General features: G+C 43.5%; 2 protein-coding genes across 7 annotated transcripts in view; one reads left to right on the top strand and one right to left on the bottom strand.

Moving 5' to 3' along the window:
• LOC112240184 (BRD4-interacting chromatin-remodeling complex-associated protein) overlaps nt 1-6,818 on the bottom strand; it is a 70,514-nt gene extending 63,696 nt beyond the window's left edge. The window contains exon 1 of one of the 4 annotated variants that reach the window (XM_042328117.1): nt 6,651-6,818. The gene's annotated coding sequence lies outside the window, so the exon portion shown is untranslated. The remainder of the gene's footprint in view (nt 1-6,650) is intronic. The other 3 variants (XM_042328114.1, XM_042328116.1, XM_042328115.1) reach the window with 3 other exon arrangements.
• A 22,577-nt stretch (nt 6,819-29,395) lies between these two features.
• On the top strand, nt 29,396-61,740 carry LOC112265771 (serine/threonine-protein phosphatase 5-like). Of its 3 annotated transcripts, none has more exons than XR_006084262.1 (14): nt 29,396-29,947; nt 36,003-36,244; nt 42,725-42,872; nt 43,115-43,236; nt 45,986-46,051; nt 46,195-46,293; nt 46,409-46,514; nt 52,993-53,135; nt 57,941-58,028; nt 58,107-58,147; nt 58,269-58,447; nt 59,265-59,346; nt 59,927-60,340; nt 60,460-61,740. XR_006084262.1 is itself a non-coding variant. In XM_024443328.2 (13 exons), the coding sequence occupies exons 1-13, from the start codon at nt 29,842-29,844 to the stop codon at nt 59,987-59,989; spliced, it is 1,485 nt and encodes a 494-aa protein (XP_024299096.2). In that variant the 5' UTR covers nt 29,396-29,841; the 3' UTR covers nt 59,990-61,740. The 3 variants fall into 3 exon arrangements, 1 of the variants encoding a protein (XP_024299096.2); XR_006084261.1 differs by having other exon boundaries at nt 60,433-61,740; XM_024443328.2 differs by having other exon boundaries at nt 59,927-61,740.
• Nucleotides 61,741-72,089: the final 10,349 nt, after the last annotated feature.

Below are 72,089 nucleotides of genomic sequence, written 5' to 3'. Positions count from 1 at the left end.
CCTCATGAGAGCCAGTGTCATCATAGCGCTTGATGGTGTTTGCGACTGCACATGAGGAAACTTTCCATATTGACTGACAATGTCTTAAAGTAATGACGGACTGTTGTTTCTCTTTGCTTATTTGAGCTGTTCTTGCCATTATACAGACTGTCTTTTACCAAATAGGGCTATTGTGTGCATACGGACGACAGGGTGCATACGGACGACAGGGTGCATACGGACGACAGGGTGCATTTCACTGGATCAATATCAAAGGTATATCTTTCTCAAGGTGGAAATTAGTTCATAGAATCCAACCAGCTAGGCAGTGACTAGTTCTGGAAAAACCTTCTCCATAGGGTAGGCTTTTCAGCGGGTTAGCTTCACCCATGGTTGGCTGCGTGTTTACTATAATTCCAATTATGTGTTTTAACGTTAAGAAATGTCAATAATCGCTTGCGAAATGGTTTTCGAAACATGTGTCCCTTATCTTTCATATCAGCAAGAAAGAATCTTTCAAATAAAACCAGCAGTTTAGCACAGATCCACAAGCTCCAGCTGAGCAACATCACTTCCTCCCCAGTCAGCTAACACACGGCAACATCACTTCCTCCCCAGTCAGCTAACACACGGCAACATCACTTCCTCCCCAGTCAGCTAACACACGGCAACATCACTTCCTCCCCAGTTAACTAGATAGATAATTAGCACAGGTATCCGCCTAGTTCTTCCATAAACAAGCGCTGTAACACAAAAGTATGGCCGTGTGAGAACACTAACCTAACCTTATAAAGTAGTAATGTTACTGTTTTGCTGATATGAAAGACACGGAACGTATGTTTCCAACACCATAACACAGGCCATGCATTTTAACTTTCAGAATAAGTGTCGGGGCTTGCAACAATACTCCCCCGGCCATATCGTCAATATGCACTAAAAGGTAGTCAGCGTCTAGGAATGGGTTAGCCGGTGACATGCTTTGGAGACGGCTTTCCGTCACACTGTAGGAAAACTGAAACCTGTCCCTCCAGACAACCCAACTGGCTGCACTGAAAGTGTGATTATCGTTTAGGGGGAAGTTGTGGTATTTCTTTCCATTCTCTGTTCTGGCTGAAGAACAGACTTCCACCAAGGTCATAGGCTACATGTCCCTCATTGCATCCTGAACTTAATCACAGCATCACAATACCACTAAACTTGATTTTCCATGCCAAAACAGAAAACATGAAGTAGACTAAACATCAAGTAAAACGGGCCTTTAATATCAAGATGTTAAGAATCTCAAATATGCTTAGGGAAAAAATAAATTTGAATCCGGGTGACAACAGGAAGCAGGCTGTGTTTGCAACATTAGAACGGATTTTTCTCCTCTAGAAATGAATCTGTAACCATACAATCGAATCAAAATTGCCCACGGACTTGGGCAGAACATTAGGGAAACATGGCTAGTAGGCAAAGCTTGACTAAAATCACCTGGAAAGGGAAATAAAATATTAACAATATTTTTTTTTAAATTGGTTGAAATATTGACAGGACATATTCAAAACTTTCCAGATTGACTTGACTCAAGGTTTTACTGCTAACCTAGAAAGCATTACATGGGCTTGCTCCTACCCATCTCTTTGGTCCTGCCGTAAATACCTACACGTACGCTACGGTCACAAGAAGCAGGCCTCCTTACTGTCCCTAAAATTTCTAAGCAAACAGCTGGAGGCAGGGCTTTCTCCTATAGAGCTCCATTTCTATGGAATGGTCTGCCAACCCATGTGAGAGACACAGACTCGGTCTCAACCTTTAAGTATTTACTGAAGACTCATCTCTTCAGTGGGTCATATGATTGAGTGTAGTCTGGCCCAGGAGTGTGAAGGTGAACGGAAAGGCTCTGGAGCAACGAACCGCCCATGCTGTCTCTGCCTGGCCGGTTCCCCTCTTTCCACTGGGATTCTCTGCCTCTAACCCTATTACAGGGGCAGAGTCACTGGCTTACTGGTGCTCTTCCATGCCGTCCCTAGGAGGGGTGTGTCACTTGAGTGGGTTGAGTCACAGACGTGATCTTCCTGTCCGGGTTGGCGCCACCCCTTGGGTTGTGCCGTGGAGGAGATCTTTGTGGGCTATACTCAGCATTGTCTCAGGATGGAAAGTTGGTGGTTGAAGATATCCCTCTAGTGGTGTGGGGGCTGTGCTTTGGCAAAGTGGGTGGGGTTATATCCTGCCTGTTTGGCCCTGTCCAGGGGTATCATCGGATGGGGCCACAGTGTCTCCTGACCCCTCCTGTCTCAGCCTCCAGTATTTATGCTGCAGCAGTTTATGTGTCGGGGGCTAGGGTCAGTTTGTTATATTTTGGGAATTTCTCCTGTCTTATCCGGTGTCCTGTGTGAATTTAAGCATGCTCTCTAATTCTCCCTTTCTTTCTCTCTCTCAGAGGACCTGAGCCCTAGGATCATGCCTCAGGATTACCTGGGCTGATAACTCCTTGCTGTCCCCAGTCCACCTGGCTGTGCTGCTGCTCCAGTTTCAACTGTTCTGCCTGCGGCTATGGAACCCTGCCCTGTTCACCAGACGTGCTACCTGTCCCAGACCTGCTGTTTTCAACTCTCTAGAGGCAGCAGGAACGGTAGAGATACTCTGAATGATCAGCTATGAAACGCCAACTAACATTTTCTCCTGAGGTGCTGACCTGTTGCACCCTCGACAACTACTGTGATTATTATTATTTGATCCTGCTGGTCATCTATGAACATTTGAACATCTTGGCCATGTTTCTGCTATAATCTCCACCCGGCACAGCCAGAAGAGGACTGGCCACCCCTCATAGCCTGGTTCCTCTCTAGGTTTCTTCCTATGGAGTTTTTCCTAGCCACCGTGCTTCTACGTCTGCATTGCTTGCCGTCTGTGGTTTTAGGCTGGGTTTCTGGAACAGCACTTTGTGGCATCAGCTGATGTAAGAAGGGCTTCATAAATACGATTGATTGATTGATTAACTTTACTCACACAGACCATCAGGGCAAATTACATATATAGCCTTCTGCTTCCTTTTAACCAACAGGAAGTACCAGTGATGTGCACACTATATAAGTGATGTGGGGCTACAATAGTGTTTTGGTAGTAAAGACTGGGACACATCCTATAACATTGAGGAGTTTACCACAACAGTCACAGGATTCATCAAAGTACATAGACGAGGTAAATCCCACATTGACTCTAAGAACTAGCCGACAGTTAGACTTACTGGGGTCCGACAACAAAAAAATATATTACAGACTAAATACTTTACAATGTACATACAGTACCAGTCAAAAGTTTGGACACACCTACTCATTCAAGGGTGTTTCCTTCATTTTTACTATTTTGTACATTGTAGAATAATAATGAAAACTATGAAATAATACTTATGGAATCATGCAGTAACCCAAAAGTGTAAAACAAATGAAAACATATGAGATTCTTCAGAGTAGCCACCCTTTGCCTTGATGACCACTTTGCACACTCTTGGAATTCTCTCTCAACCAGCTTCACCTGGAATGCTTTTCCAACTGTCTTGAAGGAGTTCCCACATATGCTGAGCACTTGTTGGCTGCTTTTCCTTCACTCTGTGGTCCAAAATCATCCCAAACCATCTCAATTTGTTTGAGGTCTGGTGATTGTAGAGGCCAGGTCATCTGATAAAGCACTCCATCACTCTCCTTCTTGGTCAAATTGCCCTTACACAGCATGGACGTGTGTTGGGTCATTGTCTTGTTTAAAAAGAAATGACAGTTCCAGTAAGCCCAAACCAGATGGGTGTACATATCGATGTAGAATGCTGTGGTAGCCATGCTGGATAAGAGAGCCTTGAATTAAAAATATATTTTTTTTAATTAAATCACTGAGTGTCACCACAAAACGCCCCCACACTATCACACCTCCATGCTTCATGGTGGGAACCACACATGCAGAGATCATGGTTCTCCAACTCTGCGTCTCACAATCACACAGCGGTTGGAACAAAAAATATCAAATTTGGATTCATCAGACCAAAGGACAGATTTCCACTCGTCTAATGTCCATTGCTCATGTTTCTTGGCACAAGCAAGTCTCTTATTATTATTCGACCACAAACGCCTGATGTTGAGATGTGTCTGCTACTGAAGCATTTATTTGTGCTGCAATCTCTGAGGCTGGTAACTAATGAACGTATCCTCTGCAGCAGAGGTAATTCTAGGTCTTCCTTTCCTGTGGCGGTCCACATGAGAGCCAGTTTCATCACAGCTCTTGATGGTTTTTGTGACTGCACATGAAGAAACTTTAAAAGTTCTTGAAATGTTCCTTATTGACTGATCTTCATGTCTTAAAGTGATGATAGACTGGCGTTTCTCTTTACTTATTTGAGCTGTTCTTGCCATAATATGGACTTGGTCTTGTACCAAATAGGGCTATCTTCCGTATACCACCCCTACCTTGACACAACACAACTGATTGGCTCAAACACATTAAGGAGGAAAGAAATTGCACAAATTAACTTTTAACAAGGCACACCTGTTAATTGAATTGCATTCCAGGTGACTACCTCATGAATCTGGTTGACAGAATGCGCAAAGTTGTCATCAAGGCAAAGGGTGGCTTCTTTGAAGAATATAAAATATATTTTGATTTGTTCAACACTTTTTTGGTTACTACATGATTCCATATGTGTTATTTCAAAGCTTTGATGTCTTCACCATTATTCTACAATGTAGAAAATAGTAAAAGAAAAAGAAAAAAAGAAACCCTGAAATGAGTAGGTGTCCCCAAACTTTTCACTGGTACTGTACATTTAAAAACATCAAGGGAACATGTGGTGTGAATCTATCAGTTACACAACAAGTAGGTCACGTTGTGCCGTGAGGTGTTGCTGTACTTGTTTTTTGAAACCAGGTTTGCTGTTCACTTGTGCTTTATAAGATGCGAGTTCCATGCAATCATGGCTCTGTATAATACTGTATGTTTCCTTGAATTTGTTCTGGACCTGGGGACTGTGAAAAGACCTCTGGTGGCATGTCTGGTGGGGTAAGTGTGTGTGTCAGTGCTCTGTGTAAGTTGACTACGCAAAAACAATAAGTGACGCAGTCAGTCTTTCCTCTACTCTTAGCCAAGAGAGACTGGCTGCACAGTATTAATATCAGCCCTCTGATTATAATGAAGAGGCATGCACAGTATTAATATCAGCCCTCTGATTATAATGAAGAGGCATGCACAGTATTAATATCAGCCCTCTGATTATAATGAAGAGACATGCACAGTATTAATATCAGCCCTCTGATTATAATGAAGAGGCATGCACAGTATTAATATCAGCCCTCTGATTATAATGAAGAGACATGCACAGTATTAATATCAGCCCTCTGATTACAATGAAGAACAAGACCTGTCACTCTGTTCTGGGCCAGCTGCAGTTTAACTAGGTCTATCTTTGCAGCATTTTACCATATGACTGGACAACAATCAAGATAAAACTAGAGCCTGCAGGACTTGCTTTGTTGAGTGTGGTGTCAAAAAAAGATCTTTACTATGGACAGACCTCTCCTGAGCTTTACAACCATTGGAAACTCATGATCAAAACATATAGATTCAATCTAAGGTAAAAACCAATTTAGTCATCTCAACTTGTTCAACAGCCACACAATATTACCAGATTCTAGAAATGTATAATATAGGGAATGATTTGTACCAAATACAATATGGCAGACGTTGAAAAGCCATAGCAAATAGGTTCTCAACAGATTATAGATTAACGTCAAATACACTCGAGGTAAAAATGTGCGGTTCACACTCACTCCATAATCATTCCTTTTATAGATTTATTTTAATACAAGCAAAGAATAGAAGCTCAATTCAGAGTTGCCAAATATTGATGCAAGCTGTACAAAGATGTTGCTCAAAGCAGCTATGTTTTAAATATCTCTACTATGATCGTATCGAGTATTGACAGAAACAAGTTGAGTAGTAGCAAGCTAACGGTAGATCAGATGGTGAGTTTAGGTAGGCGGACACTAGAGCAGCGGATTGACGCCGATAACACCAGTGTCCTATATAAAGGGAGAAAAGTCCATTTGCTGCTCTCCAGAATGTTGGTTGCACAGCATATGAAAGGAGGGACACTGCGAGACACTAACTAGTGTTGAATGCATCTAATGTATTTACATGGTAGTCGTTTTTCCCTGTAACTACAGTGTCCTCTAAAATAATTTGCATGTTCGTTTGATGCATGTAGCTAATTGTCTGAATTTACTAACTATTTGAAGCTTTTGGTGCAGTTTCCCTTTCGTTAGCATTAGCTGCTAGGTTAGTTAACTGACTATCAACATTCGTGTTAACACATTCCGACGTAGTATACATTTGACATTTAAAACATCACAAGCGGGTTTAGTATCAACACGTTTATAATGCAAGGCAGCGTTGCACTTCAGCTTGCATGACGCATTATTTTGTTTGCCTTAAATGCAATTGCGTAGCTAGCTCCTTGCAAGCAAAATATGAGTTAATGTTGGAATACTCTTGGACAAGGGGGTGTGCTTGGGAATTTGTTGGAAAATGAAACGCCTTGCCATGCAAGGACTACGGAATTTTGATCGAGGTTTGCAGTCTGCAAATGTTGTAGCTTTATTCTAGTTATTCAGATTAATAGAGAAATTGCTACATTGTCACAAACTCACCCAAGACGAGAGGTGCAGGCAGCGCGGGGTCTCCGGGACAGCCTCGCACGGGCTTCCATACAGGACCCAGCTACAGGCAGGAAACAGACGACTGCTGACTTCGCCTGTTCAAATTCATTGTTGCGTGTGCTTTCTATCGAAAATACCTCAACCTTCCATGAACCTTGAGCGCCAGTTTATCCGTCATAGTACCTCGTTTATCCCCGTGCAACAGGCAATGATCCAGTTTATACCATAGACATAAAAAGGAATGCTCTGTCATACAGATAAGTATATAGCTGCAAACAAAGTATATTGAAACATTGTGCAGTTTTGTAATGCATTTTTGTTGTTATAGCTTTATAAGCTTATATACACTGTTAGAAACTAATGGAAACATTATCACTTAATTTAACTGGGTTGAGGTTATGCTATTTGCATGTTATGTGTGAGATTGTGTTAATAACCAGGGTATTGGGGTAACCATAATTTAAATAACCCCTACACTGACGTTACAGGCAAATACACGGCTATCCTCCTTTGCCTCAGTCAGAGCTGCTTTCGTGATAAAGCTATTTTATTTGTGATTAAATATAGCTTGTTATGTGATTGGCCGAAAGCTAAATATCTAGCAAATAAAAGTCAGGGACTAGTCATTTAACTCATGACTAAGATAAATTACCTCCAGCATACAGGGAAAGTTTAGGACCTTTAAATATATTCTTCCCTGGGGGCGTGGTTTTTTGTGTTGTTTACACTCAGTGATTGGTTGAATTTGAATGGGGACTGGAAATAATTGGCCAAGTTGTGTGTAGTTACAGAAGGTTCTAGTTCATTTTGACGCTAGACTCAAATCATATAGTATTTAAAAAATGAACACCTTTTCATAAAAATAATATTCCTATGGAGTTGAATGAAGCATGCATTTAGAGGAAATGTAAAATATCTGACCAGTGGCAAACTCGGACAAAGGTCACCTCGCTCAGCATGCTATGACGAGCAAAGGTATTTTGCGAGATATTTCCTTGATATCTATGCATGTTTAACCATGCATTTAGACACTTTCGGTAATGCATAAAACATGGACAATGATGTACTCAGCTCTTCTGCGACTCTATTTTACAAATATTCTCCACTAGAGGGCGCAGACTGATCGATTTCAGCACCAAGTACATGTTTTGATTTATTTCCATATAGGATTTACCCCAATGTTTTATCCAAAACTAAAAGGCTCAGACTTTTCTGTTTCAGTTTACGCTGGCCAACATTCATGTCTCACTGGGCCATGGCTCCAGCAGACCTGCTCTCACTTAGGACCAAAGCCAGGCCACTGGTATTTTCAGCCAGCATTTACGTAACAATAGCCCAAAGGCCGGCAGATGGAGGTAGCATAACAATGGCTAACTGAACTTTAACACCTTCTCACAAATCAACTGTTTGGTTGTTGATTCTGCTATTCACAAGTCCTCAGTGTCAGTCCTAGCTTTGGAAACACAATTTCCCTACATAATAAGGGCCCCATAGGGCGGCGCACAATTGGCCCAGCTCTGTCCGGGTTAGGGGTAGGCCGTCATTGTAAAATATGAATTTGCTCTTAATAAAGGTTAAATAAAAATAAATAAAAGGGTGTATAGACTAGCAAAAACACTGGGGCGGCAGGTAGCCTAGTGGTTAGAGTGTTGGACTTGTAACCAAAAGGTTGCAAGATCAAATCCCTGAGCTGACAAGATAAAAATCTGTCATTCTGCCCCTGAACAAGGCAGTTAACACACTGTTCCTAGGCTGTCATTGAAAATAAGAATTTGTTCTTAACTGACTTGCCTAGTTAAATAAAGGTTTAAAAAAAATACAGTTGAAAAGCTGCAGCAAAGTAGCTGTGCTACAGTATCCAGACCTTAGTATCCAGAGCCTTCCTGCTGTAACTATCAGTATGGTTACATGCACACTAATAACTAGATACTGAGTATGGCATTAGCCACGTGAATGCCTTACTCTACTTATCTTCGTAGGCGTAAGGTCATAATCGAGGTAAGCGTACACTGATCAAAGCACCAGCTTTTCTTTCAAATTATTAGGACCTAATCAGAGTAATAGCGGTGTATTTGATCTGTGCATGTGCTGGCACAAGCAGCGATAGCGTCCTTTTGCGCGAGTGAGTTCGGAAAAACTGAAAGTATGCATTGTAGAAATATCTTTATTAACATGCAAACTTTATATGTCCGAACTCAGAATCAAATATGATTATTAAAGATAACATGGTACTGTAGCTGTGGTAGAGCGCTTCTTTTGATTGCCTATTTTCTGCATTTATCAAAGTCCCATCAGGAAGCCTGATTTCAGATGTGTCCATGTATTTGGTATTCATCAGGATCCCCATTAGCCGCTACAAAAGCATCAGCTACTCTTCCAGGGTTCCACATGAAATATGACATAATCCATAGAACTGAACATTATTAGTCAAGGACAGAAATACATATATTTAAATGTCTCACACAGCCTACATATCAGTACAGACACACAATATCTAGGTCTAATACATGGTACAGTGTAAATTACAATATATATATATATAAAATGGCTGTCTCTTCAGTCCCCTTTGTGCACTAAGGTGTTATTTTCTTTTTGGGGGGAAAGGGGGGTATGCTAGCTTGAGTTACCTGTGTTGGCAGACAGTCCCACGTATTCATGGCTCTATTTAAAACATTTGCATTTCCCAGCCTCTGTTCTGGACCTGGGGACTGTGAAGATATCTCTGGTTGCATGTCTTGTGTTGTACAGAGGAGTGTCTGAACAGTGAAGAGACCTCTGGTTGCATGTCTTGTGTTGTACCGATGAGTGTCTGAACTGTGTGCCAACTGCTTGAACAGGCAGTTCCTTCAACACGTCAATACCTGTCACAAAGACCAATAGTTATGCAGTCAATCTCTCCTCAACTTTAAAGCCAGCTGAGATTGACATGCATGTTACTGACACTTTCCCTCCATGTACACTACCGGTCAAAAGTTTGAGGTCACTTAGAAATGTCCTTGTTTTTGAAAGAAAAGCTAATTTTTTTGTCCATTAAAATAACATAAAATTTATCAGAAATACAGTGTAGACATTGTTAATGTTGTAAGTGACTATTGTAGCTAGAAACAGCATATTTTTTATGGAATATCTACATAGGCGTACAGAGGCCCATTATCAGCAACCATCACTCCTGTGTTCCAATGGCACGTTGTGTTAGCTAATCCAAGTTTATAATTTGAAACTGCTAATTGATCGTTAGAAAACCCTTTTGTAACAGAACATGGCCAAGATTTTCAAATGTTCATAAATGACCAGCATGGTCAAATAATAATAATCACAGGCAGAACAGTTGAAACTGGAGCAGCAGCACGGCCAGGTGGACTGGGGACAGCAAGGAGTCATCATGTCAGGTAGTCCTGAGGCATGGTCCTAGGGCTCAGGTCCTCCGAGAGAGAGAAAGAAAGAGAATTAGAGGACAGGAGAAGTACTCCAGATATAACAAACTGACCCTAGCCCCCCGACACAAACTACTGCAGCATAAATACTGGAGGCTGAGACAGGAGGGGTCAGGAGACACTGTGGCTCCATCCGAGGACACCCCCGAACAGGGCCAAACAGGAAGGATATAACCCCACCCACTTTGCCAAAGCACAGCCCCCACACCACTAGAGGGATATCTTCAACCACCAACTTCCCATCCTGAGACAAGGCCGAGTATAGGGTTAGGGCTAACCCTAGCCCACAAAGTTCTCTGCCACGGCACAACCCAAGGGGGGGCGCAAACTCAGACAGGAAGATCACATCAGTGACTCAACCCACTCAAGTGACATACCCCTCCTAGGGACGGTATGAAAGAGCCCTAGTAAGCCAGTGACTCAGCCCCTGTAATTGGGTTAGAGGCAGAGAATCCCAGTGGAAAGAGGGGAACCGGCCACGCAGCAAGGGTGGTTCGTTGCTCCAGAGCCTTTCCGTTCACCTTCACACTCCTGGGCCAGACTACACTCAATCATATGACCCACTGAAGAGATGAGTGGCCCCAAACATACCAAGACAGTCGTGAAGAGGGCACAAAACCTTTTCCCCCTCAGGAGACTGAAACGATTTGGCAAGGGCCCCCAGATCCTCAAAAGGTTCTACAGCTGCACCATTGAGAGCATCCTGATCGGTTGCATCACCGCCTGGTATGGCAACTGCTCGGCATCTGACTGTAAGGACCTGCAGAGGGTAGTGCGAACGGCCCAGTACATCACTGGGGCCAACCTTCCTGCCATCTAGGACCTATATAATATGTCAGAGGAAAGCCCATAAAATTGTCAGAGACTCCGGTTATATAGACTGTTTTCTCTGCTACCGCACGGCAAGCGGTACCGGTGCGCCAAGTCTAGGGCCAAAAGGCTCCTCAACAAGTTCTACCCCCAAGCCATTAGACTGCTGAACAATTCATAAAAATCACCACCGGACAATTTAGATTGACCCCCACCTCCCTTTTGTACACTGCTGCTACTCGCTGTTTGTTTGTTACCTATGCATAGGCACTTCGCCCCCACCTACATGTACAGATTACCTCAAATAGTCTGTACCCCCGCACACTGACTCGGTACCGGTGCCCCCTGTATATAGCATCGTTATTGTTATTCTTATTGTGTTACTTTTTATTTTAGTCTACTTGGTAAGTACTTTCTTCTTCTTGAACTGCACTGTTGGTTAAGGGATTGTAAGTCAGCATTTCACGGTAATGTCTACACTTGTTGTATTCGGCGCACGTGTTAAATAAGATTTGATTTTGATTTGATTTGACAGACTGGAGAAGTGGGTTGGCCTCACCGGCCCAGTTCCAAAGTGGTTCAGGACCTATTTAACCGGTCAAGAGTTTTTTGTTACCCTTGGTGAACATAACTCAGAGAAAATACATATCATATTTTGGGCCCAGTACTGTTCAGTTTATATATGTTACCCCTTGTGTAACGGCAGATCTCCTGTTCGTCTGAAGAGGAGTAAGGATCGGACCAAGATGCAGCGTCGTAAGTGTTCATGATGATGACTTTAATAAATAAAACGGAACACTATGAAATACAAAACAATAAATGTGAACATGAACGAAACCGTAACAGTACCGTGTGGCGACAAACACTCACACGGAAACAAACAGTGAAACCCAGGCTACCTAAGTATGATTCTCAATCAGAGACAACGACACCTGCCTCTGATTGAGAACCATACTAGCCCAAAACAGAAACCAAACGTAGACTGCCCTACCCAACTCACGCCCTGACCATACTAAATAAAGACAAAAAAAGGAAATAAAGGTCAGGACGTGACAGTAACCCACCCCCCCAAAGTTGCGGACTCCGGCCGCAAAACCTCAACCTATAGGGGAGGGTCTGGGTGGGCGTCTGTCCGCGGTGGCGGCTCTGGCGTGGGACGTGGACCCCACTTCACCACAGTTTTTGTCTGTCCCCTCAACCGCCCCCGTGGCCTCTTATGAGCCGCAACCCTCGCCGCCGACCTCCGACTCAGGACAGACGGGAGACAGACTGGCGGCTCAGGACAGACGGGAGACAGACTGGCGGCTCAGGACAGACGGGAGACAGACTGGCGGCTCAGGACAGACGGGAGACAGACTGGCGGCTCAGGACAGACGGGAGACAGACTGGCGGCTCAGGACAGACGGGAGACAGACTGGCGGCGCTGGAGAGGAGGAAGGCTCTAGCGGCGCTGGACAAGCGGGAACATCTGTAGGCAGAAGACGGACAGACAGCCTGGTGCGGGGGGCTGCTACCGTAGGGCTGGTGCGTGGAGGTGGCACTGGATAGACCGGACCATGCAGGCACACTGGAGCTCTTGAGCACCGAGCCTGCCCAACCTTACCTGGTTGAATGCTCCCGGTAGCCAGGCCAGTGCGGCGAGGTGGAATAGCCCGCACTGGGCTGTGCTAGCGAACCGGGGACACCATGCGTAAGGCTGGTGCCATGTACGCCGGCCCGAGGAGACACACTGGAGACCAGTTGCGTAAAGCCGGCTTCATGGCACCTGGCTCCATGCCCACTCTAGCCCGGCCGATACGAGGAGCTGGAATGTACCGCACCGGGCTCACTGGGGAGACTGTGCGCTCCACCTCCACCGCATAACACAGTGCCTGCCCGGTCCCTCTCTCTCTCTCTGGTAAGCACGGGAAGTTGGCGCAGGTCTCCTACCTGGCTTCGCCACACTCCCTGTGTGCCCCCCTCAATACATTTTTGGGGCTGCCTCTCGGGCTTCCAGCCGCTCTGCCGTGCTAGCTCCTCATAATGCCGCCTCTCTGCTTTCGCTGCCTCCAGCTCTGCTTTGGGGTGCCGATATTCCCCTGGCTGTTCCCAGGGTCCTTTACCGTCCAAAATCTCCTCCAAAGTCCATTTCTCCAAATATGCTGCCTCTCCTGCTGCTGCTGCTGCCTGTTACCACGCTGCTTGGTCCTCGGTTGGTGGGTGTTTCTGTAACGGCAGATCTCCTCTAAGGATCGGACCAAAATGCAGCGTGGTAAGTGTTCATGATGATGACTTTAATAAATAAACGGAACACTATGAAATACAAAACAATAAATGTGAACATGAACGAAACCGTAACAGTACCGTGTGGCGACAAACACTCACACGGAAACAAACAGTGAAACCCAGGCTACCTAAGTATGATTCTCAATCAGAGACAACTAACGACACCTGCCTCTGATTGAGAACCATACTAGCTCAAAACAGAAACCAAACGTAGACTGCCCTACCCAACTCACGCCCTGACCATACTAAATAAAGACAAAAAAAGGAAATAAAGGTCAGAACGTGACACCTTGGCAGCGTAATCAGACAGCACAGCATTGATTTTCACTGCTATGCAGATACACAATTTTACATTTCTGTGTCACCAAAGGATTTTAGCTCCACGGATAAATTATTAGACTGTATCAGTGATTTAAATACTTGGGTGGTTCACATCTTCCTCCAGCTCAATCAAGACAAGACAGAGGTACTTATTGTTGGAGCGTACTAAGTACTAAGAGAGAATCTAGCAGCACATTTTAATTCACAGGCAATAAAGATTAAAGACCAGGTAAAAAAACCTAGGTGTTATTTTAGATTCTGAACTCAATTTCGAATCACACATTAGGAATGTGACCAAAATATATTTTTACCACCTGAGGAATATTGCCAAGGTGCAGCTGTTTCTCTCTCAGGCTGATACAGAGACACATGCATGCTTTTATTACAAGCAGGCTTTACTGTGATGCTCTCCTGTCTGGTCTACCCAAGAAAGCCATTGGTCAACTGCAAAACAGAATGCTGCAGGGTACTGACCAAGACTAGACGGAGAGCACACATTACACCGGTTTTAAGGTCTCTGCACTGGCTGCCTGTAGGTTGTAGAATTAATTTTAACATTCTTCTATTGGTTTTTAAATCAATCCACGATTGTGCACCCCAAGACATGTCAGACATGATTTTAATTAATGTACCCAGTATGTCCCTCAAGTCCTCTAGCACTGGCATTTGAACTATCCCCAAGCCGAGGTCCAAGAGGCAGCATTTTAACTATCCCCAAGCCGAGGACCAAGAGGCATGAAGAGGCAGCCTTTAGTTATTATGTCCCCAGCCTCTAGAATAGCCTGCCAGAGAACCTGAGGGGCGCTGAAACTGTGGACACAGTATTGAAAAGAGATCTTAAAACACATTTTTTAGATTTGCTTTGCTTAGGGTCCTTTTTAGTTGTTCAGTTTGTGTCATTCTTTTTAAATTTTTTATCTTGTGCTTTTATTTGATATATTTTTATCCTGTAAAGCACATTGTGTTGCGTTCCACGTCTAAAATCAAATCAAGTTTGATTTAACCGCACTGTACCTGTGAGCTGTTGGCTAGAGAACACATACCAAAACCAGAGTCGGGCTAACCCTAACCCTACATACCAAAACCAGAGTCGGGCTAACCCTAACTCTACATACCAAAACCAGAGTCGGGCTAACCCTAACCCTACATACCAAAACCAGAGTCGGTGTTACGAATCCCTTTTGGCCCGACAGTCTAGGGGGGATGGTAATGAGACCCGTAACATAACTCATGCAAATTATTATTGTGACAAAGTAAAATTGTGAACGAAATAACCACGACAACAGAAATCTACCGTCAAACTCCAGGTTTATTTATAAACACACGGTAATGGGGGAGCAGGAAAAGGGGCTGAGCTGGACCCAAGGAAAGAAACAATAAATATACAAAAACACCCATAAGCTAGACTAGCCTACTTTAACAGCTAACTAACTAACCAAAAATACAGTGGGTGGTCCACCCAGTTCTAACTAGTGTATTTAACAAAGTTCACCTACGGGTAGTGTATGCCCATGGGCGACTTGTCTTGGTTTCCCCCTTTTCCCACCAGCAACAAACAAACACCATAACCAAAAACAATACTCACAGGTGATGACAAAGTGCTATGGAGGTGCTCAAACAAAAGAGAGGTTAAGACACAAAGCGAGAGTGAAACACAGAGACCTACAGACATGGCATTTACAGAGAGATTGAGCTCTCGAGCAAACAAATGATGGGGTTTTTAAACCAAGGGAAAGGAACTGTGATAGGGTAGGAAATAGGAGGAGGTGTGTCTTCTGATTGATGATTGATTGTTGACTGATTGGGGAGTGATGATTTTCACCTGTGAGGGGAGAAGGAGAGAAAAGAAACACACACACAGGATACACACACAGGATAACTGTATCCGTAACAGTCGGGCTAACCCTAACCCTACATACCAAAACCAGAGTCGGGCTAACCCTAACCCCCTAATCCTAACCCTCTAACCCTAACCCCTAACCCCTATCCCTAACCCCTAACCCTCTAACCCTAACCCCTAACCCTCTAACCCCTAACCCTAACCCTCTAACCCTCTAACCCTAACCCTCTAACCCTAACCCCTAACCCTCTAACCCTAACCCCGTAACCCTAACCCTCTAACCCTAACCCCTAACCCTCTAACCCTAACCCCTAACCCTCTAACCCTAACCCCTAACCCTAACCCACTAACCCTCTAACCCTAACCCCTAACCCCTAACCCTCTAACCCTAACCCTCTAACCCTAACCCCTAACCCTCTAACCCCCTAACCCCTAACCCTCTAACCCTAACCCCCTAACCCCCTAACCCTACATACCAAAACCAGAGTCGGCACATGTTCTATTTAACGCAACAGTTTTTGTGACAAAACTATCGGCATTTTTGAATTTATTGGAAGCCCATTGAACTTCACATTTTGTTTCGGTACATGAACTTAAGCGGAAAAGTACATTTTGTCTGCAATACATCACTCACTGATTTTATCTGCAACAAGTCAGTTTGGTGGAAACACCACTGGTGGGAAAGTGTGCACATTTTTTTATGTGGATTTGAGAATATTCACATGAAAATCTGTCGCCAATTGGATGGAAACCTGACTAATGTTTGATTTGTTTTCAAGCTCTCTGTGGGAAATATGTGTCTCTAATGTGGTCATACATTTGGTAGGAGGTTCCTCTCTGGCTTTCTTATCCAATGGCTTTTGAGGCAGTGAGTAGAGCCGACGCCTGGAGGATGCAATTGAGATTCTCGCGGTGATGTGACAGGAAGAACCCATGTGGATACTGTAGCTAGTAGCTGGACAGTGTCCTGTTACTTGCTCAACTGCCACCTTAAACTAGCTAGCTTGCTAGTTGTTACAAGCATGGACAACTCTGGAAAAGAGAAGGAAGCCTCGACTCTAATGACTGAGGCTGAAAAGGGGCGTTGTTTAACCTGTTAGCCTCCCGTGGAGGTCCGGATCGGGGTCCGTCCGTTGCATTTCCCAGGACCTTGGATCCAACACCGATGGAGTTGGGAGGGGCTGCTATGAGGGGGGCGGGAGGGGGGACCATTCCCTGCACCAGCTGTGGCCGCAGAGGGCTCAGTGCTGGAGTGGTTCTCCAGGAAGTCGAGGTAGGAGGCGGAGCACTGGTGGGTCATCCCAGGTGAGTAGGCACACAACTCACCCAGAGCCCCCTGTTGCACACATGTGGTTACCTATCGAATTTCCTGATTTTTTCCCCACGTTCCCAGCATAAGGCGCTAATAGATTCAGGCTCAGCTGGGAACTTTATTGACTGCTCCTTGGCACATAGATTAGGGATCCCTATTGTTCCTGTTGATGTTCCCTTCCCTGTACATGCCTTAGATAGTCGGCCTTTGGGGTCGGGGCTAATTAGGGAGGTCACAGCTGCCATTGCTATGAGAACGTAGGGGGGTCACGAGGAGAGAATTAGTCTCTTCCTGATCGACTCTCCTGCGTTTCCTGTCGTGTTGGGCCTTCCCTGATTGGCCTCTCATGATCCGATTATTTCGTGGCAACAGAGGGCTCTCAAGGGATGTTCCTGTCAGTGTTCAGGGAGGTGTGTAGGTGTTTCCTTAGGTGCCACTACTGTGGAAAGTCCAAACCAGGTTTCCAGCATGCACATTCCCCCCGAATATGCCGATTTGGCACTCGTCTTTTGGAAAAGAGGGTGTCTCAATTACCACCCCATCGACACGGGGATTGTGCGATAAATCTCCTGGTAGGCGCTGCATTTCCCAGGAGTCACTTGTATCCTCTATCACAGGAGGAGACGGCGGCTATGGAAACATATGTCGCCGATTCCCTGGGACAGGGATACATTAGGCCTTCCACTTCACCTGTCTCCTCAAGTTTATTTTTTGTGAATAAGAAGGATGGAGGTTTACGCCCGTGTATTGACTATCGAGGTTTAAATCAGATTATGGTAAAATACAGGGGGGTGGAAGACGGCATTTAGTACCACTTCTGGGCGCTATGAGTACCTCGTCATGCCGTATGGGTTAAACATTTCTTTGAAAAATATGTTATTTTATCAATTAGTATGTTTGAGTTTAACCACAATATTTGTTGTATTACTTGTTCTGTCTTTTCAGGTGGTTTAAACTGAAATTGCAACCAACTTTCTAAGGCTAGTTTAAAAAATAAATAATAATATTTGGGATATTATTTCCTTTTCAAACAACCGAAAGTGAGCAGTTGTAATCTGAAAAAATGGATAAAAGGCCATTCTTGAACATAGGATGAGACATTCCTACCAATTTACTAGACAACCAGTTTGGATTTAAGTATAACTTTTGTATGACTGATGCCTTTAGTGAGTGGTCTAATGCTTTAATATTTAACCATTTCTGCCCCCCAATTCCATATTCATTATATAAATAGGCCCTTTTAATTTTGTCTGGCTTGCCATTCCAAAGTAAATTGATTACTGTTTGTTCATATAATTTAAAAAGCAGGTCACGAGGTGTAGGCAAAACCATAAGCAAATAGGTCAACTGTGATATGACTAAAGAGTTAATCAGGGTGATTTTTCCACAAATAGACAGGTATTTTCCTTTCCATGCTAGCAACATTTTATCTATTTTTGCTAACTTTCTATAAACATTTATTGGAGTGAGATCATTTCTTTCTTTTGGGATTTGTATACTGAGTATGTCCACATCTCCGTCAGACCATTTAATTGGTAAACTACACGGTAATGTAAAATTTACATTTTTTAGTGATCCAATACGTAATACACTCATCATAATTTGGTTTTAATCCAGAGAGGATAGCAAAAGTATCTAGATCCTCTAAGAGGCCGTGGAGAGATTCTAATTGTGGTTTTAAATGAAAACATGAATCATCAGCGTACAATGACACCTTAGTTTTTAAGCCACGGATTTCTAATCCCTTAATATTATTGTTGAATCTAATCTTAACAGCTAACATTTCGGTGGCAATAATAAAAAGATATGCCGATAGTGGACAACCTTGTTTTACTCTTCTAGATAGTTTTAAACTTCATGAGATGTAGCCATTATGTACTATTTTACACCTAAGGTAACTATACATAACTTTAACCCATTTTATAAGAGATTCCCCAAAATTGAAATATTCTAGGCATTTATATATAAACTCCAGTCATACTTTATCAAAATCAGCTATGAAAACCAGGCTTGGTGTCCCCGATATTTCATAGTATTCTATTGATTCCAGTACTTGTTTTATATTATCTCAAATGTATCGTCCATGTAAAAAACCTGTCTGATTAGGATGAATAATATCTGACAATAGTTTTTTAATTCTATGCACCAAGCATATTGCTACGATATTTGCATCACAACACTGAAGTGTAAGTCCAATTTTTTAAATGGACTGGATCTTTATATATATACCACTTCGGTCCTGTTTCAGTAATAATGATATCAGACCTTCTTGTTTGCATGTCCGATAATCTACCATTTTATATAGGAGTGGTTAAAACATGCTAATAATGGTCCTCTGAATATATCAAAAAAAGTTTGGTATATCTCCACTGGTATGCTATCCAGCCCTGGAGTATTCCCAGACTTAAAGGCTTTAATTGCATCAAGAAATTCCTCCTCTGTAATTTGGCCTTCACATGAGTCTTTCTGTACAGATGTTAATTTTACATTATTATTAGGGGAAAAAATCCGTACAATTAGCTTTGGTTAGTGGAGATGGAGGAGACTGAAACGAAAACATATTCTTAAAGTACTTTACTTCCTCTTCCAAAATATAATTAAGTGAATCGTGCTTGACTCCATCATTTGTAACAAGTTTCAATAAAACATTTTTGGTAGCATTTCTATATTGAAGAGTGAAAAATAATTTGGTGCATTTTACCCCATATTCCATCCAGTTCGCAATATTTCTATAATAAATTACACTGGATCTTTTTTGAATATGTTTCTCCATTTCTTTTTGTTTTCCCTCTAACTTATTCTATGCCTCTATGGTATAGTTTGTATTGCTATCTAACTGTACTGTTAGTCCTTCAATTTCCTTTGTTAATATGGACTCTTGATCTAAATTGCTTTTGTTTTATAGATGAGTACTGAATTGCATGGCTTCTAAAGGCACATTTAAAAGTGTCCCATACAATAAGGGGATCTGCTGTACCTATGTTATGTCTGAAAAAGTCAGTTATAAATTATTCTGTCCTAGTTCTAAACAATTTATCATCTAGTAGGCTTTGATTACATTTCCAATATCCTCGCCCACGTGAAAATTCTGTAAGAGTAATATATATATGGCAATTATGTGATGATCCGATTGCATTCTGTCCCCTATCAACACTTTTTAAAACTTTCGTTGCCAGAGAGAATGGCATAAGAAAGTAGTCAAGACGACTAGCTTGATTAAGCCTCCGCCATGTATATCTCACTAGGTCAGGGTATTTAAGTCTCCATATATCCACTAATTCCAATATATCCATGACATTCATGATTTCCTTAAGTGCCTGTGGGTGATAGTTTGTAGTGTGGTTTCCTTTCAGGTCCATAGACATATTTAAGACCATATTAAAATTTCCCACCATAATAATAGAGTCTAGTGTTGCGTGTAGAGTTTATCAATTCTTATATTATCCAAGATGGCGTAGCAGTCAGACGACCTTGTCCTGTCCCTTGTATATATATTTTTAGATATTTTTCTTCGCTTATCTTTTTAATATTTTCCAAAACCTCAACTTCTAAATCCTCTCCTGCAACCCGCCTCACCCAATGTGGCGTGGATCTGTTTTTTTTCTAAAGTATTTCTATTTACTTCGGATCTGGAATCCCTCAACTGAAGCTAGTCAGCTAACTAGCTACCAGCTATCAGTCAGCAAACCACTGCTAGCGGTCATCAGCTAACATTTAGCTCGGAAAGCTCTTGCCAGTTTGTACAATGTGACTCAAACCAGAGCATAACGGACCTATTTTTTCTCCATATCCCCGGACTCCTACCGCAAACTCTGAACATTTTCATCGGGATCTTCGCAACTAGCTAACCGCAATCCCGGGTGACTACTCCTGGCTAGCGTTTCCATCCCAGAGCAAGCACCAATTAACCTGAAGCTAGCCCGGCTAGGGCTCCTGGGCTACCACCGAAGCCCACTCCTGGGCTACGGACTCCTTCTACTGCTGGTACGGGCCACGGAACCCCGCCGATCCTCTACGACTGGAATACCAACATAATCTGCCCGAGGATTCCAACAGGCCCCTCAGGTGCGACGTCCGCTGAAGGCCCATTCTGCTAACCGCGGCCTTCTAGCTACCTAGAGCTACTTGGAACCCTACGAATCCACGACTGGTCTATCGACATCACCGCACGAAGAGGCAAAAACAGACTTACCTCCATCGCGATGTCCCCCAAAGGCCCTTCTGCTAACTTGCTAGACCCGGTCTGCTAACTGCTAGCTTGCTAGCGCCGGTCTGCTAACTGCTAGCTTGCTTTCCCCGGCCTACTAACTGCTAGCTTATTAGCCCCGGCCTGTTAACAGTCTGAATTGCCATGTCCCCAGCCAGCCCAACCACTCACTGGACCCATATGATCACTTGGCTATGCATGCTCCTCTCTAATATCAATATGCCTCATCCATTACCGTCCTGGTTAGTGATAACTGTCTTATTTCACTGTAGAGGCTCTAGCCCTGCTCAATATGCCTTAACCAACCATGTTGTTCCACCTCCTACATATGCGATGACATCACCTGGTTTAAACGTCTCCAGAGGATATATCTCTCTCATCATTACTCAATGCCTAGGTTTACCTCCAATGTACTCACATCCTACCTTACCTTTGTCTGTACACTATGCATGGAATCTATGCTATCGTGCCCAGAAACCTGCTCCTTGTACGCTCTGCTCTGTTATAATCTCCACCCGGCACAGCCAGAAGAGGACTGGCCACCCCACATATGCTCTCTCTAATTCTCTCTTTTTTTCTCTCTCTCTGAGGACCTGAGCCCTAGGACCATGCCCCAGGACTACCTGACATGATGACTCCTTGCTGTCCCCAGTCCATCTGACCGTGCTGCTGCTCCAGTTTCAACTGTTCTGCCTTATTATTATACGACCATGCTGGTCATTTATGAACATTTGAACATCTTGGCCATGTTCTGTTATAATCTCCAACCGGCACAGCCAGAAGAGGATTGGCCACCCCACATAGCCTGGTTCCTCTCTAGGTTTCTTCCTAGGTTTTGGCCTTTCTAGGGAGTTTTTCCTAGCCACCGTGCTTCTACACCTGCATTGCTTGCTGTTTGGGGTTTTAGGCTGGGTTTCTGTACAGCACTTTGAGATATCAGCTGATGTACGAAGGGCTATATAAATACATTTGATTTGATTTGATTTGTTCCGAACGTGCTAGATGGCCATTTCGTATAGCCTTTAGCCGTACCCTTATCCTACTTATCCTCTGTTCCTCTGGTGATGTAGAGGTTAATCCAGGTCCTGTAGTCCACTCCTATTCCCCAGGTGCTCTCATTTGTTGACTTCTGTAACCGTAAAAGCCTTGGTTTCATGCATGTTAACATTAGAAGCCTACTCCCTAAGTTTTTTTTACCCACTGCTTTAGCACACTCTGCCAACCCGGCTGTCTTAGCCATGTCTGAATCCTGGCTTAGGAAAACCACCAAAACCCCTGAAATCTCCATCCATAACGATAACATTTTCCGCCAAGATAGAGCTGCCAAAGGGGGCGGTGTTGCAATCTACTGCAGAGATAGCCTGCAGAGTTCTGTCTTACTATCCAGGTCTGTAAACCAAACAATTCGAGCTCCTACTTACTAAAAATTCACCTTTCCAGAAACAAGTCTCTCACTGTTGCCACTTGCCATAGACAAGACCTCTGGCCCCAGCTGTGCCCCCGACACCAGCTGTGCCACCCCGTCTATCTTCTGAGCTCATGCTACTAGGTGACCTAAACTGGAACATGCTTAACACCCCGGCCATCCTACAATCTAAGCTTGATGCCCTCAATCTCACACAAATTATCAATGAACATACCAGGTACAACCCCAAATCCGTAAACACGGGCACCCTCATAGATATCATCCTAACTAACTCGCCCTCCAAATACACCTCTGCTGTTTTCAATCAAGATCTCAGCGATCACTGCCTCATTTCCTGCATCCGTAATGGGTCTGCGATCAAAAGACCACCCCGCATCACTGTCAAACGCTCCCTAAAACACTTCTGCGAGCATGACTTTCTAATCGACCTAGCCAGGGTATCCTGGAATGACATTGACCTCACCCCGTCAGTAGAGGATGCCTGGCTATTCCTTAAAAGTGCGTTCCTCACCATCTTAAATAAGCATGACCCGTTCAAAAAATGTAGAACTAGGAATAGGTATAGTCCTTGGTTCACTCCAGACCTGTCTGCCCTTGACCAGCACAAAAACATCCTATGGCGTTCTGCATTAGCATCGAATAGCCCCCGTGATATGTAACTTTTCAGGGAAGTTAGGAACAAATATACACAGGCAGTTAGGAAAGCTAATGCTAGCTTTTTCAAACAGAAATTTGCATCCTGTAGTACAAACTCAAACAGTTCTGGGACACTGTAAAGTCCATGGAGAATAAGAGCACGTCCTCCCAGCTGCCCACTGCTCTGAGGCCAGGAAACACTGTTACCACGGATAAATCCACAATAATTGAGAATTTCAGTAAGCATTGCTCTACAGCTGGCCATGCTTTCCACCTGGCTACCCCTACCCCGGTCAACTGCCCTGCACCCTCCACAGCAACCCGCCCAAGCCCCCACCATTTCTCCTTCACCCAAATCCAGATAGCTTATGTTCTGAAAGAGCTGCAAAATCTGGACCTCTACAAATAAGCCGGGCTAGACAATCTGGACCCTCTCTTTCTAAAATTATCTGCCAAAATTGTTTGCAACCCTTATTACTAGCCTGTTCAACCTCTCTTTCGTATCGTCTGAGATTCCCAAAGATTGGAAAGCTGTCGCGGTCATCCCTCTAGACCCAAACTGCTACAGACCTATATCTATCCTACCCTGTCTTTCTAAGGTATTCGAAAGCCAAGTTAACAACCAGATTACCGACCATTTTGAATCTCACCGTACCTTCTCCGCTATGCAATCTGGTTTCATAGCTTGCCATGGGTACACCCCTGCCAAGCTCAAGGTCCTAAACGATATCATAACCGCCATCGATAAGAGACATTACTGTGCAGCCGTATTCATTGACCTGGCCAAGGCTTTCAACTCTGTCAATCAGCACATTCTTGTTGGCAGAATCGACAGCCTTGGTTTCTCAAATTAATGCCTCGCCTGGTATACCAACTACTTCTCTGACAGAGTTCAGTGTGTCAAATCGGAGGGCCTGTTGTCCGGACCTCTGGCAGTCTCTATGGTGGTGCCACAGGGTTCAATTCTTGGACCGACTCTCTTCTCTGTATACATCAATGATGTCTCTCTTGCTGCTGGTGACTCTCTGATCCACCTCTACGCAGACATTCTGTATACTTTTGGCCATTCTGTATACTTCTGGCTTCTCTTTGGACAACAGTTGATTGATATTCTTACATGTTTTTGGAGTGGATCATGTACTCCCCTATAACAAAGACACTTAAAAGACATCAAATCAATAGTGAGCAAATATTGGCTGAGGTTTTTGATGTGATCCACCTTTACTTAACTTTGTTCAATTCCCATTCAAAATAACAGTTGATTCTCAAATGGCATCTTTGCTTTAACACCATAAGCACCAGGAGAGTGACAGAATCTCCATCTAAGGTTATGGACCTGTGTTTGTCAATTTAGGCCTTTTATTTTTCCCAGAATCCCACAGTGGCATAACTGTTAATTTTTAGTTCCTATGATATATGTATACAGAACAAAAATAGAAATGCAACATGGAACAATTTCAAATATTTGATTGAGTTACAGTTCATATGAGGAAATCAGTCAGTTGAACTAAATTCATTAGGCCCTAATCTATGGATTTCACATGACTGGGGATACAGATATGCATCTGTTGGTCACAATTAACTTTAAAAAAAGGTAGGGGTGTGGATCATCATTTGCCTCATGCAGCGCGACACATCTCCTTTACATAGAGTTGTCCCACTCCCCTTCAATGTCTGTGAGAAGTTGCTGGATATTGGCGGAAACTGGAACACGCTGTCGTACACGACACAGAGCATCCCAAACATGCTCAATGGGTGACATGTCTGGTGAGTATGCAGGCCATTGAAGAACTCTGACATTTTCAGCTTCCAGGAATTGTATACAGAATCTTGCGAAATAGGTCAGTGCATTATCATGCTGAAACATGAGATGATGGTGGCGGATGAATGGCATGACAATGGGCCTCAGGATCTCGTCACATTATCTCTGTGCATTCAAATCAAAATCAAATTTTGTCACATGCGTCGAATACAACAGGTAGACCTTACTGTGAAATGCTTTCTTACAAGCCCTTAACCAACAATGCAGTTCAATAAATAGAGTTAAGATAATGTTTATTTATTAAAGTTTTTTTTTTTAAGTATAATACATGAAATCAAAAAGTAACAAGAAAATTACGGGTACAGGTTAGTTGAGGTAATTTGTAAAGTGACTATGCATAGATAATAAATAGCAAGAAGCAGCATTGTAAAAACAAGGGGTCGTCAATGTATATAGTCTGGGTGGCCTGTTGATTAATTGTTCAGCAGTCTTATGGCTGGGGGGTAGAAGGAGCCTTCTGGTCCTAGACTTGGCATTCCGGTAATCATTTAGACAGGTTATCTTCGCTTTCTTGGGCACAGGGACTATGGTGGTCTGTTTGAAACATAGGATTTACAGACTCGGTCTGGGAGATGTTGAAAATGTCAGTAGAGACACTTGCCAGTTGGTCCGCGCAGGCTCTGCGTACACATCCTGGTAATCCGTCTGGCCCCGCGTGGGGGGTGATCATACAGTCATCCGTAACAGCTGGTGGTCTCATGAATGCCTCAGTGTTGCTTGCATCGAAAGGAGCATAAATGGCATTTAGCTCGTTTGGTAGGCTTGCGTCACTGGGCAGCTCGTGGCCGGGTTTCCCTTTGTAGTCCGTAATTGCCATCAATCAAATGCAATTGTGTTCGTTGTCCGTAGCTTATGACTGTCCATACCACAACCCCACCGCCACCCTGGGGCACTCTGTTCACAATGTTGACATCAGGAAACCGCTTGCCCACACTACGCCATGCACATGGTCTGCAGTTGTGAGGCCGGTTAGACGTACTGCCAAATTCTCTAAAACTAAGTTGGAGGCGGTTTATGGTAAAGAATTGAACATTCAATTATCTGGCAACTGATCTGGTGGACATTCCTGCAGTCAGCATGCCAATTGTATGCTCCCTCAAAACGTAAGATATCTGTGGCATTGTGTTGTGACAAAACTGCACATTTTAGTGGCCTTTTATTGTCACCAGCACAAGGTGCACCTGTGATAACGATCATGCTGTTTAATCAACTTCTTGATATGCCACATCTGTCAGGTGGATGGTTTATCTTGGGAAAGAAAAAATGCTCACTAACAGGGATGTTAACAACATTTGCAAAACATTTGAGAGAAATAGGTTTTTTGTGCAACATGGAACATTTTATTTTAGCTCATGAAACATGGGACCAACACTTTACATGTTGTGTTTATATTTTAGTTCAGAAAATAAACATGGGACCAACACTTTGTCACACCCTGATCTGTTTCACCTGTCCTCGTTATTGTCTCCACCCCCTCCAGGTGTCGCTTATTTTCCCCAGTGTATTTATCCCTGTGTTTCCTGTCTCTAAGTGCCAGTTCGTCTTGTATGTTTTTCAAGTCAACCAGCGTGTATTCCTGTACTCCTGCTTCTATTCTCTTTTTGCTAGTCCTCCCGGTTTTGACCCTTGCCTATTTTCTGGACTCACCTGCTATCCACCTGCTTGACCATTCTGCCTGCCCTGACCTCCTGGACTCTGAACTGGTTTTGACCTTTTGCCTGTCCATGACCATTCTTTTACCCTTTTTGGATTGTTTAATAAATATCAAAGACTCAAACCATCTGCCTCCCGTGTCTGCATCTGGTCTCGCCTTGTGCCCTTATACACTTTACATGTTGTGTTTATATTTTAGTTGAGTGTATAAACATGGGACCAACACTTTACATGTTGTGTTTATATTTTCTGGTGACGTAAGAGGTGAAGCAGGTGACTGTGATCACCATAGAGGAGGGAACTGATCCCAAAATATATTTTTTATATATAACTTTACCTAGCAGAGTAAGGAAGATCATAACAATTCCTTGAATTCTCTTTCTACAAACAACCCATTTAATCTCTGGTCGTATCTTGATTCCTGTCTTACCTTGATTCCCGATCATTAAACTTACCTTCTGCACCTGCTTCCTGACTCCCAGCTTATATGTTACACCACTCATTCTCTAAACCAGATTTTATTCATTTGCACCACTTTGTTTGAACTGTACAATCAAATCAGCTGTAAGCAACAACGATGATGAGGTAATTCAGAAATACAATACAGTTTCACATGTAGAATAACATTGCATTCATATATTGCTTCATAAGCACTAGTCTATACATAATGTTGTCTTGCAGTTCAAATTATTTCCATGAAATATACACTTTTTAACTGAACTTCACATGTTTACATGTATTGTCATCAGTCTTATCCTGGAGGCAGAACTGAGTGATTTCCCCTTAGATAGCTGGCAAAATTGTGAAAATTCATGACAACAAAAATGTGCTTATTATTCTTAAAGTTTAGGGATAGCAGTTTGGTTAAGGTTAGATTTTGGTTTAAAATCAGATGTTATGACTTTGTGGCTGTGCCAGCTATTGACCACTCTACAGAGCTGCCTCCAGAACAGCATTCATGATGAAAAATGCTAACATGCACATCACAATTCCAGAATCAAATCAAATGTATTTATATAGCCCTTCTTACATCAGCTGATATCTCAAAGTGATGTACAGAAACCCAGCCTAAAACCCCAAACAGCAAGCAATGCAGGTGTAGAAGCACGGTGGCTAGAAAAAACTCCCTAGACAGGCCAAAACCTAGGATGAAACCTAGAGAGGAACCAGTCTATGAGGGGTGGCCAGTCCTCTTCTGGCTGTGCCGGGTGGAGATTATAACAGAACATGGCCAAGATGTTCATAAATGACCAGCAAGGTCAAATAATAATAATCACAGTAGTTGTCGAGGGTGCAACAACTCAGCACCTCAGGAGTAAGTGTCAGTTGGCTTTTCATAGCCGATCATTGAGAGTATCTCTACCGCTCCTGCTGTCTCTAGAGAGTTGAAAACAGCAGGTCTGTGACAGGTAGCACGTCCAGTGAACAGGTCAGGGTTCCATAGTCACAGGCAGAACAGTTGTATCTGGAGCAGCAGCACGGCCAGGTGGACTGGGGACAGCAAGGAGTCATCATGCCAGGTAGTCCTGAGGCTTGGTCCTAGGGCTCAGGTCCTCCGAGAGAGAGAAAGAAAGAGAGAATTAGAGAGAGCATACTTAAATTAACACAGGACACTGGATAAGAGTTATATCTGTTATAAGTTATATCTGGAGAAATACTCCAGATATAACAGACTGACCTTAGCCCCCCGACACATGAACTACTGCAACATAAATACTGGAGGCTGAGACCGGAGGGGTCAGGAGACACTGTGGCCCTATCCGATGATACCCCCGGACAGGGCCAAACAGGCAGGATATAACCCCACCCACTTTGCCAAAGCACAGCCCCCACACCCCTAAAGGGATATTGTCAGATGTCAGGTGACTCAGGGTTTGGAGAGAGACCCCTGTGTAGTTCTGTTCCCATCCTCTCGCAGCATCATGGTCCACATGCTGAGTCCAGCTGGCAGGAAACACACAACATCCTCATACCTCAGTCAGCACAGAGTCACTAGACACGAAGGGCAGAGGGGTCAGGTTATGGGGCACGGGGTAGAGGGGGTAAGGGACAGGGGGTAGGGAGTGTATACCACACACTACAATCTGGTAAGGGACATGGGGCAGGGGTAGAGGGGGTAAGGGGCAGGTCAGGGGCTAGAAGAGGATAAGTGGTAGGACATGGGATAAGGGGCAGGAGGTAGAGGGATCATGGATGGGGCAGGGGGTAGGGGGGTAAGGGGTAGGACATTAGGGAAGGGGGTAGAGGGGTCAGGACATGGGGCAGGGGGTAGAGGGGGTAGAAGGGGGTAAGTGGCAGGACATAGGGGAAGGGGGTAGAGGGGTCAGGACATGGGTCAGGGGGTAGAGGGGGTAAGGGCCAGGACAGGGGGTAGAGGGGGTAAGGGACATGGGGTAGAGGGGTAATGGATGGGGCAAGGGGTAGAGTGGTCACGCCATGGGGCAGGGGGTGGAGGGGGTAAGGCGTAGGACATGGGGTAAGGGGCATACACACACAGTACAATCTGGTCAGGTTTATCTCCTTTACCTGCTCCACCCTCTCTAAACCTATAGATAACCCCCCCTCCACACGTTACAATCTTTCCAGGTTTATCTTCTGCAGATCTCTGCCCCCTGTAGGTTGATTCACACTGTTTCCCCCAGTTACTTGCAGCCCCTGTGATAATTCTGTATGGCCTAATAATTAGCCAGCATAGGTAATATTTCCAAAACAGTAAAGGCTGTTGATTTATTCTGAATTATCATGAAATGACAAGCAGCTACAGTGGGTGTAACATTTGGCAAATTACAATCTATTACGTCATTGTAGACGACACATTCTTTCAGTTTCACTTCTTTAAAAAATAACATCCCCAAAATTCTGCTTATTTCTGGGAAAACCTAGTCTCAATAATTGAGATAATTATTGTTATTTTCTTTTTTAAATTAGGACAACTCTGGTATCCCAGTCAGTTCACACTTTAGGGAAGCAATTGAAAACTGACCCCGGATCTGGCATTGGAAAAGTATAGCAAAAAAAGACAGTACGGTATGAAGAGAAGCATTAAACTGCTTCTCCAATAGAATCCCCTGATCACACTTGTAGGTGAATTTATGGTGACGTCGGCTTACTAAATTCATGCGTAGATACCTCGCCAGGTATAACGGTCGTCTCGCATCGATAGTTGTTTTTGACGAAAATGAAAACGTGTCAGTTTGTCACTCACGATGATGTAATAATAACATGTTCAACTACTTGGCTACATTGACTCGAATCGAGGTTGTGCCTTAAGATTTTGAGAAAATTAACAACCAATGAATCATTTGTACTTGTGTCAAACTCCGGTCTGGTCTGTTAGGTCTGTTTCGTTAGCGTTCCCGGAAGTCTAGTGATGTAGCACCTCTGGGTTTAGAAACTCTGTGAGTCCAGTTTGAGACCATAGGACTGCAGCGGACGCCCTTTGCGACTATACTGTCGATGGCGAACGATACGGCAACGTCGGCTAGCGGGAGCAAGGAGAAGATGGCGGAGGAAGATACAAATGCAGAGAAATTCAAGGAGAAGGCGAATAATTACTTTAAAGGTAGGATTTCAACCATGTGAAGTTGTCTATCACCGTTATCTTTCAATATGGACAACGTCTGTAAATGATCAAAATCCAGCGCCCTTCATATGGACAACAGTGGAGATGTTTCTAGCACACATGAGACGGTTGCTATGCTAACGCTAGGTAGCTAACGAGCTGAACGGCGCATTGCTTTTAATGGATAGTTGCGGTATATGTTATGCTAACCAACACTATGCTAAGCTAACCAAAAAGTACCTGAGTTGTGTTTTGTCGTCAACTCGGGTCTAGTTAAAAAAACAAACACGATCCATTCATATTCCATGTAATATTTATAATTGTGTGAAATTATATGATCATCGAGTATGTCGTAGTTTATCTCAAAGACACCAACCAGAATGTATCTAACGTTGTGGCAGAAACTTTTATCACACTGACGCGTGTACACACATCAAGTCATTCATTCCTGACGTTGGCTACTCTAGCTAGCGCTGTTTTGGTTTTCATTTTGACACCCGTCAAAATGTCTTTGGTCGTTTGGAAACAAAACCTGTCTCACCCGAGACATCATTAATTTAACACAGAATAGCCCAAATCACAGCAAATGGTTACTGGTAGTAGTTTGGCACGTCGCCGATCACTATGCTTGGGAGATAAGCTAACGTTGGCTAGTTCGCTGCCTTTACTTCTGTAGCTAACAGGGGGATAAACTCTGGTATTTATCTAGCAAATTAAGTAATACAAGTAACGCTGTTCTCTTGCAATGTTTTTAGAGTTACTCGGGATACCACGTCAATAGGTTGAAGTTATTGGCCAGATTATGGTTTATGTTCATGGTAAATCAGAATGTCCAAAACATGAAAGTGCACTGATTGAAATGGCTAACTAGCTACATGGCCATAACTTGATGTGCAAGTGTCTGCACATTGTCATATCAACCATCGAAGTATATTGGTAAATAGATGTCAAATTAGACAAGCTGGTCCACTACAGTTCCCTGTTATGGTGCCCTGCAACACTACATTACCCCCCTACAATACATTACCCTGCTACACTACACTGGTACACTACAGTTCCCTGTTATGGTTCCCCGCAACACTACATTACCCCCCCCACACACACACTACATTACCCTGCTACACTATACTGGTACACTACAGTTCCCTGTTATGGTGCCCTGCAACACTACATTACCCCCCACAAACACACTACATTACCCTGCTACACTATACTGGTACACTACAGTTCCCTGTTATGGTGCCCTGCAACACTACATTACCCCCTATACTACATTACCCTGCTACACTACACTGGTACACTACAGTGCCCTGTTATGGTGCCCTGCAACACTACATTACCCCCCTACACTACATTACCCTGCTACACTACACTGGTACACTACAGTGCCCTGTTATGGTGCCCTGCAACACTACATTACCCCCCCCACACTACATTACCCTGCTACACTATACTGGTACACTACAGTGCCCTGTTATACTACACAGGTACACTACATTACCCTCCTATGCTTCATTACCCTCCTACGCTTCATTACCCTGTTACACTACAGTACCCTGTTACAGTACCCTGCTACACTACACTGGTGCACTACACTACCCTGTTACACTACAGTACTCTGCTATACTACAGTATCCTGTACAGTACCCTGCTATAATACAGTACCCTGCTATAATACAGTACCCTGCTATAATACAGTACCCTGCTATACTACAGTACCCTGCTATACTACAGTACCCTGCTATAATACAGTACCCTGCTATACTACACTGGTACGCTACAGTACCCTGTTACAGTACCCTGCTATAATACAGTACCCTGCTATACTACAGTACCCTGTTACAGTTCCCTGCTATACTACAGTACCCTGTTACAGTACCCTGATACACTACTGTACCCTGCTATACTACAGTGCCCTGCTATACTACACTGGTGCACTACACTACCCTGTTACAGTACCCTGCTATACTACAATACCCTGCTATACTACAGTACCCTGATACACTACAGTACCCTGCTATACTACAGTACCCTGTTACACTACAGTACCCTGGCCATAGTCTTCTAATTGAGCTTCCTGCTGCTCAGCTTTACACTACTATACACCACCTCTGAAAACTGTCAGGGTGATGAAGAGAGACAGATGGGAGGGGATGCATTATGTCAGAGAGATACAAGGGAGAGTTTCTATGGGGTAGCTAGTTACTGTAGTAGAATGAGTTTCTATGGGGTAGCTAGGTACTGTAGTAGAATGAGTTTCTATGGGGTAGCTAGGTACTGTAGTAGAATGAGTTTCTATGGGGTAGCTAGGTACTGTAGTAGAATGAGTTTCTATGGGGTAGCTAGGTACTGTAGTAGAATGAGTTTCTATGGGGTAGCTAGGTACTGTAGTTACCCTAGCAGGGTTTACATTAGGAAAATGTGGCACTAGACATTTGAACAGCAACATTTTAAAATTTTCCAGAAATTTGATAAATCTACCAGATCCATATGCACTGGGTCCAAAACCTGATTAGGGCGTCCACCCACGTTGCTCAGAATGACAGAAATCACATTTAGATGATGGTAATTCATATTAACAGAACATGCAAGTCAAGGATGCAATGATGTGAGGTCCTTCTTAACAAATTTGATGTGCACTTTGAAGATATTAGAATAACTGTCCACATTTACTTACAGCCAACAAGATGATCAGTAACAAACAAATGTCAATCTACTATCCCCCATAGTAGACAAGTTTACCTGTTCTTTTGGTCAGCGTGTTGAGAAATATCCTTTTCCAAACAGACTTTGGGACAGTTGTGGGACGATAGATCCCAAATTCATACAACCACTAGGCCAAGGCTACATTAAAGAAATGTTATAAAGCAATGAGTCTGATGCAACAGATCAGAACATTTAGCTTAAAATGTTGATAAACTATTATTTCTTCACATTATAACCGCAGTTATGCGCACAAAGCATTAGGCTATGCGCGAATGTTCGTTCCATAATGCACTTAGCGGAAAACACTGTCAAAAAGGCACTGCACCTGCGAGCGGTTTCATGACAGAGATTAAAATATCCGTTAGAAATGTAGAAAGAGGAGATCTAATAGGTTACTTTGTATCAAAGTAAGACATGCCTCATATGTATTTAATTGTTCAGGTTTCAAACAATTTAAGTATATGTTTTCAAAATGTATGGCCTACTGCCTCCAGCTCATTGCAAAGTGGTGTGTGACTCGCTGTTGAAGCCTGCCTTCTGTTGCTGGTTGAAATGCTGCAGCAACAGCTGCCACTGTATGACAGATTTTCCACTCAATGGCTCTGTATCTGTATGTACGGGTGTGATAAATAAGATGCGTAACGAATATACTGTAGCCTACACACATGCCAATTTAATTCCACGAAAATATTGAAATGAACCTATAGACAGATGAGCGTGAACAGTCAAATGTATTTACATTGAGTATTTCCATCAGTGAAGATGCTAAAAAGCGTTCTTTTGCAATGGGATTTTTTTACTTCTCCCGGACAATTGACCTGCGTCAATTTTATTTACCGATCCAATTTTTTTGGGGGGCAAGCAGAGGTTCGGTAGCCAAAGTCTACGACCCTTCGTCGGTGGTTGGTCACCCATAGGGTTTCTTCAATTTAGTGTTTTGTTATTTCATGCAAATGTTTTCACTTGAGAAATACTGCACCAAACATCTTAGATGTAAAATTGCTTGACTAAGATCTTGGTAAAAATGAATTACAAATCTTGTATTTTTTTTATTTAAAGAAATGTATAGATTTGTTTCTATTTGTGACCGACCGGCTCGATTCGGGCTTAAAAAAAACTATACTGATATTTCAAATTTTAGCGGCCTTTTAAGCATTCTAGTACAGTTAAATAGTTAACACACACACAGAGCAGTCTAAGGCACAGCATCACGGTGCAAGAGGCATCACTACAGTCCCTGGTTCAAATCCAGGCTGTATCACATCCGGCGGTGATTGGGAGTCCCAAAGGGTAGCGCACAATTGGCCCAGCATTGTCTCGGCCTTCAAAGTTAAGAACAAATTCTTATTTACAGACTTGCCAGAATTTCAACCAGAATTTCTATGAAATGCTGTTTGGGTCTTGCGTGTCAAAAAGATACACGTCAATGACCCATCTGTGAAGCTAGCCACAATAAGGATTAGCCACAATCGTTAAATTTGCGGTTAGCCTTCAGAATAAAAGTATGGCATAATTCTACTATTTGTATTCATTTGCATCACTGTCAATGACACTTTTATTTTGAAGGCAAAACGCAAATTTCACTATTGTGCCTAATCCTTATTATGGCGAGCTTCAAAACACAAACCAGTCCAGTCGAGCCTCACTAGCCAGGTGAAGCTAGCTGGCTGCTAATAACGTTAGCCTTTGGCAACAGGGATAAGTAGCTGGCTAGCTATTTATTTTCATGAGCTGAAGTTCAATTTCAATAGGCGAACAACTAGTGGCTACCTAGTTAATACTTACAAGGATTCCTAAATCATTGCTAAGAATAGTGAAAACGACTGCAATTTCTACTGGTCATTGTTTTCAGGCTGGTTGTATTGGTGCTAGCTAGGTACCCCAGAAGTTGCGGTCAACCAAATAATTCTAATTCGGAACACACATCATTCTATAATTGAACTGTGTTATTTGCCTGCAATGACAACAAGCTCATTCCGATGATGCTGTGACACACCGCCCCAGACCCTCCACCTCCAAATCGATCCTGCTCCAGAGTACAGGCCTCGGTGTAACGCTCATTCCTTCGACGATAAATGCAAATCCGACCATCACCCCTGGTGAGACAAAACCGCTACTCATCAGTGAAGAGCACTTTTTGACAGTCCTGTCTGGTCCAGCGACGGCGGTTTTGTGCCCATAGGCGACGCTGTTGCCGGTGATGTCTGGTGAGGACCTGCCTTACAACAGGCCTACAAGCCCTCAGTCCAGCCTCTTTCAGCCTATGGCGTACAGTCTGAGCACTGATGGAGGGATTGTGCGTTCCTGGTGTAACTCGGGCAGTTTTTGTTGCCATCCTATACCTGTCCCGCAGGTGTGATGTTCGGATGTACCGATCCTGTGCAGGTGTTGTTACACATGGTCTGCCACTGCGAGGACGATCAGCTGTACGTCCTGTCTCCCTTTAGCACTGTCTCAGGCGTCTCACCGTACGGACATTGCAATTTATTGCCCTGGCCACATCTGTAGTCCTCATTCCTCCTTGCAGCATGCCTAAGGCACATTCAGGGACCCTGGGTATCTTTCTTTTGATGTTTTTCAGATTCTGTAGGAAGGCCTCTTTAGTGTTCTAAGTATTCGTAACCGTGACCTCAATTGCCTACCGTCTGTAAGCTGTTAGTCTTGAAGACCGTTCCACAGGTGCATGTTCATTAATTGTTCATGGTTCATTGAACAAGCATGGAAAACAGTGTTTAAACCCTTTACAATGAAGATCTGTGAAGTTATTTTGATTTTTACAAATTATCTTTGAAAGACAGGGTCCTGAAAAAGTGCCGTTTCTGTTTTTTTTGTTGCTGAGTTTAGGTATGCATGTCAGCTTTGACATTGGTTTTTCACATCGGCGTTAAACTAGACATCGGGCCGATACCGATGTTGGCATTTTTAGCTAATATCGGCCGATTCCGATATGTTCACTGATTTATATCATACACACAGTAGAAAGTAGGGATGCATGTGTCTTACAGTGGTATACATTACAATGCAACCTTTGAACCATTTTCTAGAGAAAGACTATCAGAATAAATGTGATGTTGTTTTCTAGAGCGAGACTATGAGAATAAATGTGATGTTGTTTTCTAGAGCGAGACTATGAGAATAAATGTGATGTTGTTTTCTAGAGCGAGACTATGAGAATAAATGTGATGTTGTTTTCTAGAGCGAGACTATGAGAATAAATGTGATGTTGTTTTCTAGAGCGAGACTATGAGAATAAATGTGATGTTTTCTAGAGAGAGTCTATGAGAATAAATGTGATGTTTTCTAGATTCTAGAGAAAGACTATGAGAATAAATGTGATGTTGTTTTCTAGAGCGAGACTATGAGAACGCGATCAAATGCTACACTGAGGCGTTGGAGCTCAAACCGTGCAGCGCCATCTACTTCTCCAACCGCAGCCTGGCATACCTGCGGACAGAGTGCTATGGCTACGCCCTGGCTGACGCCACCAAGTGTCTGGAGATAGACCAGAACTACATCAAGGGTTACTACCGCCGAGCCACGTCCAACATGGCCCTGGGCAAGTTCAAGGCTGCACTCAAAGACTACGAGACGGTAAGACAGGACAAGGTTAGTCGAGACAGGAAAGTTAAAGTTAGACTCAGCAAGATGACAGGAGACGAGGCTTAAAGGTAAAGTCAGCAGGATGACATTATTGAGTATGTTTACCTGCACACTAATCATGAGATATTAAACTGAATTATTAGGACATGTAAACACATTAATCAGAGTTATAGCGGTGTTTGGATCTGTGCATGTGCTAGGACAAGCAGTGTACTGATATAGTATTTGAGACTTTATGTAATACTGTCATAGTGTTTATTTGAGACGGACCTTTATGCAATACTGTCTGTATGAGACTGACTTATGTAAAACTATATCAAATTTATCAAATTGATTTATATAGCCCTTCTTACATCAGCTGATATATCAATGTGCGGTACAGAAACCCAACCTAAAACCCCAAACAGCAAGCAATGCAGGTGTAGAAGCACTGTGGCTAGGAAAAACTCCCGAGAAATGCCAAAACCTAGGAAAAAACCTAGAGAGGAACCAGGCTATGAGGGGTGGCCAGTTCTGGCTGTGCCGGGTGGAGATTATAACAGAACATGGCCAAGATGTTCAAATGTTCATAAATGACCAGCATGGTCAAATAATAGTAATCACAGTAGTTGTCGAGGGTGCAGCAAGTCAGCACCTCAGGAGTAAATGTCAGTTGGCTTTTCATAGCCGTTCATTGAGAGTATCTCTACCGCTCCTGCTGTCTCTAGAGAGTTGAAAACAGCAGGTCTGGGACAGGTAGCACGTCTGGTGAACAGGTCAGGGTTCCATAGCCGCAGGCAGAACAGTTGAAACTGGAGCAGCAGCACGGCCAGGTGGATTGGGGACAACAAGGAGTCATCATGCCAGGTAGTCCTGAGGCATGGTCCTAGGGCTCAGGTCCAGAGAGAGAGAGAATACTTACTTAAATTCACACCGGATAAGACAGAAGAAATACTCCAGATACCGATGATACCCCCGGACAGGGCCAAACAGGCAGGATATAACACCACCCACCCCCATATCATTTTTGGACAAAGTTTCTGATTTTTGCAATGTTAGGTAGATGGAAAAAAGCTGTCCTTGAAACAGGGTCCAGAGTAACACCGAGGTCCTTCACAGTTTTATTTGAGACGACTGTACAACCATCAAGATTAATTGTCAGATTCAACAGAAGATCTTTTTTTCTTGGGACCTAGAACAAGCATATCTGTTTAGTCCGCGTTTAAAAGTCGAAAGTTTGCAGCCATCCACTTCCTTATGTCTGAAACACAGGCTTCTAGCGAGGGCAATTTTGGGGCTTCACCATGTTTCATTGAAATGTACAGCTTTGTGTCATCCGCATAGCAGTGAAAGTTAACATTATGTTTTCGAATGACATCCCCAAGAGGTAAAATATATAGTGAAAACAATAGTGGTCCTAAAACGGAACCTTGAGGAACACCGAAATTTACAGTTGATTTGTCAGAGGACAAACCATTCACAGAGACAAAATGATATCTTTCCGACACATGAGATCTAAACCAGGCCAGAACTTGTCTGTGTAGACCAATTTGGGTTTTCAATCTCTCCAGAAGAATGTGGTGAATGGTATGTGGTCAATGTGGTCAATGGTATCCAAAGCAGCACTAAGGTCTAGGAGCACGAGGACAGTTGCAGAGCCTCGGTCTGACGCCATTAAAAGATAATTTATCACCTTCACAAGTGCAGTCTCAGTGCTATGATGGTGTCTAAAACCAGACTGAAGCATTTTGTATACATTGTTTGTTTTCAGGAATGCAGTGAGTTGCTGCGCAACAGCTTTTTCTAATATTTGAGAGGAATGGAATATTCGATATATGCCGATAGTTTTTTATATTTTCTGGGTCAAGGTTTGGCTTTTTCAAGAGAGGCTTTATTACTGCCACTTTTACTGAGTCTGGTACACATCTGGTGGATAGAGAGCCATTTATTATGTTCAACATAGGAGGGCCAAGGACAGGAAGCAGCTCTTTCATTCAGTAGTTTAGTTGGAATAGGGTTCAGTATGCAGCTTGAGGGTTTAGAGGCCATGATTATTTTCATCATTGTGTCAAGAGATATAGTACTAAAACGCTTTTGAGTGTCTCCGAAAGCCTTTTGGAATGGGTCTGTGGACTTTTCCATGTGAATATTAAAGTCACCAAAAATTTGAATATCTGCTGTGACTACAAGGTCCGACAGGAATGCGTGGAACTCAGTGAGGAACGCTGTATATGGCCCAGGAGGCCTGTAAACAGTAGCTATAAAAAGTGATTGAGTAGGCTGCATAGATTTCATGACTAGAAGCGCAAAAGACAACGTTTTCTTATTTTTTTGTAAATGATGTAAATGGAATTTGCTATAGTAAATGTTAGCAACACCTCTGCCTTTCCGGGATGCATGGGGGATATGGTCACTAGTGTAACCAGGAGGTGAGGCCTCATTGAACACAGTAAATTCATTAGGCTTAAGCCATGTTTCAGTCAGGCCATTCACATCAAGATTATGATCAGGGATTAGTTCATTGACTATAACTGCCTTTGAAGTGAGGGATCTAACATTAAGTAGCACTTTTTTGATATGTGAGGTATCACGATTTCTTTCAATAATGGCAGTTATTTAGGAGGTCTTTATTCTAGTGAGATTGCTAAGGCGAACACCGCCATGTTTAGTTTTGCCCAACCTAGGTCGAGGCACAGATACGGTCTCAATGGGGATAGCTGAGCTGACTACACTGACTGTGCTAGTGGCAGACTCCACTAGGCTGGCTAACAGCCTGCTGCCTGGCCTGCACCCTATTTCATTGTGGAGCTAGAGGAATTAGAGCCCTGTCTATGTTGGTAGATAAGATGAGAGCACCCCTCCAGCTAGGATGGAGTCCGTCACTCCTTAGCAGGCCAGGCTTGGTCCTGTTTGTGGGCGAGTCCCAGAAAGAGGGCCAATTATCTACCAATTCTATCTTTTGGGAGGGGCAGAAAACAGTTTTCAACCAGCGATTGACTCTGCTGTAGAGCTCATCACTCCCCCTAACTGGGAGGGGACTAGAGACAATTACTCAATGCCGACACATCTTTCTAGCTGATTTACCCGCTGAAGCTATTTGCGCTTGGTGACCTCTGACTGTTTCATCCTAACATCATTGCTGCCGATGTGGATAACAATATCTCTATACTCTCTACACTCGCCAGTTTTAGCTTTAGCCAGCACCATCTTCAGATTAGCCTTAACGTTAGTAGCCCTGCCCCCTGGTAAACAGTGTATGATCGCTGGATGATTTGTTTTAAGTCTAATACTGCGGGTAATGGAGTCGCCAATAACTAGGGTTTTCAATCTGTCAGAGCTAATGGTGGGAAGCTTCGGCGTCTCAGACCCCTTAACGGGAGGAGTAGAGACAAGAGAAGGCTCGGCCTCTGACTTCGACCCGTTGCTTAATGAGGAGAACCGGTTGAAAGTTTGTTGGCTGAATAAGCGACTCCGGTTGAGCATTCCTACACTTTTTCCCTCCAGAAGCCATGAGAAAGTTGTCCTGCTGCGGGGACTGTGCGAGGGGATTTATACTATCTGTACTTACTGGTGGCACAGATGCTGTTTGATCCTTTCCTACACTGAAATTACCCTTGCCTAACGATTGCGTCTGAAGCTGGGCTTGAAGCACAGCTATCCTCGCCATAAGGCGATCGTTCTACAGCGACTGCAATTAGAAGGCATCATGTTAATGTTACTACTTAGCTTTGGCTGGTGGAAGTCCTGAGGAACCATGTCCAGATAAAACGAGTAAAAAAGTTGAGTGAGGGAAAAACTAAAAATGTAAACGGTAATTAAAAAGTAAAAACCGTAAAGTTGTCAGGTAGCAAAGTAAGGTTGGCAACAAAACGCACAGCAGCACGTAAACGAGTCTGCAAGTTGTGACCGGAAATTACGCAATGTGAGACTGACCTTTATTTAATACTGTCTGTCTATTTATTTCACCAGGTACGCAATTTGAGAACAAGTTGTCATTGACAATTGCTACCTGGCCAAGATAAAGCAAAGCAGTTCGACACATACAACAACACAGAGTTACACACGGAGTAAACCAAACATAGTCAATAATACAGTAGAAACAAGTGTCTATATACAATGTGAGCAAATGAGGTGAGATAAGATAGGTAAAGGCAAAAAAAAAGGACATGGTTGCAAAGTAAATACAATATAGCAAGTAAAACACTGGAATGGTAGATTTGCAGTAGAAGAGATAGTAGAGATCTAAATAATGGGGTGCAAAGGAGCAAAATAAATAAGTACCATAGGGGGATAGGTCGTTCTTTGGGCTAAATTATAGATGGGCTATGTACAGGTGCAGTAATCTGTGAGCTGCTCTGACAGCTGGTGCTTAAAGCTAGTGAGGGAGATAAGTGTTTCCAGTTTCAGAGATTTTTGTAGTTTGTTCCAATTATTGGCAGCAGAGAACTGGAAGGAGAGGCGGCCAAAGGAAGAATTGGTTTTGGGGGTGACCAGAGAGAGATACCTGCTGAGAGCGTGCTACAGGTGGGTGCTGCTATGGTGACCAGCAAGCTGAGATAAGGGGTGACTACCTAGCAGGGTCTTGTAGATGACCTATAGCCAGTGGGTTTGGCGACGAGTATGGAGCGAGGGCCAGCCAACGAGAGCGTACAGGTCGCAGTGGTTGGGTAGTATATGGGGCTTTGGTGACGAAACGGATGGCACTGTGATAGACTGCACCCAATTTATTGAGTAGGGTATTGGAGGCTATTTTATAAATGACATCGTCGAGGATCGGTAGGATGGTCAGTTTTACGAGGGTATGTTTGGTATAATGTACAACAAAGGTATGGTAGGATGTGAATACAGTCGAGGTAAACCTAGGTATTGAGTGATGATGAGAGATATTGTCTCTAGAAACATCATTGAAACCAGGTGATGTCATCGCATGTGTTGGAGGTGGAACTGAAAGTTTGGATAAGGTATAGTGAGCAGGACTAGAGGCTTTACAGTGAAATAAGCCAATAAACACTAACCAGAACAGCAATGGACAAGGCATATTGACATTAAGGAGAGGCATGCTTAGTCGAGTGATCGTAAGGGTCCAGTGAGTAGTGAGGTTGGTGGAGGAGGTCTGTTTTTAGCCACCTCGTTCGTTTCTGTCAGTAGATTAGTGGGGTTCCGTGTGGTAGAGGGGATCAATCCAAGTGGCAAAATAGATATAGTTATATTGACCCAAGAAAAATTGTCCAATAGACTTATTCAGATAGCAGCTGATAAGACAGCTAGCGATTAGCAGGCCGCAGATGGGCATTCTGGTAACGTCGCGACGGAGGGGCCAGTTGGATAACTCCCTCGGGCAGATAACGTCGGTGTAGTCCAGTTGGCTGATGGAACTCTTCAGCTGGCTAGTTCCAGAACAATTGATGTTTGCTCCGGGATCGACGTAAGCCAATAGTCACACGGATAGCAGCTAGCTAGCTGCGAGATCCAGGTGTAAATGTCCAGAGCTTGCGGTTGAAATCCGGGGATATGGAGAGAAAAATAGTTCCGGTATGTTCTGGTCCGAGTCGCGTTGTACACAACCGGCAATAGCTTTTCAAGCTAAAGGATAGCAGATGACCACAAACCGTGGTTAGCTGAATACTAACTGTTAAAGGAATTTTACAATTCCTATATGTGTTCATTAACCAATTCAATTAAAATCACTCTGTCTGTTCCTAAGAATTTGTAAGATCCTTATTTGCATAAAATAGACAGACCAGTCTACCAAAATTAGGCAATAGCATTTATTCTCGAGAGCGCTGCTCATAGAACCCTGTACAACAGTTTATATATCAAATATGACGTCAAAGGTTATAAAATGTATCTCCTCCTCTCGACCAGGACAAAGCAGGTTCAAAAGTTAATTCCAACTCACTAGCACACAAACCTGACACACTATATCTGGATTAACTCCTGAAGTCTCACCATAGTTTATTACAATTTAGCAGACAGTTCCAGATAAGGAAATCCTGGAAGGGCTCTCGCTGTCTTATTTTATCGCCACAAAGTTATAGGTGAGTTGTTTCAAACAGGTTAATGAGACTCTTTGCTTACTTTAGACACACACACATACATTCCTTCTTCCACAATGGTTATCATTTCCAATTACCCCTTATCCATGCTACATAACCTCTAATCCCTAATGGTTAAGTTTCTGAGTATAATTATTTAATCATTCATGGTAAACCTTGATTAAAATCTCTTAACACTAACGTTAGCCAGTAAACTGGCTAGCTTCTGGCTAGCTTCTATTGTAGATTTCAGGTTTGAGGTAAATAATTCTTTCTTTTCTTTCTTTTCTTTTCTTTCTTTTCTTTTTTTCTTCTTTTTTTTGAATTGGTGAGGCATCTGGTTTTCCATCCAGGACCAAGCCAGCAGTGGGATCCAAGGTGGTATGCTGCTATGTGACTGACTGTTGTTTTGCTCCTCCCCCTGTCCCTGTGTGTTTGCCTGTTGTTGTGGGGTTAGGTAGTGCGCGTGCGACCTAACGATAAGGATGCTAAGATGAAGTACCAGGAGTGCAACAAGATCGTGAAACAGAAAGCCTTCGAGAGAGCCATTGCTAGCGACGAGATGAAGAGATCAGTCGTAGACTCCCTAGACATCGAAAACATGAGTGAGTGGTTTCTCATCTCATATTTTATGATTAATTACTTTAATAAAATATTGGTTAACTATATATTATCCAGCAGTCATCATTTTAATGTCTAGAAATAATGGGCTACTGCCTGTACACATTGTGCTTCATTGACCCTTCAAGGCTAAGTTACTGTAAAGCTTTTAGTGACAAATATCTCTGTAAAATGGGCTATATACATTTGATGGTTTGGTTTTTTGATTGATTGTGCCACCACGCAGTGATCGAGGACCAGTACACAGGACCGAAGCTGGAAGAAGGGAAGGTGACAATGAGGTTCATGAAAGAGATGATGGAGTGCTTCAAAGACCAGAAGAAACTGCACAGAAAGTGTGCTTATCAGGTACACATACATTACCTTCAGAAAGTATTCTCGCCCGTTGACCTTTTCCACATTTTGTTGTTACAGCCTGAATTTAAAATATATTCAATTGAGATTTTGTGTCACTGACCTACACACAAGACCCCATAATGTCAAAGCGGAATTATGTTTTTAGAAATGTTTACAAATGAATAAAAATTGAGAGGGAGATATACAGTATACATATCACAAGACAGGGGAATTACGTCATTCACAAGTGATAGGCTAATATTGTCAGACTATTGTTAATTTTGATGTTGTCTTTACATTTGCTAAATAATATTGAGTGCATTCGAAAAGTATTCCGAGACTTTTTCCACATTTTGTTACGTTAAAGCCGTATTTTAAAATGTATTAAATAAATGTTTTTCCTCATCAATCTACACACACAATACCCATAATGACAAGGCGAAAACATTTTTTTTTTAATGTTTGCAAATTTAAATACTTTATTTACAGAATTATTCAGAGCCTTTTGGTATGAGACTTGAAATTGAGCTCAGGTGCGTCCTGTTTCCATTGATCATCCTTGAGATGTTTCGACAACTTGATTGGGGTCTACCTGTGGTAAATTCAATTGATTGGACATGATTTGGAAAGGGACACGCCTGTCTATGTAAGGTCCCACAGTTGGTAGTGCATGTCAGAGCAAAAACCAAGCCATGAGGTTGAAGGAATTGTCTGAGCTTCGAGACAGGATTGTGTCAAGGCACAGATCTGGGGAAGGGTACCGAAACATTTCTACAGGATTGAAGGTCCCCAAGAACACAGTGGCCTACATCATTATTAAATGGATGAAGTTTGGAACCACCAAATACTCTTCCTAGCGCTGTCTGCCCGTCCTAACTGAGCAATCGAGGGAGAAGGACTTTGTTCTGGTCACTCTGACAGAGTTCTAGAGATGGGAGAACCTTCCAGAAGGACAACCATCTCTGCAGCACCCACCAATCAGGCCAGATGGAAGCCACTCCTCAGTGAAAGGCACCAAAACCTACTTGGAGTTTTCCAAAAGGCACCTAAAGGACTCTCTGATCATGAGAAACAAGATTCTCTGGTCTGTTGAAACCAAGATTGAACTCTAGCCTGAATGCCAAGCTTCGCTTCTGGAGGAAACCTGGCACCATCTCTACGGTGTAGCATGGTGGTGGCAGCATCATGCTGTGGGGATGTTTTTCAGCGGCAGGGACGTGAAGACTAGTCAGGATCGAGGCAAAGATGAACAGAGCAAAGTACGGAGAGATCCTTGATGAACACCTGCTCCATACTGCTCTGGACCTCAGACCGGGGCCAAGGTTCACCTTCCAACAGGACAACGACCCTAAGAACACAGCTATGAGAAAGCAGGATTGGCTTCGGGAAAGTCTCTGAATGGCCCAGCCAGAGCCCGGACTTGAACCCGAATGTCTCTGGAGAGACCTGAAAATAGCTGTGCAGCAACACTCCCCTTCCAACCTGACAGAGCTTGAGAGGATCTGCAGAGAAGGGAGAAACTCCCCAAATACATGTGTTCCAAGTTTGTAGCGTCATTACCAAGAAGACCCGAGGCTGTAATCAAATCAAATGTATTTGTATAGCCCTTCGTACATCAGCTGATATCTCAAAGTGCTGTACAGAACCCCAGCCTAAAACCCCAAACAGCAAGTAATGCAGGTGTAGAAGCACGGTGGCTAGGAAAAACTCCCTAGAAAGGCCAAAACCTAGGAAGAAACCTAGAGAGGAACCAGGCTATGTGGGGTTGCCAGTCCTCTTCTGGCTGTGCCGGTTGGAGATTATAACAGAACATGGCCAAGATGTTCAAATGTTCATAAATGACCAGCATGGTCGTATAATAATAAGGCAGAACAGTTGAAACTGGAGCAGCAGCATGGCCAGGTGGACTGGGGACAGCAAGGAGTCATCATGTCAGGTAGTCCTGAAGCATGGTCCTAGGGCTCAGGTCCTCTGAGAGAGAGAAAGAAAGAGAGAATTAGAGAGAGCACACTTAAATTCACACAGGACACCGAATAGGACAGGAGAAGTACTCCAGATATAACAAACTGACCCTAGCCCCCGACACAAACTTCTGCAGCATAAATACTGGAGGCTGAGACAGGAGGGGTCAGGAGACACTGTGGCCCCATCCGAGGACACCCCCAGACAGGGCCAAACAGGAAGGATATAACCCCACCCACTTTGCCAAAGCACAGCCCCCACACCACTAGAGGGATATCTTCAACCACCAACTTACCATCCTGAGACAAGGCTGAGTATAGCCCACAAAGATCTCCGCCAAGGCACAACCCAAGGGGGGCGCCAACCCAGACAGGATGATCATATCAGTGACTCAACCCACTCAGGTCACGGACCCTGATCGCTACCAAAGGTGCTTCAACAAAGTAAGGAATAAACGCTCTGAATATTTATTAAAATGTGATATTTCCACAGTTTTTCTTTTTTTGTATACATTTTCTAAAATTCCTAAACTGTTTTTGCTTTGTCTTTATGGGGTATTGTGTGTAGACTGATGAGGCCAATTGTTCGCCGCCTCAAGGGTCTCCCGGTGACAGCTGGCTGTGACACTGTCTGGGATCAAACCCGGGTCTGTCGTGACACCTCAAGCACCGTCGATGCAGTGCGTTAGACCACTGCGCCACTCGGGAGGCCCCTAGTTGCCCTAAACCTTATGAAATAAAAACCCTTATATAAAACATGTAATCCTGTATTTGTGTTAACTAATAATGTATCCTTTCAGATTCTGATCCAAGTCAAAGAACTCTTATCCAAACTACCCAGTCTTATTGAGATCACATTAAAAGAGGTGAGACATCCATGATATTTGTTGACTTCCTGGTATTGCTCTTCCTCCTCTCCTGTCCTCCAATTGTCAAGATGATTATCCCCTTCAGCAAATGAACTGTCCCTGTGCCTAAACCTGTCTGTCCTCTGTTTTCTCCCCAACAGACAGAAAAGATAACCATTTGTGGCGACACACATGGACAGTTCTACGATCTTCTAAACATCTTTGAGCTGAACGGCTTACCCTCTGAGGCCAACCCCTATGTATCCTGTTCAGTCACAGCCACAGTGACATGTGCAGTAAACGGTGACGTGCAGTAAACCGTGTGTGTTAGTATTCATTGAAATGTACATTATAACACTTAACAATAGAACACAGCTATTTAATGGAGACTTTGTGGACCGTGGTTCGTTCTCCCTAGAGGTCATCCTGACTCTGTTTGGCTTCAAGCTGCTCCTCCCTGACTCCTTCTACCTCCTCAGAGGTCAGTATTTGGATTTTTGGTATTCATTAGGATCCCCATTAGCCGCTACAAAAGCATCAGCTACTCTATCAGGGGTCCACATGAAATATGACATAATACATAGTACATTATTAGTCAAGGACTGAAATACATATATTTAAAATGTCTCACACAGCCAACATATCAGTACAGACACACCATATCTAGGTCTAATACATGGTACAGTGTAAATTACAATACAATATACACTACCGTTTGAAAATTTGGGTTCACTTGATTTTGAAAGAAAAGTACATTCGACTGGCAGCTTCATTAAATAGTACCCGCAAAACACCAATTTCAACGTCAACAATGAAGAGGCGACCCCGGGATGCTGGCCTTCTAGGCAGAGTTGCAAAGAAAAAGCCATATCCCAGACTGGCCAATAAAAATAAAATATTAAGATGGGCAAAAGAACACAGACACTGGACAGAGGAACTCTGCCTAGAAGGTCAGCATCCCGGAGTCGCCTCTTCACTGTTGACGTCAAGAGTGGTGTTTTGTGGGTACTATTTTAATGAAGCTGCCAGTTGAGGACTTGTGAGGTGTCTGTTTCTCAAATTAGACACTGGGGCCTCTCACTCCTCTTTCTATTCTAGTTAGAGACAGTTTGTTCTGTTGTGTGAAGGGAGTAGTACACAGCGTTGTGTGAGATCTTCAGTTCCTTGGCAATTTATCACATGGAATAGCCTTCATTTCTCAGAACAAGAATAGACGGATGAGTTTCAGAAGAAAGGTATTTGTTTCTGGCCATTTTGAGCCTGAAATCGAACCCACAAATGCTGATGTTCCAGATACTCAACTAGTCTAAAGAAGGCCAGTTTTATTGCATCTTTAATCAGGACAACAGTTTTCAACTGTGTTAATTAACATAATTGCAAAAGGGTTTTCTAATGATCAATTCGCTTTAAAATTATAAACTTGGATTAGCTAACACAACGTCCCATTGGAACACAGGAGTGATGATTGCTGATAATGGGCCTCTGTACGCCTATGTAGATATTCCATAAAAAATTTCCAGCTACAATAGTAATTTAACATTAACATCAACATTAACAATGTCAGCACTGTATTAACAATGTCAGCACTGTATTTTTGATCCCTAATTTTTGATCCCTAACCCATTTTAATGGACAAAAATTGAAATGTCCTTGTTTTTGAAAGAAAAGCTAAGTAGCCCCAAACCTTTGAACGATAGTGTTTCTAAAATGGCCGTCTCTCTAAAGTCCCCTTTGTGCAGTAAGGTGTTCTTTTTATCTGTTTTTTATTTATTTTTAATCTATGCTTATTGCTAGCTTGAATTACCTCTATTTAAAAATGGTGCCTTTCCCAGCCTCTGTTCTGAACCTGGGGACTGGGAAGAGACATCTGGTTGTATGTCTTGTACCGATTTAGTGTCTAAACTACAGTACCAGTCAAAAGTCCCTTACTAGACGTCCGCGAACATTTGTAAAATTTGCGGACGGCGGCGGGCTGTGCACGGGCCGGATCTTCCGGGAAGTCATCGGACAAAGTCTCTCGGACATTCGGTTTCCGTTTGATTAAATTTGAACATTTCGGCCATTTATCCTCTGTCCCGGTAAATCCCACCAGAGGGCAAATGGAATCATATTGCAAATGTACAAAACATCACCAATCACGACGTGGACTATAGTATAGTACAGTATAGCTTCCGTCCCTCTCCTCGCTCCTCCCTGGGCTCGAACCAGCAACACAACAACAACAGCCACCACATCGAAGCAGCGTTACCCATGCAGAGCTAGCGAAACAACCACCCCAAGGCTCAGAGCGAGTGAATTTTGAAACGCTATTAGCGCGCGCTATCTAGCCAGCCATTTCACTTCGGTCACACCAGCCTCATCTCGGGAGTTGATAAGTTTGAAGTCATAAACAGCGCAATGCTTGACGCACAACGAAGAGCTGCAGGCAAAGCGTATGAAAGTGCTGTTTGAATTCATGTTTACGCGCCTGCTTCTGCCTACCACCGCTCAGTCAGATATTTGTATGCTTGTATGCTCAGTCAGATTATATGCAACACAGGACACGCTAGATAATATCTGTTAATATCATAAACCATGTGTAGTTAACTAGTGATTATGATTGATTGTGTTTTTTACAAGATAAGTTTAATGCTAACTAGCAACTTACCTTGGCTTACTGCATTTGCGTAACAGGCAGTCTCCTTGTGGAGTGCAACGAGAGAGGCAGGTCGTTATTGCGTTGGACTAGTTAACTGTAAGGTTGCAAGATTGAATCCCCCGAGCTGACAAGGTGAAAATCTGTCTTTCTGCCCCTGAACGAGGCAGTTAACCCACTGTTCCAAGGCCGTCATTGAAAATGTGTTCTTAACTGACTAAAAAATCAGCAAATCGACGCCCAAAAATACAGATTTTCGATTGTTATGAAAACTTGAAATTGGCCCGAATTAATCGGCCATTCTGATTAATCGGTCGACCTCTAGTTTGAACAGACGGCGCTGTAAATTTTGGGCCTGCTCTGAAATATGTGATAGTTGGCTTCTAAACGATTTGGAAAAAGTGGGTGTGGTGTCAGTTTATCAGTTTGGTGTCAGAATGATATCTAATTGACTGATGGACAGTGACTTGCTGGCTGACTTTTGTCCATTTGCAATATGTTTAAACAGTGAGGTACCATCACCAAAGTGACATTCTGAAATCAAACAAGCGATGGAGAGGAACCAGAATCACTGCCCGGCCATTCCGAGTTCATCCGGACAGTCAATTTCGCATTCCTGAATTTTTTGAGCATGTCAAATTCGTGATGGTAAATGCCCATTGAAACATATTGCAAATGCACAGTACATTTGCAGTGTGATTCAACAGTGAAAAAAACATCAACAAATGGACATGATGAAATCAACACAACGAGCGATGGAGAGGAACCACTGTCACTGCCCGGCCATCCCGAGTTCATCGGGCCAGTCAATTTTGCATTTCTGCAGAATTTTTGAGCATGTCAAATTCGTGATGGTAAATGCCCATTGAAACATACTGCAAATGGACAGCCGTGCACCTGGTCATTGGAACGGGTTACCAGGAGCACATTTTTTAAATGTTTTTTAATGCCATTACGGGGTAGCAAGGGGTCCACGGTTGGGTAGGGAGCACCCCCCACCCGTGGCCATCCAATATGGGGCGCCCCTTGTCATTTTGGCCTTTTTTTTTGTTTTTTGAACAACAGACCCACTTCTCCCTCATCATCCATGACAAATAGACCATCTAGGTTGATTCATGGCTTAACATAGTGCTATATATCGTTTGGGCAGTATAAATTCTTGTTGGAAATGGTTCACTGACTTTTGGGTTTGTAAACCGACATCAATTGATCGTACATGGCAAATGGACATAACATCCTGATTTGGCACTTTCAAATCTTTCATAATGCATTTGGACATTTCTTATGGCATTTGGCAACAAAAAAAGTGACTTGACTTTTGACTTCATATGAAATCATATTGCAAATGGACAAAACATATGCCTTATAGACAAGTCAAAAATAATGTTTTTTTTTTTATGATACTACAATTTGACAAAAGTATGTTCATTCAGTTCTTATACATGTGTAATTGACAAAAAAAATTGAAAGATTTTCGAAATTCGGTCCAGAAAGCATTTTAATGCAATCGCTTTGTCACATTTCTTTTTAACGTTACAGAAATCGTTCACTATTCAATAATCTGAGACGGCGCTCAGACATAAGCAATATTTCTCTGCTATGTTGGAGTCAACAGAAACACAAAATTACAACATAAATATTCCTTTACCTTTGATGGTCTTCGATCAGAATGTAGTGGAAGGGGTCATACTTACCCAAAACATTGTTTGGTTTCAAGTCGTGTGTCTTTGTATTAGCATCTGCTAGCAGTTTCAGCTGAAATGCACCCAAAATTACTTCTGGTCCCGAACAGTTGCGCATCAAAACTTCAAAATTACATACTATATGTCGACTAAACTGGTCAAACTAAGTGCAGAATCAAGCTTTAGGATGTTCTAGACGTACAAAACAATTATCTAATCTATTGGAGAAACTTGCCTCTTCTCAGGGATTCTGGAACAAAAGGACGTCTCTCCAAAAAGCGCGCTCTCGTAACCTTGTATTTTCTCGCGACACTCAATCTTTTGCCTCCCAAAGGGTCAGAACTCGCGGGATTTGCACAATTAAACGCTGTACTGAATGAAGACATCTAGTGGAAGACATAGAAAGTGTCTCCAGATCCATAGCTGGTTGGGAAAGGTGGGGGCGATGACGTCAAAGTTGCCCCAAATTTCAGGCTCCCAAAAATAGTTTGGGAGATTGCCTGCCCTGTGAGTTCTGCTATACTTACAGATATAATTCAACCGGTTTTAGAAGCTTTAGAGTGTTTTCTATTCAATAATTATTATTATATGCATATATTAGCAATTTTGAACAGATTTTTTTTCAGTTTACTATGGGCACGCAATTTATCCAAAGGGGGCAGTATTTTCCCGAGCCTTAACAGGTTAAACCTGTTATGGCTGCATCCCTTTGTTCTCAATTTCCGCCTAAAGACATACCCAGATCTAACTGCCTGTAGCTCAGCCCCAGAGGCAAGGATATGCATATTCTTGGTATCATTTGAATGGAAACATTCTGAAGTTTGTGGAAATGTTAATTGAATGTAGGAGAATAACACAGTAGATCTGGTGGAAGAAAAGAGAAAGAAAGAGCATACATTTTCTGTTTTTTATTGTTGTAGTATCATCTTTCACATGTACTAGAATAGCCACACAGTCAGATAGGATGCTGGAGATAATTTTGATGGATAACACCAGAGGGCAACTGTAGGTGTGCAAAGTTTCAGACTGATAACTTCAGGAATGGGTGAGCTACATGACATTTAGCATGAAGTCACCCAGGTGTCCCACACAAGTTGCCCAAATGTACCCAAGTGGCCGAATTGGTGAAATGACGTATAACTATATACAGCAGTGCAAATAACTATACACAACATATGAAAATGCAATTCTAACACACACACAAATAAATGTTAGAAAATTAAAAATGATTAGAAAATACATATTTAAAAAAAGAACTACACCCCTTGGAAGTCCCCGTCGTAATATTTTGCTGCCTGTGCCATGTCCCATAGCAGTCTCTTTCTGATGTAAAGCAGAGGCAAACTGAACAAGTGGTGCATTTCATGCGACACAGAACAGAACGACACCTCCATGCTGTGCCCTTTTGGCCCTGAGGCACAGTCATGCCTGCAGTAATGAACTGTGGCATATGAACACCACTGGGGGCACAGGTAGAGCGGGCACCAGGGGCTCCCAGTCGGAGTCGCTATCACTGTGAAAGAAAACAACATTAAAAAAATATTTGTACTGTATGAGCCTATTATCACATAAAATAAACATATGTATTGATTGTATAGAGCAGAGGGAACAGTCACTAAGGTGTTCCATTCAACTCCGGCCATTGTTGTGTGTGTGTATGTATATATATATATATATATATATACATATACACACACACAAACTATACATTTCATTGCAATTATATATATTTTTTTATATATATATTTTTATATTTCATAAAACGGCATTAGCACTTACCCGTCCAGAAGTACGTCCTGTCCTTGCAGAAACAGCTCCTCAGTTCGTTTGAATCATAACACTCCAAGATTCCTCAAACAAAAAATCTCTCACTTTCACTTTAGAGTTTGACTTCGCTTTACATGATTTATTCGCCATGATATCTTCAATGAAATCATTGAAACTACAACTTTCCGAAGCTTTTTACAGCTGCGCGTAAAAAGCCTTACAGCAACTCCTCTGATCGTCAAGGCGAGAATGGAGTTCCCTGCGCGTGCGATTAGAACCAAGGAATTGTGGTCCAACCCCAAACCATTACATACTGGCGTTTACCTCAGCTCATTGGCTATCTATCTAAATTTCAAGAAGATCAGTGGTCATTGGGCAGAAATATAGTCAATCAAGGAAGCTTTGCTAAAATTATTGGTGCGTAAGGTAGTCATTTATCGTTGTCTTCAAATCAGCTCACTTCGGTCAATACTACCCGCAAAAAAAACAATTTTATTTGGCTGTGTTGCAAACATCCAGAGGAATGCACTGAAACCCACCATGACTAGATACCAGCTAGCTAACAAACAATTCAACAGTATAATTTAGGATTAAAAAAAAAACACTTCAACAGACTGTATTTTATGTATCTAAATATATGCACTGTTCAATTATTTAGCCATTTTTAAACCATTTATTTTGGGATGAAATCTGTGTTTTTGCCCCCCGGGCTTCCAAGGGTTTGAAATTTAAGCTTGTCTGAGGTGTCGGACTCGACCACAGTTGGTATCCATCAGAGCATTGCCATTATTAATTTTTCCCAAAATTCTGGGGCATGGCTTAGAGAAGGGTAAATTGTATTTTTAACTAATGTCCATATGTTTCTGTGTAACTAGGTAACCACGAGACTGACAACATGAACCAGATGTATGGTTTTGAGGGGGAGGTGAAGGCCAAGTACACTGCTCAGATGTTCACTCTCTTCAGTGAGGTCTTCCAGTGGCTGCCTCTAGCCCAGTGCATCAATGGCAAAGTCCTGGTAGGTAACCCTGACCTGTGACCCCTAATCTCTAGCCCAGTGCATCAACGGCAAGCCCTGGTAATCCCTGGTGATGCTGCATTTATAACCAAGTGGGAAGGTCGTAAATATGAGTTGGTACTTTCACGTTTTGAACTGGGAAATAGGGTTAGGCCATATTACAATATCGGATATCGAAGATGACTGTCCAACATCGTGATGTGACAGACTGTGTATAGAGTATTTCAACTTGTCTGGCATTAAAGAGCTGGCCAGGCAGCCCACAGCAGGGCCATGTCAAGTGGCTTATTCCTTATTCCTGGCTTATTCCTTTGCTATAGCCTGCATAACCAAACAGCCAGAAGCCAAATCTTGCTAATTTTAAATGGCCTATCAAAAGCATTAAGACAAGTTAAAGGTATTGTCCTAAAGTTGCAGCTTTCAAATAGGAACAATTCTGAAAGTCAGTCTTTTGGAAAGTCTCTCACAGCTTTATTTTGAATTAGAAAAATTTAAGGCAACAAGAAGTGAAATTGAGCAAACAATATGAAGACATCTGGAAAGATTTGTCCAAAGAACAAAGCTGAGCAAACAACGTGTATAGTTGGCCTGTTTCCATTATTAACAGAATCATAAAACGCGGGACAAGATGTTAAAAACTGTCCATTGTGCCAATAGATGGAATGCACTCACATGAGATTTGCCGTGATGTTGACAGTGGCATGGGAGGTTTATTTCTTAGACTGGGTTAAGATGTCAATTTTGGGACACATCCTCAGTAGTGTGCCTTCGAATCAGTGGGTGTTTCGGCCTTTAATCACTAAACACCCTCATCAAAGGTGGCCAGCTAAAGGGTGATCAAGCCTTACCTTGTGTCCCATGCCCAATTAAGATGTCCCACGGGACTATGCAAGGCAGGGGTGTCCTCTTCCCTGAGCCAGCCCTACAGCTGACCGCATACCTCATATGCCCTCCTCAAGTTGGAGGGATCTGAATTGGGTTCTCAGGTGGGGGTCATGAAGTTATAGCCCAGCAAGGGTCCTTCCGTTTGATCCAGATCCACTGGCTGCCTCTTTCAGCTGCTTGAGAAACTGTTCTGACGGTCTGCCGCAGAGCCTGTCCATGGATTCCAAGTTCTTTCAGCAACCTGATGGTGGAAGAAGCCACAAATCCTCTGCATCCCACTTCAACTGGCTAGACTTTTGCATTCCAGCCACGCTGAGTTGCATCTGCTGCCAACTCTGTGTAACGCAGTTTCTTACGCTTGTGGGCCTCTTCAACAGAGTTTTCCCACGGGACTGTGAGCTCTATGATGTACACAGCCTTTCGTGAAGGGGACCAGAGTACCATGTCTGGCCTAAGGTTGGTAGAAGCAATCTCAAGTGGAAAAATGAGTTGCTGGTCAATATCGACAAGCATCTTCCAGTCCCGGGCCATGGCTAGGTGTCCAGTTTCTGGCTTCGTAGGAGGATGCTTGGGCCTTTTCTGTCCCTCCCGGATGAATGTTGTTGTTTTGACGGGATTGCTTGTTTTTGGAGGTAATGAATTGGTTGCACTCCTCTTGGTCTCAAGTGCTGCAGCAAGGCTCTTTAGGACCTGATTGTGCCTCCAGGTGTAGCGGCCTTGTGAGAGGCTGGTCTTGCAACCTGTCATTATATGCCTGAGAGTTGCTGGAGCTGGGCAGAGGGGGCAGGTCGAGTCCTCGCCATACCATTGATGTAGGTTTTTTGGTGACGGAAGCACATCATAAACAACTCTTATGATGAAGCTGATGTTGCTTTCCTCCATTTGCCAAAGCTCACTCTAGTTGATCTTTCTCCTCTCCAGGCCTTCCCACCGCGTCAATTGCCCTTGTTTAGCAAGAGAGGCAGCCTTTGCACTTCTTGCCGTCTCCTCCTGTCTGCGAACCTCCTCGACCACCAGCTTCCTGCGTTCAGATGTTGTTGCCTTATGGAACGTTGGTTTGCTTGCTGCCAGGCCAAAGCCTCCTCTTCCATGCTGGATATTCCCCACAATGTCTTGGTGTCTCAGGGCTGATGTTGCTTGCTGCACAGCCTTGGATGATGTCCATTTCCATCCAGTTTGTAGGGGAGGTGCAGCCTTGCTAATGGTCTGGTCTTTGGAGTCCTTCAATGTCATCTGAAGTCTTACTTATACTCCTCCATTAGACTTGTAAGAGTTAATTCAAGGACCCCTGTGTCATAGAGGCCGATGTTACTCAGGCATCGTGGGACACCCAGCCATTTCTTCACGTATGAGGTAATGGTTCGCTCCATCTTCTCCACTGTTGTTATTGGGACCTCATAGACGGTGAGGGGCCACATTACCCGGGGGAGAAGTCCAAACTGTAGGCGCCAAAGCTTGAGCCTCCCAGGCAGTAGGGTCTTGTTGATGTTCTCAAGACCGTCGGCGATATCCTGCCTTATTTGCTGCCCTTGATCTTTATCCCGGGGATCTTTATCCCCGGAGGCTTTCGTTGTACCATCTACCCAGGCTCTCGTTGGTATCGAGTCATCTTCAATGCAGAACCTCACATCTTTAAGCTGTCCGTTGACTATGGAGATGCTTCGAGATTTGCTTGGCTTGATTTTCATCCTGGCCCACTTGATGTTATCATGCAGTTTTGCAAGTAGCCGCCTGGTGCATGCTGCAGTGGTGGTCAGTGTAGTCATGTCATCCATGTATGCTCGGATAGATGGGAGACGGAGCCCTTCCTTAGTTCTCTCACCACCGACCACCCATCTCAATGCCCTGATGATGACTTCCATGGCCATAGTGAAGGCCAGAGGTGAACTTGTACAGCCTGCCATTATGCCTACTTCCAAGCGCTGCCATGTTGTTGTGAAGTCAGTAGGCTACAATCTACATACAACATACAGATGCCAAGACCTAATAAGAGAGGAGGATTATGTAAAAATGCATATCAATTAATAATGATCCAGTTCTGGGGAGAGCAGAGTTGTGTGCTCTGCAGCCGGGTACCTGATGATTTACAACACAACGCACAGCCAGTGAGGCTACTTGCCCAAATAAACAGATTTGGCTCCAAAATATATTTTGTCATGATTCCTCTCGTCCCTCCCAAGCTTACGATACCGCTCCTTTTTAGCTGTCTCCTTTTGTCATCTTTTTAAAAAACAACAATTTAAAAAGGGGCCATGGTATTTCAGTGTTTTTATGGGTACTTTATTACCATAGAACCCTCATTTTATTTTTTTAAATGTAATCTTTATTTAACTAGGCAAGTCAGTTAAGAACAAATTCTTATTTACAATGATAGCCTACCCCTGCCTAACCCGGACAACACTGGGCCAATTGTGCGCCGCCCTATGGAACTCCCAATCACAGGCGGATGTGATACAGCCTGGATTTGAACCTGGGACTGTAGTGACGCCTCTTGCACTGAGACGCAGTGCCTTAGACCGCTGCCCCACTCGGAGCCCAGGGAAATACTGTCAAACATGAAGGCTTTTGATTGTTTTGCTCTTTTTTATTTGACCATTTATTAATGAATTCATTTCACCTTTATTTAACCAGGTAGGTCAGTTGAGAACATGTTCTCATTTACAACTGCGACCTGGCCAAGATAAAGCAAAGCAGTGTGACAAAAGCAACAGAGTTACACATAAACAAACATACAGTAAATAACACAATAAGAATATCTATATACAGTGTGTGCAAATGTAGAAGAGTAGGGAGGTAAGACAATAAATAGGCCATAGATGAAATAATTACAATTTAGCATTAACCATAAGTATATCTCAAGCTGCTTTCTCTTAATACAATAAATGTAACAACCATTTGTATTGTGTTCTTACCATAAACAACTGCTGAAGATGCTGCCATGCTTACTGTCTTTCTTGTTGACAAATGACATCGGAGAACTGCAAGTGGTAAACTTGTTGGATGATAAAGCAGTTTCTCACTAGTAATCACCAGTTGGAGGGCCGTTCAAGTGAATTTTTCCCTGACCCCTAACCTTTGGCACAATGCATCAACGGCAAAGTCCTGGGCCTTTTCTCATTTGGGCAAAGGTCCGTCCGTCTTTCCTCCGTGACTCGGAAACAGATAGTAATCCAATAGTCAAGAAGCGTGTCAATTTGTTAGTAGGTGAAGGGCAGATTGCTCCCCTCATCGAGGATAGGAGTACTTCACAGAAGTTTTGATAACGGTCACACCCCCTTTGAAGCAGTTGTTTTCTCACATACCTTATCAACTGCAAAGTCCTGGGAAGAATCTCAATGGCATACTCCTCACATCCTCTCTACTCGCCTCCTTCTCAAAACCCATTAAATGAGAAAGCCAATGGTCCCTCAGAACCTCTCTATTGAAAAGGAGGTGAGGAGTATGCAATTGAGATTCTACCCTGGTAGGTAACCTTGACCTCTAACCTCCGACACCTAATCTCTGGCACAGTGTAACAACAGTCATGGTAGGCTTCCAGTGGTACAACTGGACATGGTAGGTTCCCTGTTAGGCTTCCAGTGGTACAACTGGACATGGTAGGTTCCCTGTTAGGCTTCCAGTGGTACAACTGGACATGGTAGGTTCCCTGTTAGGCTTCCAGTGGTACAACTGGACATGGTAGGTTCCCTGTTAGGCTTCCAGTGGTACAACTGGACATGGTAGGTTCCCTGTTAGGCTTCCAGTGGTACAACTGGACATGGTAGGTTCCCTGTTAGGCTTCCAGTGGTACAACTAGACATGGTAGGTTCCCTGTTAGGCTTCCAGTGGTACAACTGGACATGGTAGGTTCCCTGTTAGGCTTCCAGTGGTACAACTGGACATTTGAAGACTGTTATCTATAGTTGTGTTGTCTGTGCCAGGTGATGCACGGGGGGCTCTTCAGTGAGGACGGAGTGACGTTGGATGATCTGAAGAAGATCGACAGGAACAGACAGCCCCCCGACTCTGGTAAAATCAATCAATGAATCAATATCTTTATTGTCCTGTTTCGGACCAAGGAATAAGTTTGTTTGTTGTTTTCTTCAGGTCCTATGTGTGATCTTCTCTGGTCAGATCCACAGCCACAGGTTTGGTGTTTCCTTGCACCACACTCGAAATACACTCTGTCATCAACAATAATCTGCTTCAAATAGATGACATCATGCAGTACAGTTATCTACTTTCTCTCCTCCCCTCCATCTGTCTCAGAATGGCCGGTGTGTGTCTAAGCGAGGTGTGAGCTGTCAGTTTGGGCCGGATGTCACCGAGCGGTTCCTTGACCAGAACAATCTGGATTACATCGTCCGGAGTCACGAGGTCAAGGCAGAGGGTTATGAGGTCACACACTCAGGGAAGTGCATCACAGTCTTCTCAGCGCCCAACTACTGGTAACTATGGCAAGACTCACTATGCAATCCAATTTTAGTGATTCCATCTGCATTGCCATATTTAAAATCAAAACTTATATTGTAAGACTTTCAAATTCCACCCCCCTTTAAAGCCTTAGTTTAAGATGACATTAACAGTACCCTCTCCCTCCCACCTCTCTCTCTCTCTCTCTCTCTCTCTCTCCCCCATCCACCTCTCTCTCTCTCTCTCTCCCCCATCCACCTCTCTCTCTCCCATCCATCTCTCTCTCTCCCATCCATCTCTCTCTCTCCCATCCATCTCTCTCTCTCCCATCCATCTCTCTCTCTCCCCATCCACCTCTCTCTCTCTCCCCATCCACCTCTCTCTCTCTCCCCATCCACCTCTCTCTCTCTCTCCTCCCATCCACCTCTCTCTCTCTCTCTCTCCCATCCATCCACCTCTCTCTCTCTCCCCATCCACCTCTCTCTCTCATCCACCTCTCTCTCTCTCTCTCTCTCTCTCTCTTCTCTTCTCTTCTCTTCTCTTCTCTTCTCTTCTCTTCTCTTCTCTTCTCTTCTCTTCTCTTCTCTTCTCTTCTCTTCTCTTCTCTTCTCTTCTCTTCTCTTCTCTTCTCTTCTCTTCTCTTCTCTTCTCTTCTCTTCTCTTCTCTTCTCTTCTCTTCTCTTCTCTTCTCTTCTCTTCTCTTCTCTTCTCTTCTCTTCTCTTCTCTTCTCTTCTCTTCTCTTCTCTTCTCTTCTCTTCTCTTCTCTTCTCTTCTCTTCTCTTCTCTTCTCTTCTCTTCTCTTCTCTTCTTCTTCTCTTCTCTTCTCTTCTCCTTCCCATCCACCACCACAGTGATCAGATGTGTAACAAAGGAGCGTACATCCATCTCAGTGGATCAGACCTCAAACCACAGTTTCACCAGTTCACTGCTGTTGTAAGTACATCCATTATATATGATATGTCCTTACTGTGAGCCAGTCCATACTAACCCAGTTCACTGCTGTGGTCAGTACATCCATTATATATGATATGTCCTTACTGTGAGCCAGTCCATACTAACCCAGTTCACTGCTGTGGTCAGTGCATCCATTATATATGATATGTCCTTACTGTGAGCCAGTCCATACTAACCCAGTTCACTGCTGTGGTCAGTACATCCATTATATATGATATGTCCTTACTGTGAGCCAGTCCATACAAACCCAGTTCACTGCTGTGGTCAGTACATCCATTATATATGATATGTCCTTACTGTGAGCCAGTCCATACTAACCCAGTTCACTGCTGTGGTCAGTACATCCATTATATATGATATGTCCTTACTGTGAGCCAGTCCATACTAACCCAGTTCACTGCTGTGGTCAGTACATCCATTATATATGATATGTCCTTACTGTGAGCCAGTCCATACTAACCCAGTTCACTGCTGTGGTCAGTACATCTCCTTACTATCATGAACCTCTCTCTCATGCTCTCTGTCTCTTTCTGTCTCTCTGTCTCTTTCCCCTCCACAGCCTCATCCGAATGTGAAGCCCATGGCGTACGCCAACTCCCTGATGCAGATGGGGATGATGTAGAGGCCAAGCCCAAGTCACTCAGTCTGACCCCTGACCCTGGCCAACAACATGCCCTTGTCTACTGGTCCATACTGTGCTCCATGGGATCTCTCTCTCTCGCCCAGCCATGCCTGAGCAGCTCCCTTCCCCTTGGCCCAAACTCTTTGATCTCTGTAGTGATGGAGCTTTCACCATATGGCTGTCACCTTACTGCTCTGCAGAAATCAAAGGGTTATTGTTAAGGGGAAGAAATGGGAAGTGAATTGTGTCCTGTTCCGATAATCCCTACTGTTTCTTTCAAAGTATCCAACATGGTAGTGTCATGATATTTAAGGTAGGAAGAGACAACATGGTAGGGTCATGGTATTTAAGGTAGGAAGAGACAACATGGTATTTAAGGCAGGAAGAGACAACATGGTAGGGTCATGGTATTTAAGGCAGGAAGAGACAACATGGTATTTAAGGTAGGAAGAGACAACATGGTATTTAAGGCAGGAAGAGACAACATGGTAGGGTCATGGTATTTAAGGTAGGAAGAGACAACATGGTATTTAAGGCAGGAAGAGACAACATGGTAGGGTCATGGTATTTAAGGCAGGAAGAGACAACATGGTAGGGTCATGGTATTTAAGGCAGGAAGAGACAACATGGTAGGGTCATGGTATTTAAGGCAGGAAGAGACAACATGGTAGGGTCATGGCCAATAGCCAAATCGTGGCTATTGATAACCAACCACCCCTGCCAGTTTGGTGTTGAAGCATCCATTTTGGAGCTGCTGGGTTTGTAGTGATTAGACTGGTTAATCATACTGTACCTAACCTTAACCATACTGTATGTGGGGAGGATGGCTCAATACTGGCTCTGACCCTAATCATACTGTATCATAATGGCTGGAATGGAGTCAATGGAATGGTACCAAACACGTGGTTGATACCATTCCATTGATGCCATTATTATGAGCCATTCTCCCATCAGCAGCCTCCATGGTACAGTTTTGATACTGCATGGAGCTGGTTTGTACCAAAGAATTGGAATAATCCGCGCTGTCACAGCAGTAAAACTGTTCTGCTACTGTAAAACATACTGTTGGTTGACCTACTGTTCGGTTTATCGTGTCTCTGGTTGGGTTGTGAGAGCAATATGTGCTACAGTATTGGTACATAGTTTTATTAAAGTATTTTTTTTACAGTAGAAAATGTAGCTATGATTCCATCTTCAGGAGAAAACATGAGCCTGGTTATTTGACTCCAGTCTCACTCTGCATGGTGCTGTTCATTCCTACTAGTCAGATGGTTTAGGCACATGCTGTACATGTATGTTTTTCACATTCAACAAAGCCTATCCTTGTTCTGTTTTACACTACTGCACCTTTTCTCTACCTGTTGCTGCTCTCCATGTTAACTCTTCAGCTCAGCCCGTCAGTCTCCTGGTAGCTCCTGCACAACCCCTCTTCTCTCCCAACCTGCTTTGCTACAAGGCCAAACACTGGTGTGATGCTCCACTGTTAGTCTACCAGTGACGTTGCCCATTTGCAGATGTTTGGCTCAGACATCCAGACACCAAGCGCCCAGCTGCCGTGTTCCTTCAACTTTTTAGATCATTCTATACACTGAAGTGTATATGTATGTGTATATATATGTGTATATGTATATGTGTGTGTATATGTATGTATGTGTATATGTGTGTGTATATATATATATATATATACACATAAAATACATTGTGTACATGTTTGGGAAAAAAAGTTATTGAATAAACTTTCAGTCCAATGATTTTGAATGAAATTTGTTGAAATGTCAGGACACAGGGTCTGCATCCGGACACTAGAGGGCAGCAATGATTCTGTTTTGAGTCAAGAAACTCCCACTTTAAAGAAATTACCAATATATTTGCTGATGCATCCATGTACAGTTTATTACATGTCCATTGGGTGTTTAGACATGAACCAACAAAGGGTTATTACCCTGGTGTGCCTCAGCATCTACCAACTGCCCAGTATAGGTCATTACCATGGTGTGTTGACATATACCACGTATAGTTTATCACCAGTCCATGTGTCTTGACATACCAAAAGCCAATTATAGTTTAACCAGTCCATGGTGTGTTTTGAGATATACCAAAAGCTATGTATAGTTTATCACCAGTCCGTGTTAGACATGCCAAGTATTGTTCATTACCATGGTGTGTCTCGACATACACCAACAGCCACATAGTTTACCAGTCCATGGTGTGTTTTGACATATGTAGCTGACCAGCTCAATACGGCCTTATCTATCAACATTTGAAAATGTGTTTATTGCATTGGATGAAAGTAAAGACTAATTCTGCTTTGAAAGTTGATAAACTTTACCTCGCTTTTGAGAAAATAGCCCTTGAATGTTTTAAAACACCTTCTGGAGAGCTCTTTGTCTACACCCATTCAGCATCGTTCTTAGGCCTTAGCCCCACCCATCTCCTTAAGGATTCACATGTAAGGCCATATACTAAATCACCAAAGATTAAGACTAAAGGCTGGTTTATACTACGGGTGTGATCGTAAATGCAATCTGGAGTGCCAGAGTGGGCTTTGGGCGTTCGTAAATTCAGAGCCACATTGGACACTGGACGATGAGTAGGGTTGATTCGAGAGTTATGACCTAACAAAAGCAGTCAAGCACCCAAGCTAACGTTCGCTAGCTTTCTAGCTACTTCAAGACACAAATGAGAACAGTTCACTCACCATAGCAGAGTTGGCGAGGCTTTTTTTATGTTATACAGAGCGTTGGTGACTGTCATCTGTGCTGCTGGCAACAATTTAATTATGCTTTTTTGGCAACGTTTTCTGACACCGGCCATATTCAACGTGTGTTGAGCATTCATACATTTGTCAGTTATTCTGCACTATTGCACACAGACAAGTGCTCTGAAATTGGAGTAGATAGCCAGATCAAATCCATCAATCGACAGTTGTCTGAGTGACACCATGAACATTCTATTGAAATGGTTACTTGCATAGTTGAGGCTTTTGTTTCAACATGTAGCTAGCTAGCTAAACAATGAACAATAACCCCAACTCATAACGTTACTACCCTGCATGAATCTGCAGGTAGCTACCCAACCAGGTTCACTGTTAGCTAACATTAGGCTATAACTAGCAATGCAAATGTCTGAGATACAAATAATGTTAGGGTTAGATAAGGGGAAGCGAAACTGTTACCCACAAGGAGTACAGAGTGCACCGTCACATGGACAATTAGCCCCCTCATTTTATGAACCTCTATTTAATATGGCTTGGCGCTAGCGGGACACCTGTCGACAACATGCAGTGAAATTGGAGGGCGCGGAATGCAAATAATCGTAAAAGCTTGAATTCTTGTAAATCTAACTGTATTGTCCGATTTACAATAGGCTTTACAGTGAAAGCATACCAGGCGATTGTTTGAGTATGGGGCCCCACATTAACATGTTTTTCAACCAGCACGGGCTTCATAAAATCACATAGCGATTAAACAAATCACTTACTTTTGAAAATTATCCTCTGTTTGCAGTCCCAAGGGTCCCAGCTACAACATAAATTGTAATTTTGTTAGATGCAATCCTTTATATCCCAAATAGTCAGTTTAGTTGGCGCCATTGATTTCAGTGATCCACTTGTTCAACATGCAGAGTCCAAAAAGCTCCCGCTAAACTTTGTTCAAACAAGTCAAACTACATTTCTATTTAATCCTCTGGTATCCTAAGATGTAAATAAACGTGAATATTTAATATGGAACGAATAGAAAAGTATATCAAAAAGAATAGAAAAGTTAAATTAGCAAACACACATCTTCATCGCGCACTGACAGACTGATTTTGTACCGGGACTCTTTGTACAAAAACTTCTAATTCTCTCGTTTTTGAAGAAACAAACCTGAAACAATGAATAGACTTTTGACATCTAGTGGAAGCCATAGGAATTGCAATCTGGTAGCTGGAATTACATAGAACCCATAGCTTTCCATTATAAGAGCCTGGGAGCTCAATTTTGTTTATTCTGGTTGGTTTTTCCTTTGGATTTTTGCCTGCCATATCAATTGTGTTATAGTCGCATACATTATTTTAACATTTCTACAAACTTCAGTGTTTTCTATCCAATTAGATGCATATCCTGGCTTCTGGGTTTGCGTAACAGGCAGTTTACTTTGGCATGTCAGTCAGGTGGAAATTCTGAAAAAGGACCCTAGCCTAACCCGGTATCATTTTTATGTGTTCTAAAATAGGTGAAATGGTCACAGAACGCTGAAAACTTACCAGAATAGAGGGTTGTCCCCTGTAGTGTTTGTTAATGGTCACTAGACTGCATAAATTTCCATCAACAGCGCACCATAAGATAGTTGGCGCCAAGTGCCTTACGCAATGGAATACCCAATATATGTTATATATTTCTCTTTAGGGGACATGAACCAGCAACTTACCGGTCACTCTCCCCCTGCTCTAACCACTGGGCTATCATGGCCCAGTGCATAGCATTTGATATGTAAGGTTTTTGTAAACTAGACAAAAATAGATCTTAGTTGGGAGGAGATGACACCAACCCTCAACATTTAGATCCTCATATAAATGGATAAATAAATTAATAAATATATACATGTTTTGACTCAAAGGGCAATAAGTGCTGATGTTGGCTGTTACGAATCCCTTTTGGCCCGACAGTCTAGGGGGGGATGGTAATGGTAACATAACTCATGCAAATTATTATTGTGACAAAGTAAAAGTGTGAACGAAATAACCACGACAACAGAAATCTACCATCAAACTCCAGGTTTATTTATAAACACACGGTAATGGGGGGGGAGCAGGAAAAGGGGCTGAGCTAGACCCAAGGAAACAAACAATAAATATACAAAAACACCCCTAAGCTAGACTAGCCTACTTTAACAACAGCTAACTAACCAAAAATACAGTGGGTGGTCCGCCCAGTTCTAACTAGTGTATTTAACAAAGTTTACCTACGGGTAGTGTATGCCCACGGGCGACTTGTCTTGGTTTCCCCCTTTTCCCACCAGCAACAAACAAACACCATAACCAAAAACAATACTCACAGGTGATGACAAAGTGCTATGGAGGTGCTCAAACAAAAAGAGAGAGGTTAAGACACAAAGCGAGAGTGAAACACAGAGACCTACAGACATGGCATTTACAGAGAGATTGAGCTCTAGAGCAAACAAATGATGGGGTTTTTAAACCATGGGGAAGGAACTGTGATAGGGTAGGAAATAGGAGGAGGTGTGTCTTCTGATTGATGATTGATTGTTGACTGATTGGGGAGTGATGATTTTCACCTGTGAGGGGAGAAGGAGAGAAAAGAAACACACACACAGGATAACTGTATCCGTAACATTGGCAAACCAATAAGTAAGTGCTGATTGTTGAAGCCAGTGCATTAAGAGGAAGGGGTAAAAATCAAAATAGTCTTTCCTCTTGAATTTAAAGAGAGGCTATCTTCCATTATCGTGCAAATCAAACAAAATCGCCCAAAAGGAAATCCCATCAAAATAAGAATAAATACATAATTCAATAAGGAACCACAAATAATTAAAAACAAAATGACGTTTAATAGAGAATCTATTAAAATTGTGTAAGAGGTTATGTGGTGCAGTCAGAGCCACCCCCCCACACACACAAACATGTTAGGAAAATATTTGTTTCCCTTGGTTGTAGAAAGATCCAAAGAGGGACTATAGTCAATCTCGTTGAGACTGGTGGGGGGCAAGTGTGCCCAATTTCTTAACCCACCTTATCTCTTTCACCTATCTTTGGGTTAGGGTTCAGGCTAAGGTAAGGTTAAAGTAGGAGTTAGGGTTAAGGTTTAGTTGAGATAAGGGTTAGGTTTTAGGGTTAGGGTTAGGGTTAGGTTGTCTAGTTTTGAGTCGGTTGATCCACTTCCATCTCTGACACGTGGAAGCCGAAGGGGGGGTTAGGTTGTCTAGTTTTGAGTCAGTTTCTAGTTTTGAGTCGGTTGATCCACTTCCATCTCTGACACGTGGAAGCCGAAGGGGGGGAAGGGAGGGGTGTGCACTCCACACATATACGCGCGGGCCGGAGGGGTCCGGGCGCAGCCGGCCAAAGTAGTAGGCCCCATGGTTGCCCACTTGTAGATTAACCCATTGGTTGGGTTAAAAGACTGTCTGTCTGTAGGGTTAGGGTTAGGTATGGTTTTTAGAATGGTTAAGGTTAGGGTAAGGAATAGTTTTTTTGAGAGGTTAGGGTTAGGTTGTCTAGTTTTGAGTCGGTTGATCCACTTCCATCTCTGACACGTGGAAGCCGAAGGGGGGGAAGGGAGGGGTGTGCACTCCACATCATGTACGCGCGGTCCGGAGGGGTCCGGGCGCGGCCGGCCAAAGTAGTAGGCCCCATGGTTGCCCACTTGTAGATTAACCCGTTGGTTGGGTTAGGGTTAGAGGGTTAGGGTTAGGGGTTAGGGTTAGAGGGTTAGGGGTTAGGGGGTTAGGGTTAGGGGGTTAGGGTTAGGGGGGTTAGGGGTTAGAGGGTTAGGGTTGGGGAGGGGTTAGGGTTAGGGGTTAGGGGGGGGGTTAGGGTTAGGGTTAGGTTTTGAATATAATTGTGTTTCGTTTCAACTAGTTAGTTTTACGGTGCACAGGCCTATCTCCTGTTTTTCCCTCCCATTTCTGATGATCTAATATAATTACGTGTAGTACTTAAAAAGGCCCGTAGATGTCCTCCTAGGATCATAAATTAAACTGAGGTAGGCTCCAAGTTGCCTCTTTTTCTGGGTGGCAGTGCAGAAGTCAATGTGGTGAGAGATTCATTCAACCATAGTGTTGTTAAATATGAACATAAACGCCATATTGTGCATTTAAATGGTTTTATTGTTTTGTTAAAGGAAAGGAAAAACCTAAAAGAGGAAGTGCCAAACTAAAACCAAACAAACCATAAATATATAGAGAGTAAAAATAAAATATGAATAAAACCATGTTCTTCTCCATCCATTTCCTGTCTGTTAAAACCCATTTTCTAAAACCTCTCGTTCAGGCCATTTGGCATTATTGTCTGTAGGTGCTGGATCCACTTCCGTTCTACCCTCTTTCGCTGCCCACAGGTCCAGCCTATATGTGACTGTAACCCTGATATGGTAAGGTGAGTGATGGGGTGCTCCTGGAAGTGGGTTATGAGTTCCGTTTGTAGGTGTGCCCTTTTAATGTTATACAGGTGTTGTTTGAGTCTGGTTTCTATGGTGTGTTTGGTTTCTCCAATGTATTGTTTATTGAGAGTTTATAGAGGCGCTGCTGCGCCTTCCTCACGATGCTGTCTGTGTGAGTGGACCAATTCAGTTTGTCTGTGATGTGTACGCCGAGGAACTTAAAACTTGCTACCCTCTCCACTACTGTTCCATCGATGTGGATGGGGGGGTGTTCCCTCTGCTGTTTCCTGAAGTCCACAATCATATCCTTAGTTTTGTGGACGTTGAGTGTGAGGTTATTTTCCTGACACCACACTCCGAGGGCCCTCACCTCCTCCCTGTAGGCCGTTTCGTTGTTGTTGGTAATCAAGCCTACCACTGTTGTGTCGTCTGCAAACTTGATGATTGAGTTGGAGGCGTGCGTGGCCACGCAGTCGTGGGTGAACAGGGAGTACAGGAGAGGGCTCAGAACGCACCCTTGTGGGGCCCCAGTGTTGAGGATCAGCGGGGAGGAGATGTTGTTGCCTACCCTCACCACCTGGGGGAGGCCCGTCAGGAAGTCCAGTACCCAGTTGCACAGGGCGGGGTCGAGACCCAGGAGGGCACTATGGTGTTAAATGCCGAGCTGTAGTCGATGAACAGCATTCTCACATAGGTATTCCTCTTGCCCAGATGGGTTAGGGCAGTGTGCAGTGTGGTTGAGATTGCATCGTCTGTGGACCTATTTGGGCGGTAAGCAAATTGGAGTGGGTCTAGGGTGTCAGGTAGGGTGGAGGTGATATGGTCCTTGACTAGTCTCTCAAAGCACTTCATGATGACAGAAGTGAGTGCTACGGGGCGGTAGTCGTTTAGCTCAGTTACCTTAGCTTTCTTGGGAACAGGAACAATGGTGGCCCTCTTGAAGCATGTGGGAACAACAGACTGGGATCAGGATTGATTGAATATGTCTGTAAACACACCAGCCAGCTGGTCTGCGCATGCTCTGAGGGCGCGGCTGGGGATGCCGTCTGGGCCTGCAGCCTTGCGAGGGTTGACACGTTTAAATGTTTTTTGTTTTTCCGTGATTGACTGTAGACCCTGCCACATACCTCTTGTGTCTGAGCCGTTGAATTGAGATTCTACTTTGTCTCTATACTGACGCTTAGCTTGTTTGATTGCCTTGCAGAGGGAATAGTTACACTGTTTGTATTCGGTCATGTCACCTTGCCCTGATTAAAAGCAGTGGTTCGTGCTTTCAGTTTCACGCGAATGCTGCCATCAATCCACGGTTTCTGGTTTGGGAATGTTTTAATCGTTGCTATGGGAACGACATCTTCAACTCACATTCTAATGAACTCGCTCACCGAATCAGCGTATTCGTCAATGTTGTTGTCTGACGCAATACGAAACATATCCCAGTCCACGTGATGGAAGCAGTCTTGGAGTGTGGAATCAGATTGGTCGGACCAGCGTTGAACAGACCTCAGGAGCTTCTTGTTAAAATATATATATTTTTTTATAATAATAAAATTGGACAAAAGTATTTTCATACAGTTCTTACACATGTGCAATTGACAAAAAAAAATCTAAAGAATTTCGAAAAACAGCCCAGAAAGCACTTTTTTAAGGGGTTGCTAGGTTTTTGAATTTTTTTTCACTTTTTCAAAATTTTTCTTTTGGATGTTGACTTGTGTTGCATTTGCAATATGAAAAACCACGGTGGAGCGCGCTCGCCACCTGTTGGATTATTAAAGTGTTTACAACTGGCATATGGCATTTGCAATCAACTTTGAACGAAACGACGCCGAATTGAGTGGTATTGGACACCGTGTGTATGGTTTGTCCAGTGCCAATGACTTCCCATTCATTTTTGCCCATTTCAGGGGGGTGTTCCCTTACCAGGTGAAGTGTCTTCAAAAAGTGTTTCAGCCGAATGGTGCTGAGACTGAGGGATGTGCCTCTTTTGTAGGAAATAACGGGGACGTGGTTTGCCAGGTAGGTCGAATCCTATTGGTGCATGAGGTGTGCATGCGGTGTTCATGTGAGAGGTATGGTCGTGGCTCGTCCAATGAGATCGCTTCGTTTTTTGGGATGCGGTGTCTATTAGTCTGTTAAGTGATGGTGAGGCCTCCATCGTTGATTCCTATGGGGAATTGCATAGGGAAAGTAGTCACTTTGCTTCTGGGGTGCTGTTTGTGTTGTGGGTGTCCGAGGGGTTCCAGGTGAATTAGGGGTCAAGATGAGCCATACGTGGATGTGATGTGTATAAGTATAATAGATCCTCCTGTGAAAAAGGTGTGTTTGACCTTTGTGTCGCCATTGACTTGTGTGTTAGCGTTGAGAGCGGTCTGCTCTGGTTTAGGGTTTTGGGCTGGAAATACCCGAATGTGAGGTTCTGTGGGTCCGGAAAGGGTTGAGGGTAGAGTAGACATCTGTAGGTCCATGATGAATCTATAGTTGGGGTTCTAGGTGACCCATAGGTCTGGTTATAGGTCTTCAAATGTGGTTGAGTTATTTTTCCTCCGCTTTTGGAGTCACGTCACTCTAGTGCAGTGAGGTGCGATGTGCAGGGGGAAGTTGTGGCTGTGGTATCTTGGTCTTTTGTGGTGTTAAAGGGCTTGAACCCTGTTGCTTTTCTGAGGGGTAGTTGTGGGTAGGGTTTCTAAGGGGGTGTTCCCTTTTACTGGATAAAAAATTTTGCTTTTTTTAGTCGTCTTTAGTTGGTGCTTATTAGCGGAGTTATGTTCCTGTCCATTTGGGTTCCCGTATATGCGGTAGATTTTGCCGTGTTGTCGTGTTTCCGTCCACTTGGGGTATGGGAGGTACGGATCCGAAAAAACTTTTTTTTGCTGTTTCCAGTGATGTGTGTCCTCCGAAGTTGGTGTTACCTATCCTTTAGGGGATACTTACCTGGGGGAGGGTCCAGTATTAAATATTGATACTTACCTGTGTGATGGATGGGTATTGTAGGTGTTTTTTGTTTTAATCCAGATGGATCGTTAAGGTGGTTCCTTTTTTGGTTATCCCATGTATGTACCTATGATGTACAGCTGTTAGGCATTCCTGGTTAGGCTCGTAGTATGGGTTGGTGTCGTATGGGTGGGAGTCTTACCTGGGTTTTTGGTTTGTTTGTGTATGGTGCAGAGGTGTGAGTGGGGTGTACCTGTTTTATAATTTTGTTTCCTTTTACTCCTAAATTGGAAATACGGTCGTCAGGAATTCTGTGAGAGGGTTGGCGTCTGTTTCACCTGTGTCAGGGTGGTGAAGTCTTGTTCTTTGATGAAAAAAAATCATCTTTTGTTGAAAAAAGTAGAGGAGGTGGTGTCCATCAGGAGATCAAGTTGTAGTTGAATCCAGGGGTGTTTGGTGAAAAAAAGATGCCTTTTAGTTGAAAAAAGTAGAGGAGGTGATGTTCATCCGAGGGTCAGGCAGTAGTTATAGAATTCTTGGTCTTTTGATGGAAAAATCTTGGTTGAGAGTGGAGAAGGCTTGGAGTAGGTGGATCTTGAATTATACTTCATTCTTGTGGTTTCCCCGGTAGAAGGTGTGTGTTGGAGGTTTCAGAAGTGATGTCCTTCAGAGACCTGGTAAAGCTATTTTAGGTTGTATTTAATCAAATCAAATCAAATGTATCTATATAGCCCTTCATACATCAGCTGATATCTCAAAGTGCTGTACAGAAACCCAGCCTAAAACCCCAAACAGCAAGCAATGCAGGTGTAGAAGCATGGTGGCTAGGAAAAACTCCCTAGAAAGGCCAAAACCTAGGAAGAAACCTAGAGAGGAACCAGGCTATGTGGGGTGGCCAGTCCTCTTCTGGCTGTGCCGGGTGGAGATTATAACAGAACATGGCCAAGATGTTCAAATGTTCATAAATGACCAGCATGGTCAAATAATAACAATCACAGGCAGAACAGTTGAAACTGGAGCAGCAGCACGGCCAGGTGGACTGGGGACAGCAAGGAGTCATCATGTCAGGTAGTCCTGAGACATGGTCCTAGGGCTCAGGTCCTCCGAGAGAGAGAAAGAAAGAGAGAATTAGAGAGAGCATACTTAAATTCACACAGGACACCGGATAGGACAGGAGAAGTACTCCAGATATAACAAACTGACCCTAGCCCCCCAACACATAAACTACTGCAGCATAAATACTGGAAGATGAGACAGGAGGGTTCAGGAGACACTGTGGCCCCATCCGATGACACCCCCGGACAGGGCCAAACAGGAAGGATATAACCCCACCCACTTTGCCAAAGCACAGCCCCCACACCACTAGAGGGATATCTTCAACCACCAACTTACCATCCTGAGACAAGGCCGAGTATAGCCCACAAAGATCTTCGCCACGGCACAACCCAATGGGGGGCGTCAACCCAGACAGGAAGATCATATCAGTGACTCATCCCACCCAAGTGACGCACACCTCCTAGGGACGGTATGAAAGACCCCTAGTAAGCCAGTGACTCAGCCCCTGTAATAGGGTTAGAGGCAGAGAATCCCAGTGGAAAGAGGGGAACCGGCCAGGCAGAGACAGCAAGGGTGGTTCGTTGCTCCAGAGCCTTTCCGTTCACCTTCACACTCCTGGGCCAGACCTCACTCAATCACATGACCCCCTGAAGAGATGAGTCTTCAGTAAAGACTTAAAGGTTGAGACCGAGTTTGCGTCTCTCACAAGGGTAGGCAGACCATTCTATAAAAATGGAGCTCTATAGGAGAAAGCCCTGCCTCCAGCTGTTTGCATAGAAATTCTAGGGATAATTAGGAGGCCTGCGCCTTGTGAACGTAGCGTACGTGTAGGTATGTACGGCAGGACCAAATCAGATAGATAGGTAGGAGCAAGCCCATGTAATGCTTTGTAGGTTAGCAGTAAAACCTTGAAATCAGCCCTTGCCTAGACAGGAAGCCAGTTTAGGGAGGCTAGCACTGGAGTAATGTGTCCAATCTTTTGGTTCTAGTCAGGATTCTAGCAGCCATATTTAGCAC

The sequence above is a fragment of the Oncorhynchus tshawytscha genome, linkage group LG10 (assembly GCF_018296145.1).
Source record: "Oncorhynchus tshawytscha isolate Ot180627B linkage group LG10, Otsh_v2.0, whole genome shotgun sequence".
NCBI classification, from domain to species: domain Eukaryota; kingdom Metazoa; phylum Chordata; class Actinopteri; order Salmoniformes; family Salmonidae; genus Oncorhynchus; species Oncorhynchus tshawytscha.
This window is presented reverse-complemented; position numbering and strand designations above follow the sequence as displayed.

What these genes read in the sequence shown, in the direction of transcription:
- LOC112265771 (XM_024443328.2), top strand. Translation starts at nt 29,842, where the DNA reads ATGGCGAACGATACGGCAACGTCGGCTAGCGGGAGCAAGGAGAAGATG. An exon ending in CCTAGACATCGAAAACATGA is followed by an intron (nt 42,873 to 43,114) that starts GTGAGTGGTTTC and finishes GCCACCACGCAG; the next exon opens with TGATCGAGGACCAGTACACA. An exon ending in TTCACCAGTTCACTGCTGTT is followed by an intron (nt 59,347 to 59,926) that starts GTAAGTACATCC and finishes TCCCCTCCACAG; the next exon opens with CCTCATCCGAATGTGAAGCC.